The 65247-nt window shown below is 48.6% G+C and overlaps 2 protein-coding genes across 7 annotated transcripts; one reads left to right on the top strand and one right to left on the bottom strand.

Annotated features, from left to right (window-relative positions):
* The first annotated feature begins 12763 nt into the window (after nucleotides 1-12763).
* SDCBP2 (syndecan binding protein 2) lies at nucleotides 12764-21903 on the top strand. The gene is made up of 8 exons (XM_049779340.1): nucleotides 12764-12883; nucleotides 13701-13770; nucleotides 16476-16576; nucleotides 18719-18865; nucleotides 19341-19516; nucleotides 19594-19765; nucleotides 21397-21488; nucleotides 21825-21903. Exons 1-8 carry the CDS (start codon nucleotides 12830-12832, stop codon nucleotides 21877-21879), a joined length of 867 nt encoding a protein of 288 aa, XP_049635297.1. The 5' UTR covers nucleotides 12764-12829; the 3' UTR covers nucleotides 21880-21903.
* Nucleotides 21904-23057: 1154 nt separating this feature from the next.
* On the bottom strand, nucleotides 23058-64919 carry SNPH (syntaphilin). 6 transcript variants are annotated; one of them, XM_049779221.1, is made up of 6 exons: nucleotides 64798-64919; nucleotides 64501-64586; nucleotides 30254-30350; nucleotides 29575-29781; nucleotides 28151-28300; nucleotides 23058-27132 (listed from the first exon to the last, which is right to left on the bottom strand). In XM_049779221.1, the coding sequence occupies exons 3-6, from the start codon at nucleotides 30301-30303 to the stop codon at nucleotides 25965-25967; spliced, it is 1575 nt and encodes a 524-aa protein (XP_049635178.1). In that variant the 5' UTR covers nucleotides 30304-30350; nucleotides 64501-64586; nucleotides 64798-64919; the 3' UTR covers nucleotides 23058-25964. The 6 variants fall into 6 exon arrangements, with proteins under 6 accessions (XP_049635178.1, XP_049635175.1, XP_049635173.1 ...); XM_049779218.1 differs by having other exon boundaries at nucleotides 64528-64586; nucleotides 64798-64825; XM_049779216.1 differs by lacking the exons at nucleotides 64501-64586; nucleotides 64798-64919 and adding an exon at nucleotides 31411-31440 and having other exon boundaries at nucleotides 30254-30706.
* Between the last annotated feature and the right edge of the window lie 328 nt (nucleotides 64920-65247).

Here is a 65247-nt window from a genome sequence, read left to right as displayed (position 1 = left end):
AAAGGATAATGTATCAGGGGGTAAGAGTATAGGAGGATTTCTGATGGGGGGGGGAGGGATAATATGTAGGAGGGGCTATATACACTTTAGATATGGCTTGTTTACATTTTAGGTTTGGCAATCAGAGAGGAGTCCATTGTAAACAAACTCATGCCCACATAAAGACAGACATTAGAGTTCTATTCTTAGGTTGTTGTTGGAAGCCTGACCCTCATAGGCTGGGCCTGAGATCTTAAGAAATAATTGGGTTAAAAGAGATAAATAATTGGCTAAGATATGGATTAGGAGAGAAAAAAGGGAAAAACAAAAGATAAGAGAGAGAAGAAAAGAAGAATAAGTAAATATGGTGAAACTAGGTTGAAAAAGGTTGGGCTGGTGCGTCAGTATTGGAGGGTTTTTATCATTCAAGGATCTTCCTCATTGATGGGGGTGGTCTTTTCTAGATAAAGATTTCAGGGTAATATAGTGGACGGAGCTTTTTAGTATAGGCACAGTTTTTGTGTCTAGAGTATTAAGTAATGTGGTAGTGGGGGTAATAAGGTGTGGCTACCCTAAGTAGTCTTGTCCGCTGCATCTTAAGTATGGAGGTACCTTTCTTAAGGAGCAACTGACAATGAGGGCTTTATTTAACATAGATTGAATTAAATTCAATTTTTTTAGCATAGAAGAATAACGGTGAGAGGGAGAGAAGTAGAGGGAAAAGGAGAGGAGAGAGAAAAATGGAAAAACAATAAAGAAGTGATTTGCCAAAACGTGTTCAATGAGTGGGACCTGTAACATAAGTCTGTGATGTACCATTGAATGTGCCAGTGGTCTGGATGATCTTGAACTTTGGGACCTGGGAAAGGTGCTTGCCATTCCTGCCTGGGTCCCCGAGCATGCGCAGACTCAGAAATGCATCCTTATTGAGGGTCAGGTTCCAATTTTCACTTTGAAAACTGCTGCTGTAAGTCTGATTTTGATGTGTCAGCAAAGGGTCTGGGGAACCTGGAACAGGGGTTTGATCCCAAGTGCCAAGGTTATGGTGTCACATGGAAAGGAGGATCACTTGGGCTCCCTGAGAGGGTTCAGGTGGGTTTAGGGTTAAGGACCTCACTCTAAGAGTGGCAGCACAGGTCAAGGTGGTGTGAGTGTAGAATTGGAATGGGGAGGAAGCAGCTGGAAAGGTAACAAGGGGGGGGAGTCTTGGAGGGGTCCTGATATCATGGCCCTGGAAAAAGTGGGGAGCTTTCAAGTCGAAGTAAGAGTGTGCTCCTAAGGGGACTTATTTCCGGGTAGCAGAAGGGGAGTCAAAGATGGGCAGTGCCAGCACCATTGTTACTCTCTCCCATCTTCCTGCTTATCCCACCTGAATGATCAGACCCACCCACACCTGGAATGGGGGTATCTTGAAGAGAGGAGAATAGGGCTGGCTGTAGGGAGAGGAGAGAGAAGATGCAATTGGGATGGATGGAGAGCAGCAGGAAAGAGGCAGCTTAGTTTAGAAGCCATGAGGAGAAATGGACATGAGGATTAGGGTCGTGTAATAAAAGTGTCTCCTGAAACTTCAACTAACTGCCTGTGGATCCTTTCTCTGCTGTTACCATGCAACCTACAGAACTCTAACCTAAGGTGCTATAGGCACTGGGCCGAGCCAAAAAAGGCCTCACCTCACACTCTATATTTTATAATTAATCAACACACCATGACCTGGAATATGAACTCCTGCAGCCAGGGAGACCACAGGTAAGTCCTTCTGGGCCATTTCCTTCCTTTTCATGCCTTTTGGACCAGGTATTGTCTCAGTGTTATCTGTGTGAGGGGTTTCCAGGTGCATCCAGGATCCATTTTCTTTTTTTTTCTTTTTTTAGGTTTTATAATATCTTTATTTAAGCACCATGATTACAAACATATTTGTAATTGGGTTTCATTTATAAAAAAACAAACATCCCCCTTCACCAGTGCAACCTTCCCACCACCAATTCCCCCCATCTCCCTCCTCCCACAACCCCTGCCTGTATTCGAGACAGGGTCTCTTTTCTTGGGGGCAGTCGAAGACCATATCTTGTGGTGCTTAGGGATCACTCCTGAGGGTCTGGGGTTGTGCCAGAGATAGAACCCAGGTCTTTGCTAAACTGTCTCTCCAGCCCACTCATAATCTCTTTGTTCCATTATTTTTGGACCTGAAAACTGGGCAACAGGTGGGTCATTCCCGCTGATCTTATCTCATACTTCTGGCCCACAGGCTGATTCCTGAGGTGTTTGTCTCACAGAAGGGAAAATATGACATTTTCTGGGGATTCTTTTCTGCCATGTGCTGAAGGTAGTGTCCTTGCTTACTCACACCAACTCAGGGCAGGGCTAAGCCATGCAGGATGCATGCAATGCTTTTCTAACTAGATTTCTTGACTTTCTGCTGTTTCCCCTGTAGGACACTTTTTGGATGCTAGCTCCTCAGAAGTTGGCAGAGACTCTGATCCCCTAGGAGTCTGACCCCCTAGATAGCATTTCCTAAAGTGGATAATGCCAACTTCTGCAATGGAACAATCTAGAGGAGACAGTAATAGCCTTAGCTGCTGAATGATTTCATTATTTCTTCTTTAGTGTTTGGGTCATACCTGACAGGACTCAGGGCTTATTCTTGGCTCTGTGCTTAGGGATCCCTCCTGGCAGTGCTTGGGAGACCATAGGCGGTATGACAGATCAAACTAAGGTTGGCTGCATGCAAGGCAAGCACCTTAACACCTTGTACAACCTGTATACTACAGACCATGTAGTATAATGAAAAGGGAGCAGTAGGCCAAAGTTAGGGAACCTGTGCATGGACAAATGCAGCTCTGCCCAGGCTCATCAGGTCACAGAACCTGTGTAGGCGGCCCTGAGACTCACCCCACCCTGAGGGCTACCCTGTGTCACTGCTCGGGGATCCCCACACACAGGTTCCGGGTGCCTCCCTATGCAACAAATCTAACAGGAAACAAACTAAGTTCTTTCCCCTTCCTGTTTATAAGAACCTAGCAGTTCTTATAAATATGTGAGGGGGGAGTAATGCATTCAGTTTTCTCAAAATCTGAAAAGTACTTTGAAATGTGCTATGAATGGGTCTGGAGCCATGGCATAGTGTAGGTAGTAGCTTGCCTTGCCCTGGGTTGGATCCCTGGCACCCCAGAGGGTCCCTTAAGCTTTCCAGGAGTGATCCTAAGGACAAAGCCAGGAGTAAATCCTGAACATCGTTATGACCCCAAAACAATGATCCCCAAAGTGCTATGAAAAAGTCCCTGCATCCCAGCACACAGACAACCAATATAAACTCCCCTGAAGAAAACAAATAGAATTTGCTTCTCGCTTCCAAATATCATATGCCTTCAAAGAAGTGACTAACTTCAAAGCAAGATCTTGGTGTAGATGTGAAAGTAAAATCAAAACCTGCCCACAGTCCTACCGTCCTGGTTTTCAGTATTTTATTTACTTATTTTGGTTTCTGGTCTACTCTCAGGTGATGCTCAGGGGACCATGATACTGGGGAGCAAATCCTAGCCTTCCTCATGCCTAGTATGTGCTCCAGCCCTTTGATCCATTTCTATGGCCCATTTTCAGCATTAAATAAAATGTTTTTAGCACACGCTCACATCTCAAAGAAGGAAAACAAAACCAAGCTCAGAATAATGGAAAAGGTTTTTCAGTATTGTTTATCGATCTTGGGAACTTTCTCCATTTCTTCCTTCAATGAGGTTTACAAGAATTTGTGACCATCCACAAATCCTAAATGACTTAACCAGACCCAAGTGTTGGTCATTTTGAATTTCTAGATTTTTCTATCTGAGATGATGGTGGTAGGCCATGGCACTCATTGTTTGTGTGTGTGTGTGTGTGTGTGTGTGTGTGTGTGTGTGTGTGTTTTCTGGTTTGGGAGCCATGCCTAGCAGTGTTCAAGGTTTACTCCTGCTCCGCACTCAGAGATCACTCTTGGCAGGGGTTGGGGGCATTGGAAATTAAATCCTAGTCAGTTGCTTCAATCTAGTGCCTCATCTACTGTACTCTACTCTCTCCCAACCCCTCATTTTTTCCTATTTTTAGGGGAGTGACACACCCAGCAGTGCTCAGGAGTTACTGTTGGCAGTGCTCAGAGGGACCACATGGGATGCCAGGGATTAAACATAGGTTGGCTGCATGCAAGTCAAGTACCTTACCTGCTGTACCATCACTCTGGCCTTTCCTGTTTATTTTCATATAGCAGATTCCTCAAAGAGGAAAGGTGCGGTCACAAGCCATGACCATCTTTCAAGACCCCAAATACACAACAAACTGCTCTTGGTCTCAGGAGTGGGCATCCAATTGCAGTCTGGTTTCAAGGCCTGAAGTTTGAGTTAGTCTCTCAAGAGCTGCAGGAACACCCTTGATCCCACTTCCACACTCCACTGGAGCTGAGTTCTGTGTGGATCAGTCACCTGCTGTTTACGTGGTCATGGAGACAAACGTGGGCCAGCCCAGTGAGTCAGCTGACAGGCGGGCGGGCCCATTCCAGGGGCAGGTGCTGGCCAGCAGGAACCAAGTTGAGACATGACAAAAGCCAGAACCTCCAGGACAAGAGCAGAAGCTACAACAGGTAGAAGCCACATCAGCACCTGACCCACAGGTAAGAGCTGGGATTGGGGTAACCTGCTAGGGTGTAGTGGGGGGATGGTGAAGCTGACACTCTGGCCTCTTTCTGGGACTTCTCAGGCATTTTTCCTTCCCAGGTGCTTCACCCAGGTAGCCAGATGAGAACTGGAGTTTTCTCTTCTGACCCCAGCCTTTAATCACCTTTATTCATCATCCCATGCTTGACTCTATTTGATGGCCCAGGACAGTGCTCAAGGAAAGGGGACCTACAAGCTGCTTCCTAGTGAAGGCCCCAGACAAGCCAAGTAAGCAGAGCAAATGTTCTCAGCCAGTCATTTCCCTGCCCAAAGGTGCTTCTAAGGTAGCCTCCCTGCTACAACTGAGAATGGGGGGAGGGTGTACCAGGGGATTCAATTCTCTAAGAACAGTTCCCTGGAGCCAGAGAGATAAGATACTACAGGTCTTAAGGCACTTGCATGATATGTAGTCAAATCTAGTTTGAGCCCTGGAACTACATAGGGTCCCCTGAGCACTGCTATGAATGAGCCCTGAGTACAGACCCAGGAGTAAGCCTTGAGCCACTGCCAGGAGTGGGCCTGTCCCTCCCTTCCCCTGAATAGAACATGTCCCATCATTTAGAGTCTGGGAATGTTGCACAGAGAGGATAACAGAGGATGCCAGGAACCAGGATGTACAGCACATAACAGAGCTCAGAGTGAAGCTGCTACTCAGGGAAGCCTTGTTGTGCTTCATGAGGTGGCCAAACTAGTCTCCTACAAATGAGGTTTTGCCACTGGGCCAAAGAACATGTCCGAGCTCATCCCTTCTCCCCTGGGCTCAACCCCTGGTGCTTCTTCCCAGCTCTTACTGCTTCTGCACCTGACCACAGTGGCTCAACCAACCTCCGAGGATATGGAACCAGGTCCATGTCACTACACTGGCATGGTTTCCAGTGGCTTCCAAGTCATGACAGTGAAGGTCTTGTGGCCCTGTGCCTGTTCCCATCCCTGTTTCTCCAACCTCCTCTCCTATAGCTCCCTTGAAGTACCTACTTCAGCCTTACAGGGACACTCACTACCACCATGCTCTTGCCCTAAACACTTTTTACATCTTCCCTCAGGTCACTATTCACCTCCAGCCCCTCTCTCCCCTCCATCCTCTTGGCTTTCCTCCCCGTCACTCCCCACTCTTTCATACAAGCAGGCAAATACATAGAAAGTACCACCGTTCAACACAAATTTTCCTTGTGTTCATTGTCTAGATGTTTGGACACTCAAGTCAATACACTGAATGAATGAATGAATGAATGAATGAATGAATGAATAATCGCTAAGGATAACTGAGAAACTATGCCAATGCTTTCTGTACATCTTTTATTTTTTTCTTTTTGGATCATACCCATTGGTGTCAGAGGTGACTCCTGGCTTAGGGGTGGAGGAACCCTGACTGGGCTTGGTGAATCATATGGGGTGTTGGGGATTGAACTAGGATCAGCTGTGTGCAAGGCAAGCACCCTACCCACTGTACTTTTTCTCTGGCCCCCGTACATATCTTATCTCTTTAAAAATCTCACCACAGAAACTCTGTGATGCAGGCATCTTTACTCATCACATGAGGGAAACAATGACAGGCAAAAGGGACTTCCCATGCTTGCTCTCAGTCAGAGGCAGTCTGAGCCAGGGCTGCCCACCTTCCCTGAGCATGTCCCCAGCTTTCTGGGAGCAGCAGAACAGCTCTGAGAGGGAGTCTGCCTGTGGCCTAGCAACAGCCCATTCTTTCTGATTCTCCATTTCTCTGGGCTAATTTGGCCTCCCAGGAGCTGTTCCTCTGGCACTCCCCACGCTTGCTTCCCACCCACTGTCTTCTGAACAAGATGAGTTGTCCACAGGAACGAGTGGGAGTCCCAGACTTTCAGCTCTTTAGAACAAAGTGTGTTCCGTTCCTAAGGCGTGTTCTCATTTCCAGTCCAACGATGGGGACTATAGACAGACCCCTTTCCAGCGTTGTTGATCTCAGAAGGCCTGAATGTTGGCTTGTTGTGGGCATGATTTTTTTTTTTATAATAGCAAATAGGAGAACAGCTCAGAATGGAAATTCTGGAAAGAGCAGTGGGTGAGGAAAATTTCTCTGGGAGAGAGGTTTTTTTTTTTTTTTTCCCAAAGCCTCTGATTACTTTCAGGAAGCCATCAGCACCCACCTGAGCAAACTTTCTTCCACTGCCAAGAGGTGCCTCTCATTTGGGCAATACTTTCTCTTCCTTTTAAGGCTCCCAGGACTTTTGAGCATTCTCTTTGTTCTGCATCTGCTTTTCCATTCCTTTAAAAAAGTACTGGATGCCTGTGGTGTGCCAGGCATTGAGCTCAGCACTGGGGATTCAGACATTAGCAAAATTCTCTAATCAGAGAGGGAGGCAGCAAGCATATCAGTGGAAATCCACCCAGGGTCTGCAGGGTCTGCAAAAGGAGTTTAATAAACTCGGGCAGAATGATGACAAAGTGAATGAGATTCTGAGGAGTTGAAACATAAATGTGCATATTTGTGAGGTGAGGAAGAATTAGGGGAGAGCTTAGAACTGAAAAGAGATTTGCCAACTAATGAAGGAGAGGAAGGACTGAATGGCAATGAAGATAAGGAACAGCACCAAGCCATGAATTCTCAAGTTTTTGTTTGTGTTTTTGGGTCACACCTTGTGGTGCTCAGGGACTCTGCACTCTGACTTATTCCTGGCAGGCTTGACAACCATATGGGATGCCAGGGATCGAACCCAGGTTGGCTGTGTGCAAGGCAAATGCCCTACTTACTGTTCTATCACTCTGGCCTCAAGCTTGCTTTTGGAAAAAAAAATTATTTTTGCTCAGAAATATGGAATGTCAGGATTCAAACCACTATCAGTCCTGGGTTGGCTGCATGCAAGGCAAATGCCCTACCGCTGTGCTATCTCTCCAGCCCCTTTTTAATTTTTATATAAAGTTTATTTTTACATTTGTTTCCAGGTAAAAGAAAGCAAGATTATTAAAAATTGATTAAAATTATTAAAAAGAAAAGAAAGGAAAAACTAGGAAGAGGAAAAATAAAGTATAGTGAAAAGCAAATTTGAAAATTATGTCTCCAATAAGGTCATTAAATCATTGTAAGAAGGTTTAGAAAGTGGCTGGAGAGATAGCACAGCGGTAGGATGTTTGCCTTGCTCTTGGCTGACCCAGAACAGACCTGGATTTGATTCCCGGCATTCCATATGGCCCCCCAAGTCTGCCAGGAATGATTTCTGAGTGCAGAGCTAGAGAGCACCTGAGCAGTGTCGCAGGGTGTGGCAAATAAAAAAAATGCTTTAGTAAGCTCTTGTTGTTAGTCAACAATTTTGTTACTTCATTCGTTTCTTCTGAACATTAGGTAGTTTTAGACTCATACTGGTATCTAAATTGGTGCATTCCTAGGGGGATGACAGTAAAAAACAAAAATGTAATGTGTGGCTTCAAATCTGGCCACATGGTCTTACAAATCAAAGCACTACTGCTGATACCACAGCTTTTGTGGGGCACTCTAGGCTTCCAGGGCTTGCTGAAATACAAGAAGGTAAGGGGAGAACTTTGAAAAAAGTTCTGTTGATACCAGCCCAAATATTGGCATATCAGGTGTTTTGGTCAGATTGGTGTCTCTGCAGAGACTCATCAGGCTTGGTTTTTAAGACAACTCATCTTTTTGTGTGTATTTGTTTGGAGGAGATATGGAGAAGTCCTCAGAAGTTACTCCTAACTCTGCACTCAGAAATCACACCTGGAGGCACGAGGGTCCATGTGGGATGCTAGGGATGGAACCCAGGTCAGCTATGTACAAAGCTAATGCCTTACCTGCTGTGCTGGCGCTCTGGCCCCAAATGATGACTCAAGTTTTTAAGATGATCAGGGGCCGGAGAGATAGCATGGAGGTAGGGCGTTTGCCTTTCATGCAGAAGGTCCATGGTTCAAATCCCGGCGTCCCATATGGTCCCCCAAGCCTGCCAGGAGCGATTTCTGAGCATAGAGACAGGAGTAACCCCTGAGCACTGCCGGGTGTGACCCAAAAACCAAAAAAAAAAAAAAAAAAAAAAAAAAGATCAAGTAGTCTGGAATAATGAAATACAGGGTCAGTAAAAAAGGAGTAGGGATGGGAGACTAGACTTAGGACCAAGAATCAGGTGGAGAAGAGTAAGGAGGGGAGATTATAATTGAGACCCATTGTTAGATAGTGAAGATCTGCACACTTGTTCTAAAAGTCAGTAAAGTTTCAAGGAGGGGAAGATATAGGTGCTGAGGCTAAGTCCCTGATTTCTGGCTCAAACAGACCACAGGGTTGGATATTGGGGGCTTCTGTTGGGGGAAGCAAAGCTGGGGGGAAATGAATTCAATCCAAATTTGCAGGAATTAGAAGGATCTGCAGATAGGATCTTAAGTCTGATGCCCTGTGGATTGAGGACAAAAAAGCTGGGACAATGGGGTAGCCATTGTCCATTGTCCATTGCAGGGAGGGAGGAGACCCAGGTTGGATCATGAAGGATGGCCTCTGGACAATCTCCCAAAATAGAAGGCCGAAGTGGTTCTATCTGGCAAAACAAATTTGCTCAGGGGCTCCAGTCAGGTTCTGATGAGACTGGGACAAGGAACTTACGAAGACTTTTCAGAACTGCAGACAACTGCAGTTTCTGATTGATTTTTTTTTTTTTTTAGCAAAGCTTGGGCCCCTTCCTCCTAGTTTCAGAATTGTGTTTGTTTTGGCCACACCAATGTTCAGGGCTTACTCCTGGTTCTACACTTAGGAATCACACCTGGTGGTGTGATGCCAGAGATCCAACCCAGGTGGGCCACATGCAAAGCCATATGCATGGCTCCAGCCTCCTCAGGACAGAATCTTACTAACAGGGTGAGGCTCTGCCACATCCTCCCTTCTTCAGAAACCATCAGTGTCCTTAAGTGGTCAAGGGCATGCAGAGCCTCTTGAATGCTGGGTCTGACACCTGTCATCTCCAGCCCTGGAAAGGCAGAACAGGAAACCTGACTTAACTCTGAAGCTTGACTGGAGCTTCTTGATGGAAGATGCTGGCACCAGTTACAGGTTCCAGGAGAAAGCAAGAGGCTGGAGGAACTCTAGGCAACCAACTGGGCACACCCCAAGCAGGAACAAGGCCGCCATGGCTCATCGCGGGGCATCCTGGGAAAGGGCCAGAGTCCTGCGCCGCTAGGACACGCATGCCCTCTGGGTGCTCCTGCGGGCTCTTGGCTCCACAGCGCGCCCTAGTGGCCTCGCCGGGCCCCTGCGCAGAAATAAATGCCCATAGACCCCGCACAGGACTTCCAAGCTGGGTTCTGTGCTGGGCGTGGGGCCCTGGCAAAGAATGGTCTTTGAGGGAAGTGACAGATTGGGAAACTGAGGTTTGAGATAAAGAACAAAAGCCCTGGGAGAGAAAGGTTCTCCTGCACTCCTGTGAGTGGAATTCCACCCCACCAAGTGGAAAATTGAAGTGGAGGGAGGAAGGGGTTAAAAGGGGTCTTTAAATCGAAGAGGATTTGTAAAAAACACAGTCTGGGTTGTAGCTAATCCTGCTTCTTGTTGTACCCAACTGAAAATGAGACCATTTGGGTTGAATGGAAGATGAGATTCAGAGGGACTTTGTCAACCATTATTTAATGTGCATCCAGAGTCAAAGGCTACTTTTGGATCAGGTGTTCCTTGACCCAGGTGGTGAGAAGGGTGAACAGCGTTTTTGCAAAATAGTGAACAAAGCCAAGTGTAACTTCCCTACCACCAACCCGACCTATCCTGGTGTATACAAATTTTTAGTGTTGAAGGGGGAGGAGGGCTGGGTGACACCTAGCTATGCTCAGGGGCTATTACTGGTTCTGGGCTCAAGAATGACCTCCGGCCACGCTCAGGGGACCCAGGATTTTAGCTGAGGGGGCATTAACCATGCACAAGGCAAACATTTTAATCTCTGTACTATTGTGCTAATCTTATATATCCACTTCTGAATATTATGTTTTATATTATATTTCTAATTGGGAATAATTTCATTTAATTAGTATTACAATATTTTAAAAAAGAATATAATGCTGGAACGGTAGGACAGCAGGTAGGGCATTTTTTATGTCACACGGCAGACCAGGATTTGCTCTCCTGTATCCAACCTGGTAGGATAGGAGTCATTCATACCGAGTGCAGAGCGAGGCGTAAGTCCTGAGAGCCGCTGGGTGTGGCCAAAAAAATCCCAGCAATAATAGTACTAATAAGAACAGGACGTAAACAGGTTATGTTCTCATGCAGACTTGGCAGGGAATTGGAGAGTCATGTTGGACAAAGGTCAGTTTGTCAGGGTGAGCCGAGGTCTGGATCTCTGCTCTCTGCTTCCTAACTTGTAACAGTGCTCTTCATTTCAGTCTCATTCTATCCAGACATATGCATCAGTTGATTTCTTGGAAAACCACTGATGAATTCAGTTGAATCGTTTTTGCCAGCACTTCTTTGGTAGGGAGGCATATTTTAGTAAACAGGACCAGAATCCATGTCTTTGTAAAGTGGGAGCCAGTGTGAAAAAGTACCCTTAATTTTATTAGTAATATTTTATTAAAATGTGTAATTTAAATAAAAATGGATTTAAATTAATTAAAATATCAGCCATGTAAATTGAGCAATAATTGGCAATAGAAACAGTAAAAGCCACGGTAACCAACACCAAAAGAGGGATGGCCTGGAATTCGGAAAAATCGAACATCTAGTAGTATTTATTTAATTAGTATGATTATTATTAGTTATTATTATTATTGTTTATTTAATTAGTATGATTATTAGTGATGCTCAGGGGTTACTCTTGGCTCTGCACTCAGGAATTACTCTTGGTGATACTTAGGGGACTGTTTGGGATGCCAGGGAGCAAGATTGGCTGTACTCAAGGTCAACCTTCTACCCATTGTTCTATTTCTTTTTGTTTGTTTGTTTGTTTGTTTTTGGGCCACACCCGGCGTTGCTCAGGGGTTCCTCCTGGCTGTCTGCTCAGAAATAGCTCCTGGCAGGCACGGGGACCATCTGGGACACCGGGATTCGAACCAACCACCTTTGGTCCTGGATCGGCTGCTTGCAAGGCAAACGCCGCTGTGCTATCTCTTCGGGCCCCCATTGTTCTATTTCACCAGCCCCCAATACAGTATGTAATCTGAGATTTAAAGACACACCACGAAGAGGAAGAAGTTATGTAGAGCAGAGAGCCCAGAAAGCCTCAGATAGGCCAGAGAATCCCACACACAGCAGGCTGTTACATACTGTGATTGAGTTGATGGGTGGTTGAATGAACATGACAGCATATTTGCAGGCACAGAGCCAGCTCCTAATCTTGAACTGTGAAGAAGCTAAGGAATTCCTGCCTACAGTCCAAAACTGATTAGGACCAAGAGAAGTAGGTAGTAGGGTCAGGATTCCAGGCACAGAGAAAAGACTGTGACAGGGCCTGTGCAGACCTGCAGTATAGTGATTAAAAGGACAGGGGGTTAAGGCACTTTGCCTTGCACTTGGTCAACTGGGGTTTCATCTCTTGGTCCTCTGAGCATTCTAGGAGTGATCTATGAGAATAGAGCCTGGAGTAACCCCCTGAGCACCACAGGGTGTGACCCTAAAGCAACAACAGAAAAATTGAGTCTCCAGGGCTAGAGAAATAGTACAAGACCTAAGTTCAAGAGCTAAGAAATAGTACAAGCTGCCTTGCATGCAGCTAAGCCTATTTCCATCTCTGTGCACTACCTGCAGTGACCCCCTCAGCACTGTTAGGTGTGGCTTCTCTACAAAAACAAACAAAGAAATATAAAAACAAAAGCAATAAATCCAAAAGGACAACACCAGTGAAGACCCCTAATTTGGGGCACACACATGTTCTTACTAGACTCTGTGGACCTGACTTTGTGTCCTGCACAATCAGATCTCCTGAGCCCTCTAACTTTTAAGACATACCAGGAAGGACATGACCCCTTGTCTTTACCCAGCCTGTTCATCTGGGCTTGTTCATCCTAGGCCCAGTTTCTGAAGCCCTGGGTCAGCTGAGCATGACAGGACAGATGTCATAGGGATAGGGATCTAAGAGACTTTGATTCAAGTCTGGGCTCCCATAACCTAAAGTGGGGAATCTAATGCTTTTCTGTGCTTTTTCTCCTGAGGTTCAGACCCCTTTGCTTCCTCTTGGCACTCACCCGCCTTCACCCCCTGTGCTCCTTGGGAGTTCTGAGGATCAGTCATGGCTGTGTTGTACCCTTCCCTGGAGGACCTGAAGGTGGGCCAGGCCATTCAGGTAAGCCACAATGAGACCACTGGGAGACCCCCTAGGTAACGGAGGTATCCCAGCCTTGAAAGCGAAACATTTCCCTGGACATTCAGCTTCTCACAGCAAGACCTACTGGTGGGCAAGATGTCCAGATACTAGGGCAGTGTAGTTTCAGCAGGAACAGAAAAGGCCCAGCCCTCACAGACAGGCCCTCTCTGTTCCAGGGCTTCCTTCAACTGGGTACTGAGAGCCACTATGAGGTATGATAGGTTTTCAGAGTAAATCCCTGGGCTGGGTGTTGGTCTGTTTACTACTTTTACCCACCAGAGGTCCCAGTAGATTCTGAGAATTTGGGGCTTAAAAACGTAGAACTTTGTGTGTCTTAGAACTTAAAAAACTTAGAACTATGTGTCTAAGTTCTGGTTTTATTTATTGAATGGATCATGACATTTAGTAGGTTATGAGCCCACATGGAAACCTCCCCCTCAGATATACAGATATTAAATCAGAGAGATGACAGGGGTTAAGGTACTTGACTTGCATGAGGCTGACGCTGGTTTGATTCCAAGCACCACACATGGTCCTACAATCACTGTCAAGGATCACTCCTGAGCCAGGATTAGTCCGTGAACACTGTTGGGTATGATTCAGGATCCACCCATCAAAAAAATATAGACATCAAAATGCCAAAAACCCTCCACCCTGAGACTTAGTAGAGGTCATGTGTAAATATGATCTTGAAGATTCATGGATAGCCCCATTCAGACCCAGGTCCTCTGGGACCCCCAGGCTCTGAGGGATCCGGAGTCCTGGTCACAGCTGATCTTTATGCTCATTTTCTCAGGTCCAGGCCAGAGCTGAGCCCCCAATTCCCACCTTGCCAGTCGAGGGGGCAGCCATTTCCCAGAGTCCAGGTGAGTAGAAAGAGGGATATTGCTTACAACGGTGGAGACACTTTTCTGTTGGGCTGCCCGGGGCAGCTCTGGGGCTACAATGAGGCAAAAGAAGATCTAACTTCTGTGCCAATTGCATCCACAGCCTGAATGACCTGGGTGGAGTCATCTCTTCCCCTGGCCCTTGCAGTTCCCTCTTATCTGTTTACTCCTGTGTGCCCATCCAGGGCTGGCACTGAGCATGCCTTTATTAACTATCAGCAGCCAGGACACCAGGAAGCTGTGACCTCATGGATGGGTGCTGGTCCTCATAAGCCAAGCGAGTCACTTCAGTGTTGAAGTCCTTTCAGGGAAACCTCATCTCCTGTGACCCCAGGAAGGGAACTTCAAGCTGGTTACAGAACAGTATCTGTCTGTCAGGATTCCTTCTGGGCTTGGGAGTGAGGGATAGTTGAGCAGCACCAGGGAACACCCCTCATAGAGGACCAAGAGCCCACTAGTCTGTTTGCTCCAGTTGCCAGGGCAGCACCCCACATGCACAGTGAGCAGAACCTATAGTTGTATGTGTTCTCATACATGCTTGAGTTGAATTTCATGGTCCTGTGAGGACTTTCCTCTTGACTTGCAGATGGCAGCCTTTCCCCTGAACCTCACATGGCAGGGGGCTGGGATGCAGAGAGAAACATTTGGATGTCTCTTCCTATAAGGACGCTAATACTATAATCTGAATGCAACCTGGATGGTCTCTTCAGAGTCCCTCCCCCCAAGTTCAGGGATGAGGGTTTTGCTGATTTGGGGGGGGGATGTAAACATTGTTCATACCATCTCCCATTTCCATTCCAGTCAGCATCATAGGGACTTAGATGGTCTCACAAGGAGACATGTGGGGTGTCATTGACTGGGGTGGAGCGGTTTCAGGCCCTACGGATACCTCAGTCCACTGCCCATGTCTCAAGGCTGTCTCTTACCTGCTGACCTGTATGTGTGTGGGGATGATGGTGTCACTCATTCCACCCATAGAGACCCAGCGACACTGAGTTGAGTGAGGCGCCAGCTGCCCTGACTTGAGCCATCTTGAAGGATACCCAAAATGACCTTAGTGTTGTTGGGGGGAGTCTTGATGCAAATAGCTCTCTGTCCTTGTCCTTGTTGCCGTGTTTCCCCAGCGTGGTCCAGGGGTGAAGCCTGCTGAGAGCACAGGTTTGGGGCCTCAGCATCAGCACCACCCATAGGCTGGGTGCCTGGTGCATGCCTAGAACTGTCAGTGAGTTGATTTCCCAGAAGTGTGATATGGTGCCCCTGAAGCTTAAGGAGAAAAGAAACCCTCTTTCCTAGCACTAAGACTGTTTTCTTTCTTTGGACATCTCCAAAGCATTGTTCAGGAAGCACAGGGGTTCCTTCTGTGATCCTCTGCTTATCAATGTATCACTGATGGTTCTGCTTAGACATGATGGTGCTGGGGGCCACCAGAGTGGTGTATTGGGGTCAGACTCACGGTCAAGCCACTGTAACTCTTGGCCAGACTCCTTCTTCCTTTCTTTCCCTTCTCTCTCTTTCCCCCTTCCTTTCTTCCTTTCTTCCTCTTCTTTCTTTCTTCCTCTTCTTTCTTTCTTTCTTTCTTTCTTTCTTTCTTTCTTTCTTTCTTTCTTTCTTTCTTTCTCTTTCTTTCTTCTTTCTTTCTTTCTTCTTTCTTTTCTTTCTTTCTTTCTTTTCTTTTTCCTTTCTTTCTTTCTTTCTTTCTTCTTTCTTTCTTTCTTCTTTCTTTCTTTCTCTTTCTTTCTTTCTTCTTTTTCTTTCTCTTTCTTCTTTTCTCTTCTTTCTTTCTTTCTTCTTTCTTTCTTTCTTTCTTTCTTTCTTTCTTTCTTTTCTTTCTTTCTTTCTTTCTTTTCTTTCTTTCTTCTTTCCTTCTCTTCTCTTCTCTTTTCCTTTCTTTCCTTTTCTCTTCTTTCTTTCTTTCTTTCTTTCTTTCTTCTTTTTCTTTCTTTCTTTCTTTCTTTTCTTCTTTCTTTCTTTCTTTCTTTCTTTCTTTCTTTCTTTCTTTCTTTCTTTCTTTCTTCTTCTCTTTCCTTCCTTCCTTCCTTCTTCCTTCCTCCTTCCTTCCTTCCTCCTTCCATTCTTTCTTTCTTCCTCTTCCTCTTCCTTCTCTTCTTTCTTTTCTTTCTTTCTTTCTTTCTTTCTTCTTTCTTTCTTTCTTTCTTTCTTTCTTTCTTTCTTTCTTTCTTTCTTTCTTTCTTTCTCTCTCTCTTTGCTTTTTGGGCCTCAGCCAATGGTACTCAATGATTACTCCTGGCTTTGCATTCATGGATCACACCTGGTAGTAAATGGGGGACCATATGGAATGCCAGGGATTGAACCCGGTCAGCTACATGCAAGGCAAGCACCCTACTTGTTGTACTTTTGCTCTGGCCCTCCTTTTGGGGGCATATCCAGTGGTTATCCTGGCTCTATACACATCAATTACTCCTAGCAGTACTTGGAGGATCATATGGGATGCTGGGGATCAAACCCAGGTTGACAACATGCCAGGCAAGTGCCCTACTATCTCTTCAGTGAGTGTTCCTGGGTGGGGGAAGCATAGCATCTTAGAGGGTATGCTGTGTTCATGGTAATAAATGAACAGCTTCCTGGGTCTTCTTTCTGAACAAAAATGAGTCAACACATGAGAACCAGAAGTGTAACTAAGCCCTTGCTTGAGTAATATCTTCCACTTCTTTTCCTCCCCTCAGTTCTCTACCCAAACCTGGCAGAACTGGAAAATTATATGGGTCTTTCCCTCTCCAGCCAAGAAGTCCAGCAGAACCTGCCTCAGATTCCAGAAGGTACCAGTGTAGGTATTTTTCTCTTAGCCTGACAGCATATAGAATGTTCCAGTTCTTCTTGGTCTGCTGTTCAAACACATATGAACCTCTTCTTTTCTGGGCATACCTATGGTTCTGTTTCTTGCTGATGCTTTTTATTTTGGTGCAAATGAAAGCAGCCTTTCTTCTTTCTTTTCCTTTTCTTGCCTTTCTTTGCCTTTCCACCTGCTCTGGGGGCTACTTCAGGCTGCTTAGGAATTGTTTCCTCCAGTGCTCAGAGAATCATGCAGCATCTCGTATGCAAAGCAAGTGCTCTGGTCCTCCAAGCCATCTCCCTGTCACTTTCTTTAGGAAACTCCATTGAAAGTGAGGTGGTTTTCATGAATTCTGCTAGACCTTGAAGTCGAAGTGTCCCTATCTCTGACCAGGGGTGCCTGGAAAGATAGGCTGTGAGATCCAGCCTGACCCTATGAGTTTCTCTCAAGGGCTGCCTGGTGGCTAAAGATGGCTGTTCGTCTCAGGAACCCACATGAAACAATAATACTTCCTGCTCTCCATACTTTGGGGAAACCAAAGAAACCTCTAGCCAAAATACACGGACCCATTCTGGTGGGTCTCTCTGTGATCATCTAGCCTCTTTCCCTGAGAAGATTGAAAACTGTTGATCTTGCTGAGACAGCAAAAGAAATTCTGTGAGCAAGTCATAGGAGAAAAGTGTCAGGGAGAAGGGCTGGAGAGAAGCTGGTGATGTTTCTGAGCTGTTTCTCTAGAATTATTCCCTTCACAGCCAGGCTGTGAGACCCGAACATGAAGCAAAGAAGGCAATGTTGTAATTCAACTTGAACACTATTTATAAATCAGTGTATAGATCAGTTAAATCTATTGTAGAATCCCTCTTTGCTCCAACAATTAGGACATAAATGCATTCAGCCTAAATGTTGATTTGAAAATAGGACTGACAAACATATAGTTTTATGATTTTGAAGTCTAGCACTTCTATTTTGGAGGGGGGTGATTTCTTTTGAATAGGGGCCACACTCAATGGTGCTGAGGTCACAGGGTCACTGCCTGCAAGGCTCAGCCCAGCCTAGGCTGTTGGTCTTTGGTGCTCCAGGACCACCATGACCATGCTGAGCATCACCAGGGTCGCATGCAACTGTGCCATTTCTATCCTCAGCATGTGCTCTCTTATGGAGCAGAGTCTCCAACTCTGAGAATTCTGAATGGTGTTGGAGTCACATGAAGTTGCAGAGAGAATGCTTCACGAGCCCCCCGCCCCCTTGTTTTCCCAGAGTTCCTTTGGTCATACTTAGATGAGAAAGATTGCAAGGCAATAACTTCTTTGTGCAAGGTCTCGGGTTTAGACCCAAGCCTAGGTGGAGTTATCTGATGCATGCCAGGTGTCATCTGGGTATCAGTCTTGTGCTCTAACTACGATGTCATTTGTGGCCTGAGACTCCATCCTCTTCCATCAAGCAAAAGCCTGTGCTTTTGAGTCTTATGTAGATTCTGCAACCACCAGGGTGGAGGAACCAGTACTGTCTGCCATCTAACTCACCTTCCACTCCAGTACCCAGATACTGCCCAGCTGGGTACTCATTTTTTTTGGGCCACACCTGGCGGAGCTCAGGGGTTACTCCTAGTTCTGTGCTCTGAATGACTCCTGGTGGACTTCAGGGACCATATAGGATGACTTTTATTTGTCTTATTGTTAGTGATTCCAGTGCCTGTGTAATAGGAATGATGCTTATGGACCTCCTTGCTTTCTTCCTTTAGACTTTTAATTTTAGTTCTTTAGACTTTTCATTGAAATTTTCAGGCCAAAAAAAAATCAAACTGAATCCTTTATCTTCATGAATTACTATTTGCTGATTCACCCTGTTTTTAATTGTATTTCAAATGTGTCTTCTCTACACATCACTTTGACTTGGGAAATGAGGGACACCCCTACCCAGCCCCAGCCCCAGCCCCAGCTCCTTTCTATTTTCCAGGTTCTTCAGGAACTTTGACTTTGACGCCCCCTAGTGACTTCACGGAGCCACTTCTCCTCTCAGTCCTGGTGGAGAACAGTGGGATCTTGGGGTGGGTGGTGGGTGGATCATTGGGTCCACTTCATCCTCCTTTCCCATCCCAATGCAGCTCATGGTTCTAATGTTCCTTTGATTCTGTAGACATCGACACAGGGTCTGGTGGTGGCACCAGTGTCTGGGAACAATTTGGGCGTGCGAAGAGCAGAGATCAAGCCTGGGGTGCGTGAGATTCACCTGTGCAAGGACGAGAGGGGCAAGACTGGGCTGCGGCTGCGGCCCATCGACCAGGTAGGATTGCGAGTTTTGAGGAGAGGAGGCTTCCTTGGGGGGCTGGTGGGTCCTGGGTAGCACCACTGGAACTCTGGAGCTGCTCAGGGTCATCTACCCAACCCTGGATTCTACCCTCAATCCCTGTCCTCAAGGCCCTGGAATTGCCTTTGGGCTGCAGCAAGGACCTGTTCCCTGCTGCTGGGCTCCTCCCCCTTGTTGCTTGCCCCCCAAATTCACAGTTAATATAGATGGTAGAAGCCAGACTTGATGCCTGCAAGTGTGCACATATCCCCGGTGTAGCCAGATTTGACATCCTGACTCAGCAGCCTCCTTGCCCTGGGTCCTGGAGTGTTTGCTCCAGTAGAAAATGGGGTGACTTGTTGCCTCACTGGCAGAGCTGTCATCCTCAGCAGGCCCCCGGGAGGAGCAGAAGGCCAGCCAAAGTGAACATGGGTGCAGGCAGGGTACAACTGCAGTGTCCTGCTTCCCACAGGGCCTCTTCGTGCAGCTGGTCCAGGCCAATTCCCCTGCCGCCCTGGTGGGCCTGCGCTTCGGGGACCAGATCCTGCAGATCGACGGGCGTGACTGTGCCGGGTGGAGCAAGGACAAAGCCCACCGGGCCGTGAAGAAGGCATCGGCCGAGAAGATCGTCATGATTGTCCGCGACAGGTGAAAAGCTGGCCCTGGGGATTGAGGCATGCCCCCAGTCACGTCCCAGGCCCACCCATACAGTTCTCTCCTTCCAGGCCCTTCCAGCGAACCGTCACCATACACAAGGATGGCACTGGCCACCTGGGCTTCGTCATTAAGAAGGGGAAGGTGTGCTCGGTCGTGAAGGGCAGCTCTGCCGCCCGCAATGGGCTCCTCACCAACCATTACCTCTGCGAGATCGATGGGCAGAATGTCATCGGGATGAAGGTAGCACCTGTGGTTGCTCTGCATCCCAGAACCAGGGTCTGGAGGGGACTGTGGAGTGTGGGAAGTTCATGTGTGTGAGAAGGCAGCCGCCCCCTCTCAGCCTCAGTGTGCAACAAAGGTTCAGGGGGACAGAGCAGAGAGATGCAGAGTTGGCATGGGATATACTAAGCGCTCAGTAAATTCATCCTCAGGGCTCCAAAGTGGAGACTGCAGGAGGTAGTACTGGCTACAGAGGAGTGGGTGTGGGGGCCAGTTGCTGGTGGCAGGGTCCCCTCTCCTCTGGGTGCCATTTCTATTAGCTGCTGGGAAGATTTTAAGAAACACCCATTTCTGGTCTCTCTCTCTCTCTCTCTCTCTCTCTCTCTCTCTTTCTCTCTCTCTTTCCCTCCCTCTCTTTTTTTGGGGGGCACACACAATAATGCTCAAGGGTTTCTCCTGGCTCTGCACTCAGGAATCAATCACTCAGAATAATTTGGACGATCATATGTGATTGAAGCCTGATTGCCCACATGCAGGGCAAGTGCCTTACCTGCTGTGCTATGGCTCTGGCTCTTCCCTTCTGTTTTTTTCTTGGGGGGGGGGTACCATACCATGTTCAGGGTTTACTCTGGGCTTTGCACTCAGGGATCACTCCTAGCAGGCTTGATGGATGCTGAGATTTAAACCTGGTCAGCCGCATACAAGGCAAGCACCCTGCTCACTGTATTATTTACTCTAGCTCTTCAACAACACCCTCTTACTGCATCTCCCCTTCCTGGGTGCCAGGTACAAAGTACCATCCTGAAAACTGTGGGACAGGGACCGGAGTGGTAGGGCAGTGGTAGGGCATTTGCCTTGCATGCAGCTGACCTGGGATGGACCTAGGTTTGATTCCCAGCATCCCACATGATCTCCTGAGCACTGCCAGGTGTGGCCCCAAAATAAAAACAAACAAAAAACCCCAAACCAGTGGGACAGTTGTGCCCCTCCTGAGCTGTGCTTGGGGACAGGGGAGAGGCCAAGGCTGTGGCCACTGGGCATGCAAGACTCCTTCCCAGAGAGCCACAATAACTCTTCCTGGTTGCTGTGGTGTCCCTTTCTGCCAAAACAAGCCTGAGGCCTGGATTTGTTCCCTCACTGTGGGGCCTGGAGCTCAATTGTCCCCCCAAGGTTCCTGTCTGCCCCCATTTGCAGCATTATCTAGTGCTGCTTCTCCCATTTCCTGGTATGACAAAGAAAGCCCAAGACCAAGTGACGACAGATGCCAGGCCAGGGCCATTGGGCTTAGGCAAAGGCTAGGGGCTTTTCCGTGCTGGGACGGGTTAGCACTTTGCTCCAAGCTTCAGTTTCTTAGTCTCCTCGTGGTCTGAACAGTCAATGGGATAGAAGCTTTGATGGTGTTCTGTGGATTCTGCTCTGGCTGGTTGAGACTCAGGGCTCAAGGGATAGTCCTTACCACCCTCCCGCCAAGCTCATGGTTCTTCCTTTTGCATGGTTGTGGTGGGAAGGGACATACATACCACGGAGGGTGCTACCCGGGACCCTGCCTGGGACACTCACCTGAGGCTAGCTAGCCCTCACTCAGGGGTCAGGGTGACTCTTCCTTAGTTGCCCTGGCAGTCAGGGTGACCCCTCACTGGCTTTTTCTGCAGGACAAAGAGATCATAGAGGTTCTGGCCAACACCGGGCAGGTCGTGACGCTGACCATCATCCCCACTGTCATTTATGAGCACATGGTCAAAAAGTGAGCACCCCTCTGGCCTTCCACACCCCTCCCTGCCCTCCACATCCCTGCACCAGTCCCTTCCTCACATGCCCCTCCCTTCCCTGCTGCACCCTTCCCCAGCCCTACCCCTAGCCCTTCCCTTCTCTTCCGCAGACTCCTGAACCTTCCCTTCCTTTCTTCCCTTCTCTCATCATCTCCTTCCTTCTTCTCCTCCTCTCCCATTGCTTCCTCCTCTCTAGTCCCCTCCTCTCCACCCCTCTCACAGTGGCTTCTAGTGGGGTGAGGGCCCTCATGGGAAGCCCCGGCTGGGGATGGATGGGGTCACTCTAGCTCAGCCCCCTCTTTTCCTTGCAGGCTGTCCCCCACCCTGCTGCAGCACACCATGGACCACTCCATCCCTGACATCTGAGCTGGACAAAGAGGGCCAGAGCACTGGGGCATGGGTGTACGCAAACTCATTATGGAGTGAATCTGGCCAGAGTCAGGTCAGAGTCGGATCAGCCTAAAGGCCAGCACATGCCACAGACACACTTGGAGTCACAGCTGGTTCCTTAGCAGAAGTTTACTTCAACCAGGAAAACAGTCCCAAGTTTCCAAAGTACAGAAATAGATTCTTTGGGAGATGTTTTTCCTTTCTCTGTTCTGTCTTTTTTTTTTTTTTTTTTTTTTTTTGGTGGTGTTCAGAGGTTTCTCCTGACTCTTCACTCAGGAATGACTCTCAGGGGACCATATGGGATGCCAGGGATCATACCAGGGTTGGCTGTGTGCAAGACAAGTGCTTTACCTGCTGTGCTATGCTCCAGCCTCTCTGTGTTCTTTGTACCCACATACAACCCTCAATTCTTTTGAATAAGGAAAGAAGGAACGTGATTTTAAGCTGGAAAACCCTTCTTCAAAAGCAATGGAAGGTCCCAGATCCTCCTTGCTTCCTCACATAGGACTACGGAGGGGATGGGTGAGTGGACAACAGAACAGGGGGACAGCAGGACAGTGGGCGCTGAGCAGCCTCTGGCTGAGGCAGAGGCTTTGGGGGCACTCCCCAACTTGCTTCTGCATCTATAGTAGATAGAATTTAGGGGAGCACAGAGGGAGCCTGGTGCCCTTGACCTGGGGGGTATCAGTGGTGCTGTTTGTAGTTTCTGACCCTCCTGGACACCTGCTGTCCTGGGCACAGCTTCCCATAAGTTTCCCAACCTTGGGAAAGACCTCAGAGGCTCCTTTTCCCAGTGTGAACCTTGTATATGTGAATATATATATGTATAAATATTTGTATGTGTGTGAATGTATTTCTATATACATGTGAGTACATGCGTGTATGAATGTGGGCCTATGTATGATCATGCTCATGATATATGATTGTGAGCCTAATGTGTATATGAGTGTGAGTCTGTGTTCTTTGTATGTATATATAAATGAGTTTGTGTATATGAGTGGGTGTTTGTTATGTGTGCATATGAGTGAGTTTGTTTGTGTGCCTGTGTGAATGTATTTATATATGTGAGTACATTGTGTGTGTGTTTGTGTGAGTGTCCGTGTACATGCCACCCTTTCCTGCCCTTAGAAGAAAAACACAGTGTCCGGAGCAGCTGTTGGTGTTTCCATGCTTTATTCAGAGCCGAGCGCCGCAGGTAGAACTCTGGCTGAACAAAAGGACGAAGGTGACAGAAGTGAAGACCCCCCCCACCTCCCCTCGCCCGTGTCCCCTGAATTGTATCAGGGGGATGGTCTAATATGAGTGCACTGTGACCCATCGATGGGGTGTGAGTTCAGGGGGTCTTGGCTTGTGAACCCTGACATTGCCCCCGCCCTCTGGGCGTGGTCACATAACCCCCATTGGGAAAGGCGCTGGGTAAAAAAGCTATGTTTCCCCCTTTGGAGATATTTGGAATAAACCAGAGGAAGCCCAGCGTGTTCTCCTCCATACTCACTCCCTGGAGTGAGGCAAGCGGGCAGCTGTAGTCTGGCCACAGAACCAGAAGTTCCTCTGCCTGCTGGGCCCCAAGGCAGCAGAGTTCCGGAAGGCGTTGCTGGGAACATGGTTCCTTTGGAGCCCAGCAGCGAGGGGGCCAGAGGCTGGGGAGGGGGTGGTCCCCAAGAGGGAAAGATCCCAGCTGACAGGAGGGGGTTTGAGGCAGGGGGCATGGGGCGCTTTGGAGGATGAGCAGTAGCAGGAGGCCAGGCCTGGCCCTCCAGCTCCTCAGAGTGGGCCCTGTGGTGGCGGGGCTAGGGCCTGAGCCAGCAGGCCTGTGCCTCCACGCTGGGCTGCCCGGGAAGGCTGGCTGCACCTTTTGCATAGATGCAAAACGATTACACACATGGACACACGCAGACACAGACATACACTCAAGAGCCCTGGGTCACCTGCCCACGTGACCCCAGGTCTACCCCAAGGCTGGGGTGGGAGCCATCTCTATGGGCAAAGCCAAGCCCATCAAAGGCCCCCACAGGCCCCCCCAACAGGCACAGTGGATGAGGGGGCCTGGGGCCAGTGCAAAAATAGACTCCCTTTCTCCCTCATTTCTGGAGCCCAGTCCCGGCCCATGGACCAATGGGAGGGATGCTCCATCAGGGAGCCAGGACATGGCAGACAGCAGCCTCCACCGACCACCATTACCAAAGCATAAGCCACATGAGGAAGGTCACAGATGGCGAGATGCGGGCAAGACTGTGTGTGTGTGTGTGGGGGGGCAGTTACACAGCTCGAGGACATTCCAAGGTGAAGAACAGATTTTTACGTTGTCAAATAAAGCCTCACATTTATTTCCTAGGCAAAGCTTTGTTTCTGAGCAGCTTCTGGGCTTCTGGAGTGCACGTCCAGGACAGGGGCTGGGGGCAGTTCTGGCTAGGCTTTGGAATGGGCGGGGCACAAGACCCTCACATTACCCTCCATGTCCTGAGGGCGGCCCCCCATTCAGTCCCAGGGTCTGGGGGTGGGCTTGGGGAAGAGGGGGTTTGGTCCACAAAGGGTGGCTGGCTAGTCAGCAGCCCAGCCAAAGTGGGGGCAGCCTTGGAGGCACAAAGCGTGAGGTGGGGAGGGGAGCTTGTGCTCTGTGGCCGGGCTGGCCTCTGGCTGGCTCCCAGGCTTGCAGGTATGTGGGTGGGGACTAGGGACCAGAAGGAATGAGCCCACAAGTCAGGGCGGAACTGGGGCTTGGGCAGGCAACCTAGGCAGAGAACTAGAGTGGCCCTGAGGCTAAAGGGCCGAGACACATCCCTAGCTCAGGCTGGGCCTAACCTCTGCACAGCAGCTGGGAGAGCAGCGTAGGTAGGCTGGGGTAGGTGGGAGACTCTCAGAGTCATGCTGGGGATTCCATGTGGGCAGCATGGCTGGGCTTCTGGGGAAGGCAGGGGTGGACAGTGCACCCCCCAGACTGACAGAGCTCAGGCTGGGAGTGAGGGGGCTCCAGCCTACCACACCCCTACCTGGGAATCACCCTTGACCTCCCCCACTGCTTGGGCCTAGATGAGCATCATGGCTCCAATACCCGTCTTCTAGGAGTGCCCCCAACTCCTGCCCCTGCAGACAGACAGGCCTAAGACTGAGGAACCCTCATCCTAGCCAGCAGGCAGCCCCTGACTTCTCCCAGACGTGGGACAAGTAAACCCCTGGAAGGATCAGAGTGCAAAGTGGGCGTCTGGCCCGAGCTTGGCCCACAGAGAAATTTGGGGTGTGCTCTGTGGGATAGCTGGGGGCTCTGGCTTTTCAAACAAGCAGAGCATTGCTGAGTCTGGCCGTGGGTCCCCCTCCATCCCCCACATCAGGGCCTGGTCTCAGAAGGCAGGAACATTCCCACCCTCACCCCCCAGCTGTCAACCTTGTCTCCTGACTCCCAGCCTGCAGGGTTCAGCAGGAGTGGGACTTAGCTCTGAGAAGGATGCAGCACATCCAGGTCGATGGCTTGTGGGAGGGGAAGGACTGGGACAAGAGACAAACACGAAACCCACCTGCCTTTGGCCTCCTCCTGTCCTTCCCGTCTTGCCTCCAGCCTAAGTGACCCAGAGTGGGGAGCCCCAGGATAGATCCGAGCCATCCTAGACCTTGCAGAAAAGCTGAAGAAAAGCAGGGAGGAAGGCTTCTTCATCTGGGGGGATAATACTGGCCCTGAAACCTGGCTGGGCAAGGGGTGGCTTGTGAGAGAAGGTGGAACATGAATGGGGGGGGGGGCAGGGGATGCTTTGGGCCAACCTCTCAGATCAACAGATCCAAGTCTTCCTGAGCAGGATGGCAGGACTGGAGGCAAAGAGCTCATCACCCTCTCGGAGCCAGTGTCCCCTCTGATAATTACTTATTATTAATTATAATTAAAATATAATTAATTATATTAAGTATCTTCCTGCTTCTGTTCTCATCCCTTCTCCCCTTAGGGCTGCCCCCTTACCCTCCCTGGAATTAAAAAAAAAAAGTTCCCAGAACCCACACTAAAAAATTCTGACTCCTCTACCCCTGCGGAAGGCGGGAGCGGATAGTGCCCCTACAATCACGGCTGGGCCCCCTCAGAGCTGGGAGCCGCTGCCCGAAGAGCTGGGGCCCGGGGGGCTGAGTGAACGGCAGCTGATCCTACGGATGGAGTGCAAGGCCACGGTGCAGCAGCCCCGCAGCAAGGAGCTGATATTGTAGATGGGCTGGTCGTGGCGGCGCTGAGAGCGGCACAGCCAAGCCACCGTGGGCACAGCGGGCACCACCACCGCCAGCAAATCCACGATGTAGTGGCGGCTCCAGTAGCTCTTGGGCTCCTTCTCGGCCGCAGCCGCAGCTTCCTCCTCCTCTTCCTCCTCGGGGCATGCCACGCTCACCGATGGGCCGGGGTTGGGGTTGATGCTAGGCCGGAGGGCTGTGGGTCCACGGGTGATGGGCTCTGGTTCCTCACCCACTGTCACCACCACGGCGGAGTTAGGGTCCCTGGGCCCCAGGACTCTGGGCTCGGGCTTGGGGCACCTGTTCCCCGCCTCGGGGTCTATGCCGCACACCTGGGCCTTGCTCACTTTTTCCAGGATAGCATCCAGGTCAGGCTGGCATGGCATGAAGTCCGTCTGGCTGGCACGCTCCTGCATGCAGCTGACCTGCACTCCGGCCTCCATGGCACACAGCAGCTTCTCGTAGGCGCAGCTGGCAGGGAAGCGAGGGCCCAGGCTGAAGGAGCTGTGCAGCGAGGCCTCATCTGGGCCACAGTCCACCCCCGAAGACACCAGGCTGCTGGCCTCCAGCCCATCCGTGCGGCTCAGTGTGTCTTCGGTGGTAACACAGCCACTGTCGGGGCCATCCTCGCCAGGCACCCCCTGGGGGTTGCCTCCGCACACGGCTGGGTCACTCAGCTTGGTATAGGTGGAGCTACGGGTCAGGGAGCGGGCAGGGGAGCCCCCGGAAGACTCTCCGGCACAGCTGCCGTCCTCCTTGGCCACCCCATCCTGGGCCACCTCCATGCTGTGTAGTAGCGTCTCCAGTTTCTTGTTCTGTATGTTGATGTCCACGAAGTATTTTTGCAGCCCCTTGTCCTTGTCCATCAGGTTGTTCTTGACAGTGTCGATGACCTGCTTGAGCTGCTTGATCTCCTTGCGTGCCTCCTTCAGGGCCAGCTGGGCCTCCACGCGGTGGCATTCCTCCTCGATCCAGTCCTCTTGCATGCGCGATAGCTGTGTCTTCAGGTCATCGATCTCTGTGTCCCTGCAAGAACATGGAACACCTGTGTTGACAGCCTGGTCACCTTCACAATAGACCAGCCAAGAGGAGGCTACCACTAGGCTCAGGGGATACATGCAAGGAAAGCGTCTTACCTATTACCCTAGCTCTCCAATCCTGTTACAGTTTTAAAAACAAAAAATAGCACAGCAAATAGGGTGTTTGCCTTGCTCAAGGTCAACCTGGGTTCAATCCCCCACTTCCCATATGGCTTCCTGAGCACTGACAGGAGTGATCCCTGAGAGTAGATTCAGGAGTAACCTCGGAGCACTACTGGGTGTGGCCCCCAAAGAAAAACAACAACACAATGAATGAAGTTTTAAATTCATTCATTCATTCACGAATGCAGTTGTGGGGCCTGCCTGACTCCTAGGGTTCTGCAGGGCTGACAGCCTGTCACCTAGCTGGCTGTGTATTTGAATGGACACAGTTCAGGCCAGTTTTCTCAGAAGACACAGTAGCCATCCTTGAGTAGTTTGAAGCTGGAAGGATGAGAACTGACTGTCAGAGCCTGGAGATTGAGCTTATCCTGGGACCCTGGCTCCTGGGCTGTGTGTTCTCTGACCTCAGATAATAATTATTACTTATTATTAATTATGATTATTAATATGATCAATCATATTAAGTTGTAATATAATATAATATTATTTATTATTACCTATTAATTATATATGCTGGACAACAGTTTTCAAGGCTCCACTCACTGAGTGAAGACTAAAGCAAAACCAAAAAAGTATCACCCCCCGGAGGCACAGGTAAGTCAGGACAAGTTCCTCTCCCTCAAGGGGCCCAGGGACAAGAGACAGCTCCCACAGGGGCTATCATATGGGAGGGCCCTGGGCTGCCATCAGGCACCTGCTGCAGGCAGGAAAGGCCTTGGTGGGGACCCCAGGAGTGGGTGTTCTGGGAATAGGGGTCTGGCTGGGTTTTTCTGGGTGGAACAAACACCCTTTTTTCCTCAGTGGGTGCTGGGGTGTCTGAACCATCCCTGGCCACCACTTACCGGTCCTGGAGCCGGTCCTGTGTGTCCTTGAGCCGGGCCCTCAGGTGACGGATGCAGACCTCCTTTTGTTGCAGTGGCGTGAGGTACTGCTCTGGCGTGGGTGGCTTGATGCCATGGTTGTCGCTGCACAGCATGTACTTCATGGAGCGCCTGCAAGGGCACAGTGGCCGGTGGGAGGGAAGAAAGGGCCAGGCCAGGCTCTTGGGCTCTGGGAGAACATGGGCCTCCTAGGGCCACCAGATGGCCCCAGGCCAGGCTTCTGCCACAGAGTCTTGTGGCCCTGTGGACATTAGCACTTCTGGGGACTCATGGCACTGCAGTTTAGGGTACAGGTCATGCCATTAGGCATGCGCACAGACCCTTGCCATCTCAGGGGTCCAGGCTCAGTGCTGCACCCAGAGCTTAACTGTGCCATTTCTCTGTGGTAGGAGAACTCCCTTCCCCCATGAAAGTTTCTGTGTGTAAAGGGGGGGCTGTTCCCAGTGGTCTCCACAGCACACATGCTGCCTGCCTTCTCACCTACCTAATGGGCATGGGCACATGGCAGGCCTGGCACTCAAGTCATTGCAGGGCATGCCCACTCTGCTTCATTTGTGTCACACACCCATATGTGAACATGGGCTCCTCCTCAGCTCCCTGTGCCCTCTGGATGCAGATGTCAACTCATGTTTGCACACCCATTTTATCTGAGCACATGTACTTGCATGCACATACACAAATGTACATGCTCTGAGGCATATGTAATACAAGGTCCTTGCATGGTACCCTGGCAATAATAAAGGGCAGGAGAGTAGTACAGGGGTGAAGGTATTTGCCTTGTATGCAGCCAACCACAGTTCAGTCATTGGGACTATATATGATTGGATCCTGGAGCCTTACCAGGATTGACCCCTGGGCACAGAGCTGGGAGAAAGCCCTGAGCATTGTTTGGTGTGGTCCCAAACAAAAACCCAACCAACCAACCAACCAACCAACCAACCAACCAGAAAAAGAGCAACAATTAACAACAACAAAAAAGTTGTCTCTCTACTCCAGAGTGGAGGAATCAGGATTCAACAAGCATCAGCTGAAGATTTAAAAGGCAGCGACTGTCTCATCTTTCCCATGGCCCCCAAATAACATTTACCACACATACACAGTAAATGAATGGTTCTGTGTGTGGTCATAGCTGTGAACAGATACAAAACTGTGAAGGAAAACAGACGACTCATGTCTCTTGGCTCTCTGAGCACTGAGGCCCCAGTGCTGGGAGAGTCAGAGATGGGGAGTCAGAGAAGAGATGGGGGAGTCACAGGTGAGACGGGAAGTCATGGTAGAGAGGTGGAGTCAGAGATGGGGGGTCAGTGAAGAGATAGGGAGTCACACCGGTGTAGGCGACCGTCCCCAGCGGTGGCCAGCCCCCCTGCTCATTCCTGCAGCATTACCTGGGCGTGGGGCTGCCGTCGCTGCCCTTGCAGGAGCCCGAGTTGCTGCTGCTGCTGAGGGAGGAGGCGCCGCAGGCATCCCGCACGCTCACGGGTGGGGAGGTGCGCCTGGAGGCGGGAAGGAGAGGCAGGTGTTCGCTCTGGCTGGGGGGCAGCTGCGGGCACTGGGCAAACACCGCCAGGCCACTGCGGCCCCAAGGGCCCCCACTTGGGGGTCACCGCCGGGGAGAGAAGCAGAGGGGAAGGGGATGCACAGACAGGGTGACAGAACAGACAGTGCCAATCAAGATGGTACACCAGACAGCGGCCCACGGGGTCCCCAGGACAGGAGGGCTGCAGGCGAACAAAGAGGTCACCTGGCCTTGCCAAGGGGTTACTTTTCTGGGAGCCCACAGACAGTGGAAGGGGTCCTGGCACAGACCGAGACAGGGGTGGGAAAGGGAACACATGGTGAACACCAGGAGGGGTTCCAGCGAGCTTGGGAGTCTCAGGGGGTTGAAATTCCTTTTGTGCAGCATACTGGTGACACTGGATCCCGGATGGGGCTAAGTGTCACAGAATCACTGTTGGGTTCATGTCCTGCAGACTTGACACAGACCCAAGATGGGGCCAGTTTTTACACTCTGAAAATGGGGGCTCAGGGAAATGCAGAGCAGAGAGCGGGTGGGTGGACACTCACCTGCGTGGCACGGCTGGGGTCCGTCTGCTGCTCGGGAGGGACATGGCCATGAGGCTGCGGGTCCGGGTGAGAGGCGGGATGGTTGGGATCCCGGGGGCTGAGGAGAGAGGGTGGGTTGGGGGGGCCGCGGGCAGGGCTGGCCCGGGCCACGTCATCCTCTCGCTGGGGCCGGTGCCCGGCATGGCTTCTCCTTTGGCAGGACCCCCAGGCCTGAATGAGGAGGACCCACTGGGCTGGGCAGGCTCCAAGTGCCAACTCAGAATCACCGGCTCAGAGTCTCAGGTTGGCTGGACTAGCGCCCGACCCTGTGGCATCAGCGTGGTTTGAAGGCCTGGACTGGCTTACAAGGGCACCTTGGTGCCTGGGGCCTCCTGGTCACAGCACCCTCGGACCCCTGACACTCGGCCTCTTAGCCCCTTGAGGGGAGGAAGGTGACTGCAGGCTGGAGGACTCCTGGAGCAGGACCAGGAACCCCAAATTAGGCTGGGCTAGTCTCGACGTCACCTTCCCGGGATGCCCGCTGGCGTGTGGTTTCAGGGGGGCTTCCTGTCTACAGGGGAGACAAGACAGAGCAACACACCGGCACACGTGTAGAGAGACATACAGTAACGCTCGCACACAACACAGCGCTACAGCCTGCGGTGCCACAGTGAGCCACCAAGCGCTCAGCAAACATGCTCAGGGGCATGTCCCACCCAGGCCATGCAGCTCCCCCCATCCTTCCACAGCCCCAAGCAGCATACAGGCATGCTGCTACCCCCACAGATGTCCTGGATCATTCTGCATGCACTAGGTGGAGCTCAGGGCTCAGACAGAGGAGATTGTGAGATTGTGCAGTCTCTGCTCCTCCAGGATCCTCCCATCCAGGAGTCCCTAGGAACTACAGGGTTTATTTATGGAGGGGCAGGGTCCCATGCAGTGTTAGGGGTTGTCTGCTTCCGAAGTCTGCCCTGAGCATCAGCTCAGAGCTCCTGAGTAAAGGGGCTAGTGTGTTTATCCTGCGCCACCTCCTCCATGGACCCTGTCCATGCTCAAAGCAGACACTCAGGACAGTGAGTGGGGTTAGGAGAATCAATGGAAGCCAGATGGTCCCCATGCCAGGTGTTTAGTGTCCCCAGCCCCGCTCCATGCCAGCCCAGTGCCAAGCACGTACGTACATTACGCCATCGACTCCTCCCAACAACCCTATGAGGAAGTGCTGAGATTAGTCCCTGTCCTGCTGAGAAACCCAAGCTTCCACGAGGGAAGGCCCTGGGTCACCCCCCTCCCACCTACACACACACAACATAGCTCATCCCCTTGGCAAGCCACACCCTGAGGAGGGGCTGGATCTCAAACTCTTCCACCTGCCCGGAGTCCCCAGCCCATATCAGGGCTGCCCAGGAGCTGAGTCTCCCCAGCCAGTCATCAGACAAAGGTGCCACTCAGGTGGCCTGTTTCCTGGCGGTGACACAGAAGCCGGCTTGTTCCCCAGGAGGGCCCAGACACAGTCAGCTTTGTCTGCCCAAGGTGTCGGGTGCTGGGGCACAGGAGCTACCGACACCAGACTTGTCACCTGAGCTGCCTGCCCCGGCATGGTGACATGTCTACCTACAAGTGTAGGCAGAACCTGCTGGAACTTTAACCTTTTCATTTTTTTTCATTTTGGGGTCATACCCAATGGTACTCAGGGGTTACTCAGGGTTCTATATTCAGGAATCACTCCTAGCAAGCCTTGGGGAACCATCTAGAATGCCAGAGGTTGATCTGGGTCAGCTGTGTGCAAGGCAAATGCCTTCCCATTGTGCTAATGCTCTGGCCCGTACCTGCTAGAACACTAAGATAAATCCTTAGAGAGTAACCATGGGATCAGGGCTAGAGGACAAATGGCCCTGTCAGTAATGGTACCCAGGGCATAGAAGGGCCTCAGTTTGGAGCAGTTTTAGGAAGACACTGGGGGATGGGATGAAGCAGGGGGCATTTTCACCTGTCACCAAGGCCATTCAAGCACCTACCATTACACAGTCAATCCCTCTGGTGAATAGGAAATGCTGAACTATGTGTGCACTGGAAGGGCCTGAAGGTCAGTTGAAAGTCAGGGAACACTGAGCCTTCAGGTCTTCCCATCATCACTGCACGCCCCTCCCCCCTGCTGCTCTGGAGAAGCAGCAGAGAGAAGACTCTGCCTTGTGGGGACTTCTGCACAGCTTAGATCCAAGGAGGGCCCTTGCCACTCTGAGCTGGCTATGGGTACAGTTGTTAAGAGCGAGGTGAGTCCAGGTGGAGTTGGAGGCGCAGATCCTAGGGGTAGCCATGAGGCTGCTCTGCCGTGGCAGAACACAAGGAGGCCTTTGTTGCTCAGCCACTGCCACTGTGCCTACCTTGCTTGACAACCCTACGCCTCCTCCTCTACAACTCCCTCTTCCTTCCTCTCTGTCTGCGGGGGTGGCCAAAGGTTGGCATTTCTAGTTGGATGGAGCCAAACATCTCCCGTCTCCTGGGAGGTCTGAGCCAGCCATTCATCTGAGATGGAGAGGGAAATGGCATTTCCCCTGCTGGGACAGGACCTTTCAGGCAGGGGTCCCTCCGGGGAGGATGGAAACCATGTAGGCCCCTCAGGGAGTCCCCTTTTAGGATCCCCATCAGCAGCCTCCATGGATGCCCTCCCCCATCCTGGCCCCAGAGAGGAGGATGGTTGCCATGGTGTCTGTCACCATGCTGGCCTGCCCTGCAGTCCCACAGGTCTGTCCCCAAGTGGCCAGGGCTGCTGCTTGGAATGGGACGTGGAAAGGAAAGCTGCGCCCTTGGGGAGCTGGGGTTGTCTCCCATCACAGCAGCCCAGAGCCTGTGGTCCCTTCTTGGCCCAGCCTCACCCGCCTTCCCATTGCATGGCACTCTGCCTTGGGGTCGGTCCCTCATCCTCACCTCTGGAGCACCTGAGGGAGGAACCTCTGAACAGGAGAGGGAAGGAGAGACCAACAGCTCTGGGCTTTCATGTCATCACCACTGTGGCACCCATGGGCAAAAGAATAAACCTGTGGGTATGTGTGCCCCTCACTGGACACAGGCACAGTAACAGGACATGCAGCAACACATGGTCCAGTGCTCTGGCATGCCAAACACCCAAAGCTAGATATTTGGGGTTTCTGAAATTAGTTTTATTTTGGGGCCACACTCAGAAATGTTCAGGGTTCACTCCTGGCTCTATGCACTGGGGATCATTTATGCTGTCAGGGCTTGAGCCAGGTGGGTTATGTGTAACCTTATCCTCTGTATTATCTCTCTGGCCCCATGGTCAGTATCTTACAAGTGATTATTTGAGTTTCAAGAACAGAAACACTCTGAAACTTCAGGAACATTGGGAAAAGCATCTTTAAATGAACCTTAGGGGGGCCAAGAAATTGTACAGTGGTTGACCCTTGTTCATTCCCTAGCACCATGAGATCCCCCAAATTGTGTTGGGTGTGACACCCAAGAACCACTGGATGTGGATCCTGGGACTCCACAGCAGATTCTAAGCAGCATCTCCTTTTCCCCTTGGACAAGAATTGCTAGGAGGGACCTATAGGCTTCCAGAGCACTGCTTGAGAGTCCCCCTTACAAAAAAATTTAACAAACAAACCAAAAACAGAAATAACTTTAAGTTAGGCTTTGAAGGATAAATAAATAGTTCACCAGGTACTAGCTTATTATCAGAAACTTAGGCAGTGGTTGTGAGTCACTGACACCAGCTTCCCAGGAAACTAGGGGCCCCAGGAAGTAGAGGCTCAGTGAGGGGTATGGACAAGGAGGGGTGAGGCAGGAGTGGGGCTGGACCCCACAGCCACATATACAGGGGGCAGATGCCACAGAATGGACTTGGAAAGGGAGGGACACACCCAGGTCTGTTTGTATGATTTCCTGGGAACTCACACAAGGAAGGAGCAGTATGAAAAGAAAGGCAGGAGGACGGGAAGTTCTCAGAGTAGCCTGGATGAGAAACAGGGAGTCAAGGTGACAGCAGGAACAAGGGCAGGAGAGCCTGAAAATGCTACAAGGTACCTCCACCCAGCAGAGTACGGTCAGATTCCATCCTCTCACCTTTCCTTTTTCAATTGCTCTCTGCTGAGTGGCTGGAGAGCTGTGGGGTTCCTCCCCTCATGTCTACCAGAGTGATTAGTATGACTCAGAGAATTACAGCCAAGGGAATCTCCTAGTCAAACCCCTGCACAGCAGGAATGTAGCGATGGTCAGAGAGACATGCTACAGACCCAAGGGTTGAAAAGAAGGATCTTGAAGATGTTTATAGAAGCAACGTGCTCTGAGGTTAAGGCTGTGAGTAAAATAACTGGGTGCCCATCATGACATTTCCTTTTCCTTCTATGACTAGAATACCCAAGTTTCCTGCTCCAGGACTGTAAAATGAGGAAGCTGTATTATTTTTTTTTGGAAAGCCACATCTGATTCTGTGCTCAGGGATCACCTCTGGCAGTGCCCGGGGGACCATGTTGGGTTCTGGAGATCAGATCCAGGTCAGCCATGTGCAAGGTAAATGCCCTAATTGTCGTACTATTGCTCCCACTCCAGAAGCTACATTCTTCAGAAAGATACTGGCACTTTTACTCACAGGTCGAGGGTTAATCTAATACTGCAGCTAAGTGAGTTTCTGCATGTGTTAGAAATGATTTTTTTTTTGGCCAAGAATTGGCCATCAATAAAAAGAAAGAAAGAAAGTAATCCTGAAATGTGAGGGAACAGAACAGTGTGTGTCTGATGACTCAAGTCTCTGACAGCTGCGGAGAAGCAGAGCCTTGCCCCCAGTTGAACAGAAGCCAGAGCAACACTAGAAGACAGAGCAGAGGCAGCCATGGCCCTGCTTGACAACGCTAATACAGGGGAGGCCTTGTCAGGAAGCCATCCTGAGAGGGCTCTCTCTCAGGACTAGGATCCCCTAACCCACCTCTGGGCCATGTTCCTACCCACAGCCTGGAAACAGACCTTTCCTCTGTCCTGGGAAGGAACAGGTAGGGCGTTTCTCCAGCTCACTTCCGGTGCCCTGCCTCAGCAGCCCTCAGAGCTGGAGCCATGGGATGTTCCCCATAGTCACCCCCACACTGTCACTGCTTCACTGTAACCCCCTCACTGTCAGCCCCTCACTGTCATCTCTCTCTGACAACCCCTGTTACCCTTTCACTGTCACCTTCCACTGACACATCCTCACTTTCACCTCCCATTTTCACACTCTCACTGTCATCACCCTCACTGTTATCATCCCTCACTGTCATCACCCTCACTGTTACCCCCTCACTCTGTCACTCACAGGTACATTGTCACTTCCCCCTCACTCTGTTACCCACTTTACTATCACTCCTCTCACTATCACTCTTTTTTACACTTCCTTCCTCCCCCATCCCATTTCGCTAGCCCAGGACAGATCCATGACTTGATCAAATGCTGCCAGGTGTCCTGGGGCAACCAGAAGCTCAGGAGCAAAGTGTTGAGGTGATTGCAGGGCAGGAGAGTTTGAGATTCATATTTACATCCCAAAGCTGAGAAACTATGAAGTCCAGGGGAACTGCCTGGGTGGTGGCTGGGGGCTGGTGCGGGCATCCTTCTCTATGTCACTAGGGGCCTCTAGTATCTGACTCCAAGAGGACAATTCAGATCAGACCACATCTCTAAAAGGAGTCTGCAGGGCTGGAAAGACAGTACAGTGGGCAGGGCACTGACTTTGTGCACAGCAGAGCCTGTTTCTATCCCCAGTATCCATATGGTTGCCTGAGAACTACCAGGAGGGAATCAGAGCACAAAGCCAGGAGCATGCCTTGAGCACTTCTGGGTGTGTCCCAAAATCAAACAAAAAAGAATCTGTGGGGTCAGATCGATAGCACCGAGGTTAAGGTACTTGTCTTGTACCGGATGACCCAAGTCCTATCCAGGGCACCATAAATAGTCTCCTGAGAACTGCCAGGAGAGATCCTGAGCATAGCAAGGTACATCCCCCTGTGCCCATAATAAATAAATCAAAAGAGTTTGCAGATTAAAACCTATATATGCTTTGTAACTTATATTCAATCAATTCCCAGAATCAATATGACACTTATTTTAAATAAAGAGTGGAGGACCAGAGCTATAGTGCAGCTGTAGGGCATTTGCCTTTCACGTGGCTGATCCAGGATGGACCTCGGTTGGACCCCAGCGTCCAATATAGTCCCCCAAGCCAGGAGCAATTTCTGAGCGCATAGCCAGGAGTAACCCCTGAGCATCACTGGGTGTGGCCCCCAAACCAAAAACCAAAATAAAAAACAAATGAAGAGTTGAGAAAAGACAGGGTTGGCCTGAAAGTGGAAGGAAAATGTGCAAGCTGGCATGGGCGAAAAGGAGAACCAAACCTGCTTTCTCCCTGACTTCAGGTCCCAGCCCGGGGGGTGAGAGTCATGTCCTTGTGCTCCTATGATCATCCTCAGATCATCCCCAGCAGACAGTTACTGATGACCTGATGGCCCCAGGCTCTATCCTCTGAAGGTTCTACAGCTCCCCTCCTATGTTCCCTTCACAAGTTTCTTGGATGGAGACTGGGTGTAGGCTGACCCATGTGACTCATGGGATCACCCAGGACAGAGAGGGTGCTAGCCGCTTGAGGCAGCACATTGGGCATCAGGCCTTCTACTACTTCATGGAGATCTTGGGGAGACAAATCTTCCCACTTCTTGAAAAAGGAAAAGGCTCCTCCCACTCAGACTTTCCTAGAGGAAGGGGACATTGAGGGCATTATCTCCACGTACCCAAGGCTCCTTGTGCTTCTTTTCATTGGGGGAGGGAGGTGGGCTATACCCAGGAGTACTAGGAAATTCTTCTGGCTCAGTGCTCAGGAGACCCTGTGGTGCCAAGAATGAAACCAAGATCTCTTGCACCTTGTTCAGCCTACCGTGTTCTCCTGGCACCCTTGTACTTCCATATAAGCTGCATAAGTAGGAAGTAGGAAGAGCAAGGATAGTGTTAAAAAATAATTTTTATTTTTTGGTCTTTATTTCTGGGTCATAACTGGGCTTACTCCTGGCTCTGCGCTCAGGGACCACTCCTAGTGGTGCTCAGGGGACCATATGTGATGCTGGAGATCGAATCAGAATATTTCTCTGACCCCAATATTCTTTTTGTTGTATTTTGGTGTTTCTGAGACACACATGACAGGATTCAGGGGTTACTTCTGGCTCTGCACTCAGGAATCTCCTTGCAGGTGCAGGGAGCCATATGTGATGCTAGAGATCAAAGCTGGCTCAGCTGCATGCCAGGAAAGGGCCCAACCTGCCAGTACTATCCCTCCAGCACTAGGACTCTTCTGCTAAATTTCTGCTCTAAGAACCAGACTTGTGGGCAAAAAAGACCTTACCTCATCTCTCTCTGCCAGCTCTCCTAATTGCTACTTTCTGCTGACTAGGGGCTACCCTCCAGTGAGAGATCTTGCACTCCTCCCAGTCATATCCCATAATGCCTCTCAGTAACCTTGGGCAGAAGATGGGAGATGCTGGAGAAATAAACTAGATGTTCTGTGAACACCACGGCCCCTGAAGGAAGCCCTTTCCTACTCTTCAGGGATTTCACTACCTTATGGAATGGTAGATCAGTCTAAGAATGACTTTTAAATTCCTGGCATAGGGCCAGAGTAAACACTTGTTTTGCATGTGACTGACATGGGATTTGATTCCCTGCATCCCACATGGTCCCTTGAGCACTTCTAGCCATGATCCCTGAGCACTGAGCCAGAAGTAAGACTTGAACACAGTTGGGTGTGGCTTCTCCAAAACCCAAAATTAAACTAAATTAAAATTCCTGACACCCCCTGTCAGGTTGCTGCTCTGGATTAACCCTCCAGGACTACTGATTCTGCAGGTTTTCTCGAAGGGGACATGCAGTGGGGGTCACTGTTTTCCATAGCTCCCTGTTGCTCTAGGGCTGCTCATCATCAGACACACATGAGGTATGAAGAGGTGCAGGGAGATGAGGGGCCATTTGGTTGGTCCAGCTAAGCAGATGCCCAAGATGTGGCTGTAGCAGATGGGGGTCCTTGGTGACCGTCGCTAGAGCATACTTGCTAGGGCTCATGGTTGAGTTTTCAGCTCTACAGTACCATGAGAAGCCAAAGGCAGTGGCCTCTCTGACTCCACAGATGATTCTCCCAGATTTCTGCCTTGTTTTTTTACTATCCTCTCAAGTCAGTATTTTGTTGTTGTTGTTGTTTGGGCCATATCCAGTAGTGCCCAGGGCTTATTCTTGGCTCTGCACTCAGAAATTATCCTGGAAGGCTTGGTGGGGGTGGGGGGTTGCATATGGGATACCAGTTATTGAATTTGGGTCAGCTGTGTACAAGGCAAATGCCCTCCCCACCATGCTATCACTTGGCCCCATGAATCAGTATCTTGAATATTGATAGAGATTCACCAGTTCTCAGAATTCCAGAATGTACAGGATCTTGGGGAGACTGTTACAGCCCAATAATTTGAAGAGAGTAACTGTGATTTATCTTAGGTTGTGAAGCAAGTGGGGGTGATGGTGGTGGTGGTGGAGGCAGAGCCGGGGCTGGAAATTGCACTCTTGACTCTGGTGATCAAATTTCAGCACATCTGGCAGTATGTGACTCCAGGCAATTATTCAAGAAAATAAAATCAAGGGGGAAATTTGCGTGCGTGCATGCGTGCGTGCGTGCATGCGTGCGTGCGTGCATGCGTGCGTGCGTGCATGCATGCGTGCGTGCGTGTGTGCATGCATGCGTGCGTGTGTGTGTGTGTGTGTGTGTGTGTGTGCGTGTGTGTGTGTTGATTTGGGGACTATAACTTTGTTCAGGGCTTACTCCTGGCTCTGTGCTCAGGGATCACACATGCCAGGGCATGGGGAATCATATGTGTAGCTGAGGCTCAAACGGGAGATAGTCACTAAGCAAGGCAAGTGTCTTAACTGCTGTTCTATCTTTCTGGCTCAAAGAGGGAACTTTTTAAAAAAAATTTTTTTTAAATTTATTTTGGCTACTAGTGGTACTCAGGGGTTACTCCTGGTTCTGCACTCAGGAATTACTCCTGGCAGTGCTCACGGAATTATATGGGATGCTTGGGATTGAACTTGAGTCATCAGTATGCAAGGCAAATACCCTACCTGCTGTCCTATGGCTCAGGTCCTAAAGAGAGAGCTTTCTGAGTAAAGAGATCATAGTGGAAAAGCCTCAGGGCAAAACAGAAATTGGTCCACCAGTTTTTTGATTTTTGTTTGTTTTTGGTTTTGTTTTTTGGGCCGCACCCAGAAGTGCTCAGAGGACACTACTGGCTCTGTGCTCAGAAACTGCTCCCAGCAGGCACTGAGGGATCATATGGGATGCCGGGATTCGAACCAGCATCGATCCTGTATCAGCTACATAAAAGGCAAAAGTCCTACCTCTGTGCTATCTCTCTGGCCCCAACCTACCAGTTTTGTTTTGTTTTTGGGCCACACCTAGCAGTGCTCAGGGGTTACTCCTGGCTTTGTGCTCAGAAATTGCTCCTGGCAGGCTTGGGGGAACCATATGGGATACCTGGGATGGAACAAGGTAGGGATCAAACCACATGGGGATCTAACCAGGTCCATACTAGGTCAGCTGGTGCAAGGCAAACACCCAACCGCTGTGCTATCCCTCTGGCCCCCTGGCCCACCAGTTTTAAGGTAGCTATCAAATGATATGCTGTGACACACAGATTTTAACACAAAGGCATGGAGGCCAGGGAAGAAGGGGCTGCCATAGCTGGGCCACACTCAGGGATGTGGAATCACAAGTCTGATTTGATACTGAACTCAGGGTCATTGGTACTGAAAAACAAAGGCATGCTAGTTCTCTGGGTTAGGGAGAGTTGGCAGCAGAATGCATTTTTAGGAGAAATAAAGAATTGAAAATGAATTCTCAGAGAAACCTAATTGCATGTGATTTGCACCAGGGAAATTGGAACCTGTCCATGGGAAATCTGCAAGGAAGGTTCCAAAATAGAAAAGAACAGATCGACAGCCCATGCTGATGTGAGTCTAGTGGGCCTGGAAACCACAAGCACCAAAAAAGCTAAGGGCCTGTGGAGGTGACATCTCATCTGCCTGGACCCACAGCCCTTTTCAGGGGACTGAGCTCCCCCCTTCCCCACTCTCATTCCAGACAGATGCTTTCTTCCTGGGAATCCACAACAGGGAAACACAGAAACCCAGGCAGTCTCTCTCCTCTCCTCCCTCCCTTTCCTGGCAGTTCATGATGATTGAGTCAACTGTCACATTTCCTAAGAAGAAATTTGAGGGCTTGCCCAAGGACACAATGGGAGTTGAGATAAGCAGGCGGTGTGAGGATGAAGGTGGGCAGCTGATCAGTTCCTTATGCTCCAATGTGGGCACACAGCTCCGATGGCAAGCCACGATGCATCTATCTTCTAGGGACTTCTGGAGACTCGGCATGGAGACACTTGCTTAGCTTGTCCAAGCATCCCCATGCATGCCTGGGAGCTCTGCCATCTCCTGCCAATATTCTTCTCTTTTCCCTTCCCAGGTCTACTAGTTCCCAGCTGCCAGCTTTCATGCCATTCTCACAGCCGAACCCTATCCAGTCGAGTTCAGGGGCACAGCTCCTGTGTTCTTTCACCTTTCCAAAGATCCAGAGTTCCTGGCAAGGTTCCCCTTTGCAGGAAGAGGGTGGGCTATCAGTAAGTCTCACTACCCAGTCTTCCTTCTCTTAAGGAAGACTTAAGCTAACTTAAGCAAGAAAGCTTTGAAAGGGACATTCAACAAACATGCAGGCTTTTTTTTTTTAAAACATTTTTCTCTTAAAACAAGTTTTTCTCCTTTGCTGATTTAATCTAGCAGACAGGAACCATGGCGTTGGGCTCAAATATTCCTGATTTTCTGTTTTTGTTTTTTATTTTTCCACCACACCTTTGTGCTCAAGAATTACTCCCTGTGGGAATCTGGGAACCGTCTGGGGTGCTGGGGATGAAAGCTAGTTCGGCCACATAGAAGGCAAGCACTTTCCCTGATGGTCCTGGTCCCATTTGAATATGTCTGATTTTCAGTTTTAAACTGTACCACCTAACTTTTCACACTAGCTGGAACATCACTTCACTTCTCTAAGCCTTAGTTCCTTCATTTGTAAAATGGGATTGGTTTGAACTCTTGGGTACAAATGGAATCATGATGAACAACCACTGCATGCTCAAAGACTTGTAAAAAGAATCTGGTCTTGGGGGTCAGAGAGATAGCACAGTGGTAAGGCGTTTGCCTTGCAAGTGACTGACCCAGAAGCAGAATTAGTTCAAATCCTGGCATCCCATATGATCCCCGTGCCTGTCAAGAGTGATTTCTGAGCACAGAACCAGGAGTAACCCCTGTGCGCCACCGGGTGTGGCCTCAATACCAAAAAAAAAAAAAAAAAAAAAAGAATCTGGTCTTGGGAAAGTATTTTGTAAAGATAATTACTGACTTTAGAACATAATATGGGGGGGCGGGAAGGTGGCGCTAGAGGTAAGGTGTCTGCCTTGCAAGTGCTAGTGTAGGACGGACCGCGGTTCGATCCCCCGTCCCATATGGTCTCCCCAAGCCAGGGGCAATTTCTGAGCACATAGCCAGGAGTAACCCCTGAGCGTCAAACAGGTGTGGCCCGAAAACCAACCAAACAAACAAACAAAACATAATATGGGGTCAGAGAGATAGCATGGAGGTAAGGCGTTTGCCTTTCATGCAGAAGGATGGTGGTTCAAATCCCAGCATCCCATATGGTCCCCCCGTGCCTGCCAGGAGTGATTTCTGAGTGTGGAGCCAGGAGTGACCCCCCCAAAACAAACAAACAAACAAAAAACATAATATGCATTTTGCTTTTTAGTCTGATTCTTTTTGGGCCACATCTGTGCTCAGGGATTATTCTGGCTCTGAGCTCAGGAATCACTCCTGGCAGGTTCAAGGAACTATATAGGATGCTAGGGATCGAACCCAGGTCAGTGCATACAAGGCCCTACAGCCATGCTATTGCTCTGGCCCCAACTTTGATCTAATTCTTTTTTTTTTTTTTTTTTTTTTTTTTTTGGTTTTTGGGCCACACCCGGCGATGCTCAGGGGTTCCTCCTGGCTGTCTGCTCAGAAATAGCTCCTGGCAGGCACGGGGGACCATATGGGACACCGGGATTCGAACCAACCACCTTCGGTCCTGGATCGGCTGCTTGCAAGGCAAACGCCACTGTGCTATCTCTCCGGGCCCTGATCTAATTCTTAATGTTATTACTATATATTGCATATTTATCTGAGTCCCAAATTTTGACCTGAAAGGTTTGAATAATTTGTATCTCAAGGGCTCTTGACTACAGAATTCTTTTTTTTTTTTTTTTTGGTTTTTGGGCCACACCCGCGGTACTCAGGGGTTACTCCTGGCTGTGTGCTCAGAAATAGCTCCTGGCAAGCACGGGGGACCATATGGGACACCAGGATTCGAACCAACCACCTTTGGTCCTGGATTGGCTGCTTGCAAGGCAAATGCCGCTGTGCTATCTCTCCGGGCCCTACAGAATTCTTAATACCTACTTAGGTCTAATGGCAAACCAAGTACATCTCCCCATAAGAAAACTACCATTATCTCCCATACAAGAGTAAATGGGAGCTGTAACTACCATTGTGTTCCAACTCATCATCTTGAAACTCACTTGTCCCCAACAAGAGCTGTTGATCTGAATGTGTCGTCTTCCAGGATTGTGTCACTTCCTCTCATGGATGTTCCTGGATGCTACAGCTTCCTCACCCCCAAAACCTCTAAGAGTGCCCAGATGGGACCTTCTAGAATGTGAACCATACATATCAGGTGAACATCTGTGAGTGTGAACATCTCCAATGGGCCCATTTGAAATAGCTACCAAAGCTCTTACTTTGTTTGGTGTAAAATCCCCAACCCATCCTATTCCCCTCATACCCCAACCCCTTCCTCATGCTCTCCCCTTCATTCTTCAGCCTCACTGCACCTTCTCAGGGGTCTCTCCCAGCACATCTCTTTCCCCTCAGGCTTTTGCTCCAATGTCAACTTGTCAGTGAACTTTCCTTTTATTTAAATATCTCCTCTCACCCCACAACTCCCCATTTGTCTTCTTGAGCTTTACTCTCTCCACTGGCTGTAGCAACAGCAAATGTATTTATACATGCATTTATTTTGCATCTTGTCTCGAGAAGATAAGCTCCAGGAAAATAAAGAAAATTATTCAGCTCATTTTTGTCTTGGTTTCAAGTGCCTGGCTAGTGTTATCACATCGAGGGCACTCTAAGTAATATCTGGTCAATGACAAAGTGGACTGGAATGGCCAGGATCAGTGTGGACTTCTTAGCAAGTCCAGAAAATGCATCTCTGGGCCTCTTTTTTTTTTTTTTTTTTAATTTTGGGCCACCGCTGGTGATGCTTAGGGTTTACTTCTGCCTCTGTGCTCAGGGATTGCTCCTGATGAATTGAGGGTTCTGGGGATTGAACCTGAGTAAGTTGTGTGCATGCAAATGCCCTACTCACTGTACTATTGCCCTGATCCTTCTATGTATCTCTTTATATAACTCTCATCTTTCCTAAACATGGTGTCCTGTTTAGGTTGATGTTGTCTTTCCTTTTAGATTTGAGTCAGAAAGATTTTATTTCCTCCCCAAGTCTTACTGCCCAATGGTAAATGGAAAACATAACACCCAATCATGGCTTTAAATAAGAACAGAGGGCTTCAACTGGCAAAAACAGCTCAGTAAGCCTTTAGACAATGCCTTTCACAGCACCCTGGTGAGAGAGAACAATTTTTCTTTTACTTTTTTTCTTAATTCCATTTATAATGTTGTAACAAGCAATATAAGATAAATTATTTTTATATTGGGTAGGCTTGGTGGGTGGGTGGGAAACTGGGGACAATGGAGGCAAGTTCACATTGGTGAGTTTGAGGTTGGAACACTAAAGGCCTGAAACAATCGGATTATGAACAACTTTGTAAAACCACAGTGTTTACAGTTAGAAAAACTTAAAATTTCAAAAATAAAATAGATTTAAAAAACCCCAGAGGGTATTTTTTTCCTATTCTGGAGAAGCCTGTGTTGTCCTCTGAAGATATGCCATTCTGAGCCTCACTTACTTGCTTTCAAGCTTAGTTCTCTCTTGAAGATGTATTGCTTTTCTTCTACCCCACTCATATCTTTCTGAGTTTTGTTCAATAGACTACTTTGCTTCACTTAAAAAGAATAAAAAACAGGCCCATTCCAAAGTGTTTAGGGGGTGTCAGGCAATTCTTGACAGAACTCACCCAATCTCCATGCCAGGGCCACTGGGGCATGGGTTGGGGGCTCAGTGCCCCCCACTTTGACCCAGCATTTGGTCTAGTTGTGTTGGGGTGCCCCTGACTTCCCCAGCCTAGTAAAGGGCTCTTGAGGGAAAGAGGGGGCAAGTGGCATATTTGGAAGCTGCTGTCTCCCTCAAACCTCAACCTGAGTCCTAGAGATACCACATTTAGGTTCTCAATTCACACTTTCCACCCCAGGTTAAGGATGTCATTCTTAGACTCCGGAAGCTAGTGAACTGGCTTGAGGGAAACTGGTAATTTGGGGGCAATGCCAAGAGAGGAGCTAGTTTTTAACTGCTGTTCAGAATACCTAAAGCATGGCCAGTGACCCCAATCCCTGCCAAAAGGTTCCAGAGAACAGTGAAGGACAATCAACCTCCATCCACCTTTTTGGTTCCTGGTTCAAGTTTGTCAATTCACTGCTGATGTGACTGACAAGTTCCAGATCAACTCTATGTTCTTTCAGGACCATCTGTGGATCTCGTGCAGCCCTGTCACAGTGGAATAAACAAGGATACATGATATGCATTCCCAAGGTCAGCTTGTCCTACCTAATAGGCTCCATCAGGGCTACAGAATGCCCCATCTTGAATGTTTCTGTGCTATTTATTATTATTATTATTATTATTATTATTATTATTATTATTTTGGTTTTTGGGCCACACCCAGTAGCACTAAAGGGCTACTCCTGGCAAGCTCAGGGAACCATATGGGATGCTGGAGATTTAACCTGGGTTGGTTGCATGCAAGGTCAAAAAGCCCTGCCTACTGTGCTATTGCTCCGACCCCTTTTGTGCTATTTTTTTTTTGTAGTAGATATTTTTTTGTGTTTTTTTTTGTTTGTTTTTTGGGTCACACCTGGCAGTGCTCAGGAGTTACTCCTGGATCTATGCTCAGAAATCGCTCCTGGCAGGCTCAGAGGATCATATGGAATGCCGGGATTCGAACTACCGACCTTCTGCATGAAAGGCAAATGCCTTACCTCCATGCTATCTCTCCGGCCCCTGTAGTAGATATTTTTAAGAAAGAATTTTGGGGTTGGGAAGATTTGGATCAGACTTGGCATTGCTCAAAGGTTACTCAGGGTTACTTACTCTTGGTTGTACTTGGGGGACCATATGCAGTACTGGGGATCAAACCAGAGTTGACTACTTGCAAACAAAGTGATTTAAACCCCTATACTCTTTCCAGCCCTTTATGTTGGTATCTTTAAAGATTAAAAGGGTTCTGTGAGGGGGTGTTAAAGTGCTATCCTCTGGTTTCCCATGCAAAAGACTGTGATGTGTTGGAGAGGGGGGAGGAAGTACTCCCTTCGGATATGAATGATGGTCCTGTTAGCTTGAGATCAATGTGAATGGATCAATAAGATCTGCCTGCAAAGGTTTTTACCCAGAAACACACATAAAGCAAGAATCGATGGACTGAAAAGATGGTGTGAACAGAAGCTCATGAGAATCAAGGCTTGGATGTTGCCTCGGGAGCACTGGCTCAGAGTTTTCAAATAATGAGTTTTAACTTCCATAGCACAGACATGCACATAAGAGGTCTAGCTGTGTTTGTGCACAAGTGTACACACAGACTTGCAGGGTTGTGCTCAGAAATGACATTAAGGGCTACCATTAGTCCAAACATGGGTACCAGAGGCCCCATTAGGGCTGCCAGGACTAAGTGTCAGAGCTTAGATGGCGGCAACAGAAGTTCCTAGGTTCAAATTCCAGCACAAAGGGAGCTATGAGACCACAAGTCAGGCACTCACAAGGCCAATTTCCTTATAAGTGCAGTTAATTATTGTTAGGATGATTGAACGTAGCTGTGCAGGTCAAGCTGCCAGGCACAGGGTCTGGCACACACCCCACAGCTGGGCAGTGGGCCACACCGTTCAAGGCTGATATATTTACCTAGGGAGGGTAAGGGGTCAGGAGAACCAAACTCACTATCTCTTCCTCCTTGTCCTCTGCAGGCCTGAGCCTCATCTCATCCAGCACTGTCTCCAGCAAGATTTGGGAACCTGATCTTCTGCATCCAGAAGGTCATGATCCAGAAGGTTCAGGATCCAGAAAGTCAAAGCCAGAAGCTGCTCAGAGGCAGGTAACTACACTGGCCCCAAGCTGCTAGGCTCGAGTATGTAGACTGGACTTGCCTGTGTTTATAATTTAATTTCAGATAACAGATTTCATTTAAGAATAGTAATTGTGGATTGGAGAGAGTACAATGGATAGGGTGCTTGCTTTGCATGCAACTGAGTTCAAACCTGGCCCCCCAAATGATCCCCCTGAACCCTGTTAAGAGTGATCCCTAAGCACAGAGCCAGAAGTAAGCCCTAAGCACAGCCAGGTATAGTCCAAAAATAAACAAACAAACAAACAAAAAACCCCTAATAAATGACAGTATAAGGAATATGGTGAAATTTGCAATTTAAGAAAAAAGTATTTGGCTGGGGATCTAACTCAGCAGTAGAACACTTGCCTTGCATGTGCAAGTCCCTGAGTTCAGTTCCCTGTATGCATACACATGCAAACTCACACATACACACATATCTGGGGGTTGGGAGATGGGACTCAGATCTAGAGTTCTGAAGCTTCCAATCCTGGCACCACACAGCCTCCCAAGCATAACCAGGAGTTGCTGTTGGGGGTGGGGGTAGGAATTGCTATGCATGGTCCGGGAGACCTGTCACAAGGCTGGAGTGGCCCTGATGGTTCTAGGCACCACAGAGTCCGAGCAGCACTGTATCCCTACAGCCTTTCCGGAGAACTCCTGAGCCCCTTGAACACAACTTGGAAATCCCCAATAATGTTAATCATAATCCAGATGTCTGACCTGTCTTCAGTAAATGAGAAGATTTGACAGCTTTGTGTCTGTTTCCTGCCCAGCACAGACTGGGACTAAGAGCAGCTCCAAACAGCCCTCACTCACTTCTGTCCCTGCTCTGCTATTTGTTGTGGCAGTGTGGAACCTCCAGTTGAATCTGTCCCTTTTCACAGGTCACGGATCTGAGGCTGGAGTCAAGGTCTGGGCTCCCAGGGAAATCCGAGGGGACCCAAAGAAAGGCAAGATGCGATGCAAGGCATTGCAATGCAAGGACTCCCAAGAAAAAGGATACACAAAACAGGAACTTGGGCACACGAGATCAGGACTATTCAGACTAGGCTGCCAGGGCCAGACTGGTAGTACAGGAAGGGATCCCTAGATGCAGGCAGCCAAAAGCTTCTCTTCCATCTGCTGGCAGGTGCCTCACTCCCTAAGAGAGGCTCCTTTAGGGGCTAGGACACAGCTCAGGTGTCTGCTCACTCAACTGGCCTTTCCAGGAGCTCAAGGAAGATTGATCTTCCTAGACTTTCTAGTCCTTTGGGGTGGCACAGTGAGCAGGGACTGTCTAAGGGTAGGATTCAGCTAGAAAATTCAGCTTTCAGCAGAGGCTTGACCATGAGTGTAATCTTCAGCAGGCCTGTTTCTTTCTTCTTTTATAAACCAAGGCCGAGAGACAAGAGACCAATTCATCCTTAAAAGGTGGTTATGACTTAAGACAAGTTTCCTTAACTCTGGATGATTTTTTTAAAGTTTAAGTATAGGATATATATGAAAATAGTTATTATGGCTATAAAAGGAGCACAAGCCTTAAAAGAACCATCACTGTTTGGGTGCTTGAAGATGAATCAGAAATCATAGTAATTGCTGCTTTCTCTAGAGGGTCTCTTTTCATTTTTTTCTTTTTTTCCTTTTTTTTTTTTGTTTTTGGGCCACACCAGGTGACTCTCAGGGGTTACTCCTGGCTATGCACTCAGAAATCGCTCCTGGCTTAGGGGACCATATGAGATGCTAGGGGATTGAACTGGGGTCCAACCTAGGCTAGCTTGAGCAAGGCAGATGCACCACCGCTCTGTCTATTCTAGATGTTTTCTAAGCATGGAAATAACAACTTTTGTAGAGATTTGTTTGTTTTATTGTATTTTTAATTTTTAGGTCATATCTGGTTGTGATCAGAGCCTACTCCTAGCTCTTCAATCAGAGACGACTCCTGGTGGAGTTCAGGAACTCTCTATGAGGTACTGGGTATCTAACCCATGTTAGCTAATGTGCAAAGTAAGTGCCTTACTTACTGTACTATTTCTCCAGCCCCAGCATTGTGATTTTTTTTACATATTATAACCATGGTGTTTATATTTTATGTTTATACAAACACATGGATCATACCTTATATCTTTTTAAAATTTAATACTGTTTCAGAACTACCTACAATACGACACTTTCTTTATATAAAGTATTTGGGGGCCTGCATGATCTTCTATTTTGTGGGTCTCTTATGGTGAACTTAACTTCCCTTCTTCATGGAACAAGCTAGACTTTCTCCAAAGTAATGCTGGAAGAGGTACCTGTGCATAATTGTCTTCCTGTACTTAGAACTATTGCTTCAGAAGAGATCCCCAGTGGGAGATATACAGAATCAAAACTCCACTGCCAAATGTTTACCTGGAGGCAGAGCTGACCTCCCTTGCCCTCCCATCACACATACAAATTAGCTGATTTTCTCACTTGACTAATCTACTGGAAGTTATAGTGTCTTCTTGGCCTTATGATTAGTAGTTTCAGTCTGAAGGAAACTAAGGCAGGAGAGGTTCTAGTCCTGGCCCTTCCTCATTTCAGCAGTTCTTATCCACGTGGCTGCTCTGGCCAGGTCAATATTTACCAAGCATCTGCTTTTTTCTGGTTCTGCCTCTAGACACCTGAACAGTGACAATCAAGGCAAAGGAGCTGAGCAAGGAGGAGCCCACAGAGATTCAGAGGTAGCTTTCAGCAGGGTTCTAACAGGTGGGTGCAGTGTAGGAACATTGCAGATTCAGCTCAGGGGATCAGTACAACAGACATAAATGGAGCCAGAGCTCTACAACAGGGGATGACTGGCCCATCCTGGTGAGGAAGGCTGAGCACTGGGGAGCACCATTTCATTCTAATGAAAACAGGTTCTGAGCAGTTGAAGAACAAGGCCAGATCCATATTAGGTCTTTTTTTATTTTGGGGCCATACCCAACAGTGGTCAGGGAGCACTCTTGGAGGTCCATATGGGGTCCTGGGGATCCAATCTGGGCCGGCCCATGCAAGACAATCACTCTAGCCACTGCTGTTCTATTGCTCCACCCTCCAGATGCAGATTTGAAAGAAAAACCACACTGGAGATGTGGCTCAAATGGTAGAGCATATACCTCACATATACCTCACATGTGCGAGGCCCCGAGTTTCATCCTTGGCCCTGCATGAGCCTCTGAGTACCACTGGGGATTACTTCTATAAAATAAAAATCTTTTTTTTTTTTTTTTTTGGTTTTTGGGTCACACCCAGCAGCGCTCAGGGGTTACTCCTGGTTCTATGCTCAGAAATCACTTCTGCAGGCTCAGGGGACCATATGGGATGCCAGGATTTGAGCCACTGTCCTTCTGCATGCAAGGCAAATGTCCTATCTCCATGCTATCTCTCCAGCCCCTAAAATAAAAATCTTAAAGTGAATGTGATTGAGGATAACCCTAAACCAGTTTTGCTAAGACTGGATTGAAAATCAACGATGTTAACAGAAGACAAAGAAAGAGGAGAGTAGAGAGGAGGAAGAGAAAGGCAAATGAAAGAGAATGAGAGAGAAAAGAGATAAAGAGAGCAAGAGAAAGGAGTGAGTGAGATAGAGGAGAAAAGGGAAGAAAGTAAGAGAGATAGAGAGGAGAGGGGAGGAGAGAGTGAGAGAAACAGGGAAATTGAGGATGAATCTGGAGCCTGGAGAGAAGAAATTAAAGATCTATCTATCTATCTATCTATCTATCTATCTATCTATCTATCTATCTATCTAAATATTTGTCTGTCTGTCTGTCTGTCTGTATATGTGCATATACATATATATATATTAAATGAGAGAGAAAAAAGACTATGATGCTGATCAGGCCTCTGGGTGGGTTATGAGTGATGGACACTAATCTCTGTTCATCTGAAACTCAAGTCCTGCTGCTTCCTTCATCCAAGAATTCTATTTGTTCAGGGGTGGCCAGAGACCAGCTTAGAACACACAGGAACTAGAGTGACCTTGCAGTGCCAGCCCATGTGCTGTGAGGAGTAACACCTGGATTTGTGGGCCTGTTTGCTTGCTGAGTCATAAGAACCCTGAGACACTGAGCAGTGGCCTTCCATACGTCCAGCACTCTGGTCGGCAGGAACAGGGCTGGAGGTAGGATGGAGGTCTTGGGATTTCTGGTTTCATTTTCTCCTCATTGTCAAAGGCTAATGAATCATCACTTCCCAGAGACCACCAGAACTTTGCCTCCCTTCGTAGCCTCATTTTGTCCCTTCCAACCCTCTTCATAGAGGCCTCAGCCATGGCTTCCTCCACCTGCACTTCTCCTTCAAGATCAGTCCAGTGCAAGATTTTGGGAGCCAGACTCAGGTCTCCTTCTTGGTAACTCCATGGCACAAATTGTTCACAGTTCTTGCTACCATAGTCTCCAGACTTTTGACATACATCTCTAATTGGAGTCAACAGCTTGCAACTTTGCGGGGTGGGGGTGTGTGTCTCTGGGCCTTCACACTCATATTTCTTTTAAGTGATACTTGTCCTACTGGTGAGCTATGAAAGGACTCTTCACAGCACCCTCAGCTCTCACCCAGGACCCACACCAACCAGAATTCAGCAGGAAAGGTTGTCCAGCACTGTGCTGGTAGCACACACACACACACACACACACACACACACACACACACACACACGTGTGGCATGCCTCAGGCCTCCTTCATGAACACAGATTCCTTGGCCCAGTCCCCAGAGGTCTCATGGCAGCAGATGCCCAACAACACTGCTTGTCCTTGCAGTCAAGTTGAACCGCTGCTCTCAACCACAGAAGGCACCTCTGGGCCATCCTGCAGACCAGTAGAGTGGTCCAGTCAGTTACTAACTCAGCCTAGGTCACAGCAATGAAAGCATCTGGGTTGCCATGCACAAGTCTTGCTCTTTCTCAAGAGATTAAGGCCTGTATAGATTCTAACATGATCCCATGGTATTTGAGGCTTCCGATTGGGCAACATAAGGCTGCCAAAATATGTGAGCTTCAAGGACTGCTAGGGGATGTCCTGTGCTTCTAGTTGGTGATCAGAACAACTGAGTTCAGAAGCATGGGTCTTGTTTGTCTATCTTTTCTTTCTCTCAGCTATATGTGCATATCATGCACATACACACACAGTGAGTCAGACACTGTGGCAAGACACTGGCAGAAAATTTTCACAAAATATAGATTGAACAAAGAATTCTGCATCTATGCAGTACTTGCACAGCTCCATGAGCTAAGCACCAAATGGTTCAATACCTAAAAAAGGAAAAAAATATGAACAGATACTTTCCTAAGGGAGCTCATGGATGGTGAATAAGCACATGGAAAGACAACATTGAGTCATGAGGAAAATTCAAATAAAAGCTATAAGAAGATCCAACTCCATACCTTTAGAAGGGTGAATATTGGGCTGAAAAGATACTACAGTGGGTAAGGTGCTTATTATCTTGCATGTACCTAACCCAGGCTTGATCTCCAGCATCCTATATGGTCCTCTGAGCACCACTGGGAGTAATTCCTGAATGTGGACTCAGAAACATCACTGGGTGTGACTCAAAAACTTAAAAAGAAGAAGAAGATTGAGTATTATAGAATTAATCCTCAGGTTCTAAAGCCAGAATACTGGAGAGACACAGATCTAGAAGTGTTGATCTTGAAAATAATACACAGAGAGAGAGAGAGGGAGAAAGAGAGAGAGAGAGAGAGAGAGAGAGAGAGAGAGAGAGAGAGAGAGAGAAATGGTTCAGGAATTCCAACATGTAAGCCTTCAGCTCCTAAGAAGCAGCATACTCCTTGAGAAGTACAAAAATGCAAGAGAGTGTTTTCTTAAAAATCTAAGTATTAGAAAGGAACAGACCACACCAGGAGGTAGAGTTAGATGATCTAAACACCAATCCAAGGTGCTACGTTTAAAGATGTTTCCAATCAATGAGTGACAAGGCATATACTGAGTGGGATGGGATCCAATTAATCTCACAAGCCGATTAATCCCACAGAGTATAAAAGGTCTGCTGGACTAAATGCTGGTGAGGATGAGAAAGGATTGGAACTCTCATGCACCACTGTTAGGAAAGTCAGTGGCAGAACCAACTGCTCTGAAAGTGAGAGCAGGTAAAAGTCCATGAGTGTACTTTATTACTTTACTCTCAGGTATTCATTTTGGAGAAAAGAAAAGGGCAACTGGATAAAGATTTCTATACAAATCTTCATAGCAACTTTACTATATCAGGAAGCCTCCAAATGCCCATCAAGAGATGATTTGCCATTCATCATCATTATTTTATTACCAACAGATGAATGATTAGCTCATTCATTATTTTATGATTGTCAGATGAATAAATGTCCATCAACAAGTTATGATTTATCATTCTATAAAACAGACTACTACTCAACAAAAAGATAAAAGAAGCACTAATGATAGACACAACACAGACAGGTCAACCTCAGATCAAATGTGGGGTTGATCCTACATACTGCATATGGTTCCCTGAAGAATGATCCCTGAGTACTGGTGAGTGAGCCTGGTATGAACTCACTGATGATATATACAACATTAATCTCAAAATAATTATACTGAGGGAAAGAAGACAGAGCCCCTATAAAGGACCTACTATATTGGTCCCATTTATTAAAAATGTCTAGAAAATGAAAAGTAAGCTAAAGTGACAAAGAATAAGGTTGATGGATGTCTAGAAATGAAGGGGTAGGGGGCACACAAGGAGGAAGGATAAAAGGGTAGGAGGAAATTTGAGGGATGGTAGTATATTCATTATTTTATTCATCAACACAGTTTTATTAGATTATACTGAACTGAACAAGCTGTACAGTTTACATATGTGCAGCCTGCTGTGTGATGTCTGTAGGAACAAAACTGGAAAGAGATAAGAGGGAAAACAGAGGGGTGCAGTAAGCAAGCAGGAAGGATCTTTCTTAGGAAGCCATGTACACACACATCATATCTGTCAAAATAAAGCTGCAACATTGCCTCAGAACCAGTGTGTCTCAACCTTTTGTGACTGTGACCCCCTTTCCTTCCTGTGACCACCCTCTCCTACCAGTTGGCCCCAACTCCTATGCCATGACCTCCGCATTTCACCCGTGGCTCCCTTGGAATCTCCTGGGAGCCTTGGTTGAGACATGTGGCTTTAGAGTAGTCTCACCACTCTTGGGACCCCCATGTTCCTCTGTGAGAGACAGTGCATCACTGTGTCACCAGTGCACTGTTTGTCACAAGTACCTCCTATGTGCTGGCTTGTGCTGGACCCTGGGGAAATAACACACAGTCCTGGTACTGGGTAGAAGTGGCAGGAAGGACAAAGAAAACTGAGGTGGAAAGGACAGGCCTGGAGGGATGACCGCTGAGGTTGGGAGGCAGACCTGGTCACTGAGGGGCATCTGTGAATGTGGAGCCTGAAAACCCTGCTGAGGACCCAGGAGGAAGGAAGCAGCATCCATTGGCCCATGAGACTGGAAGCCAAGAGAGCAGTGAGCAGCAGAAGACACAGGGATGGGCAAGCATGAGTCCCAGAATTGAGTACTTGGGATCTCAGTGCATGCAGCAGCTATTGCACAGTCCCCATGACTCAGCTTCCTTCCCTGTCACATACAGCACAGCACCCAGAGGCAGACTGCAGGGTCACATGTCTCTGCACCGGGTATGCAGTGCCGCTGCTGGTTTTCCACTTGGAAGAGAGCTGGGACTCAGAGGCAGAGAAGTCACTTAGAGTCCTGGAGAGGAAGAGCACTATGAGGAACCAGGCTACGGATGGGGCCCTTCCACAGAGGGCCTGTCCATCACTCATTGGTGAATGACAATGATCCAGGTTAGACAAGAACAGCTCAGAAGTCAGTGCTTGCTCTGGAATGGAGGTCCAGGGCTGCTTCAGGAAAGGAGCAGTCCCTCTGTCTGGACCCTGTCTCATTCTCTCTACTCAGCACACCAAACACCAGTCCAATGCCAAAGACTGCCCAAGACTGCCAAGAGTGTCCAAAGACTGCCAAGACTGTCCAAAGACTGCCAAGACTCACTTAAAGATGATGTTCTGTCTCAGCAGACAGGAAACAGGGGAAACACTCTTTTGCCCTTTGCTGAGGGCCAGAGTAATGGGCTCATTGACAGAAGACTTGCTCCTATTTCTCAGTCTTTCCATACTAGTTATTCCTTCTCCTCCTCCTCCTTCCCAGGTAACCCCTTACTCCAGCTATGAACACCCCTGCCTACAGTTAGTTTTATCCCAGAAATTTACACCCATTCCAAATTCTATTGTACTGCAAGAGTTAGTTCCAGAACTTTCTGACTTATGTGAGCAATGCAGAGGTGAGGAGGAAACTGTCAAAATAAACTACTTTGAGGCTTTCTATTGTTCTGCTTCAGAATGTTCTATTTGGGCTGAATCAAAACTTATAAGTGCTAATCAGGGGATCTTCCCTCAGAGCATGCAGAGTGCTGAACATCAACTGTGAACCTGGCAGACAATGAGTTTTAGCCCTGAAGGTTGTTAATCTGCCATGATTGGCAATGTATGGGTTAGTACCCTGACTCCACCACTCTATGGTTCTACAACTCTGATATGTTTTTTCTCTCCTGTGTCCCCAGATTCCTCAGTTATAACTCTCTGACAAATTAGATAGCATTGGACCTCACCTGTCAAAAGTGGAAGCTATTTTTCTTTCTTCCTCTCTTTCCTTCTTTCTTTCTCTCTCATGCCCTACACCCCCAGCCCCTCTGGAGAGCCCTACATAGGAGTAGTCAGAGCTTATTCTGACTGTGGAGCTCAGGGATCACTCTTGGCTGGGTTCTGGGCTGCCAGAGGTCAAACCTGGGCTGGCACATTCAAGACCAACCATATATCTTTCTGGGAATCAGACTTGGATTTACTTGTGCAAGGCAAGCACTTCACCAGTGTACTATTCCTCTAGACCCAGTTTCCTAATTTTTAATCATTAATCCCTCACCGATCACTTGTTTAGATGTCATGTGGCTTAGAAGAAAGAACACTCCTTTATATCAAACAAACCAGATGCAGGCATAGCTTCATAGTCACTGTATGACTTTGGACAAGTCACTTCCTTTCTCTGGTTTTGGACAAATCACCTCCTCTAGAAGTGAGGTTAACATGCTCTGGTGTGCTTGAATTACTAGGCTGCTGTTTCTTTTCTCTGCTCCCATTTGTGTTTTAGCCCTTCTTCTGAATCTGCCCAGTTTTATTCAGATTAATGATCTGAATAAAAGGGGTGGCCACAGTGCCCAGTGCCTGAGATGTCAAATTGCAACATTCAACCTCCAAAAGAGATCCCATGATGGCACCTCATACTGGAGACTCAGATCTACATATGGTAGCTGCTGGGAGCAGTTCTATGTGCCCTGTCCTGTGCACTATCAGGCTCAAAGACTTCCCAAACGGTAGGAATTCCATCTTGGGGCATGCCTAGAGAGTTGACAGACTCTGCACAAGTATTTGATTGAATGGTTGGAAATAATTTCTTAAATCCTCCACAGGGGCCAGGATAAAGCCTCACCACCAGAAGGTGCTTGATGAATATTTGATTAACTGGACCACAGACATGTTATACAGTTCCCAGAACACCCTGAAATTGTGCCCACAAACTAAGGAGAACACCCCCCCAAACTTTCTCCCAGTCATATCCAAACTTTCTCTCTGCCAGGCTTCAGAACTGCTGGTGGAAGGACAACTCTCCTCGCAGTCCAGGCAGCTGCTCAGGAGTCTATCAGATCATCATAAGGCACTGATCCTCTCACCAAGGAACTGCCAAAAGCTTCCCCTCACTCCTGGCTCTCAAGGGTGGCTTTTGGGCCAGGCTTCTAGACCTGTGATAGGGAAGCCTGGTTAATACCAGCCATAAGAGGCACAGAGCTAACTGGGGAGCTCACTGCCTATAGACACCATCCTAGCAAGGGCCAGAAGAAGAGTCCAATTCAAGTCATTAAAGCAGAGTTCAGAAGCAGAAGATCACAAACAGCTAAAGAAAGGCCAAGCTTCTGTTTTCTGTAGAGAAGGCACTTCAGCCCAGCACTGCCCTTCCAGCCTCATTTCCCTTCCTTTCCCTCATCTTCAGTTGACAACTATTGAGCCTGATGTGCTGGGCACCTAGAGCTATATTGTCAGGAGACACACTAATGGACTGTTATAGACACAGTCTAATACATACATTTAAAAAAAGTCACCAGGGGTCCAAAAGATAGTATAGCAGGTAGGGTGGTTGTCTTGAACGCGGCTGACAAGGGTTTGATTCCTTATACCTCATATGGTTCCTTGAGCCTGCCAGGAGTGATTCCTGAATGCAGAGCCAGGAGTAAGCCCTGAATATGGCCAGATGTAGCCCCCAACCAAAAATAAATAAATAAAAAGTCACCCTATGGGACAGGGAGACTGTGGTTAAGACATGTGCTTAGAGTGTACCTGACTTGGTTTTGATTCCCAGCATACCCCTGGTGCAATTCTGGAGACCCCTAGCATTGCCAGGGGTAGCCTGATTGTCCTCTGGCTCCTCTGGTCCTGAGCATTAGCATATTTATAATCCCTTGCATTGAACTGCTGGCCCAGGTGGTTGAGAATCCTCTTGAGCACTGATTGGAAGCTGTCACCCCACTAGCTATATATTTTTTGTTTGTTTTTGGGTTTTTGGGCCACACCTGGTGGTGCTCAGGGGTTACTCCTGGTTATCTGCTCAGAAATAGTTCCTGGCAGGCACGGGGACCATATGAAACACCAGGATTTGAACCAACCACCTTAAGTCCTGAATCGGCTGCTTGCAAGGCAAACGCCGCTGTGCTATCTCTCCGGCCCCCCACTAGCTATATTTGAAAAACCAAGAGCTTAAAAAACTAAGAGCTGTCACAAACTCAAATAGCTGTCTTATAAACCACAGAGTCTGACAATGCTAGAACATTCCAGTTGGCAAGAATGGCAGGAGCAGACTAGTGCTGCTGCTTTCAGGCAAACACTTTGCAGTTTGCTATCACCTCCAAATGTTCACAAACCCTTTGTTTTTAAATCTCTATAGACAACCCAAGCTAAACTTTTCTGATATTTACATGCTTGATTGTGGCATTCAGATCTCCGTATAACTTAACAGGGCAAATAGTGTCATTTCCCTGTATTCCAAATAAGAAACCAGATGCTGAGAGAAAAACTAACCCAGCCAGAAGGTAAATTCAAGCATCCAGGGCCAGAGGATTCTAGTCAGTGACAAAACAGGCAAAATACAGACAGCAAATGCAGTGGATTTTGAAAGAAAGTAAAATGCATTTAATTAGAAAGAGTATTTTTTTAGCTGCTTGCATAGAACCCTCTAATTGGGGGTTAATGTTTTTTTGTTTGTTTGTTTGTTTTGTTTTGTTTTTAAAGCTCTTTCTCTTAACTCTGGAAATAAAACACAAACAGAACTCTGAGTTCATTTACATGGTTTCATTTAGGGCTGAAGGGATAGTGCAGCAGTAGGGCATTTGTCTTGCATGCGGCTGATCCAGGACGGACCTCGGTTCAATCCCCGGTGTCCCATATGGTCCCCCAAGCCAGGAGCTATTTCTGAGCACATATCCAGGAGTAACTCCTGAGCATTACCAGGTGTGGCCCAAAACATACCAACAAACAAAAAATACATGGCTTCATTTAGCCACATAAAATGATTTTCAAAGGTAGTGATTTTGGGGGGAATAATGCTTATAATTTCCATTGTGCTACCCATCCTTACCCCCAAAAGTCAGTGTGTTTCTGATATTCTTCATGGTCCATGAAAACAAGAAACAAAACCACACCACCAAATGAATCAGAAAAACCAAACACCTCCATTTTATATCCTCACTTCAAAGCAGTGGCTTTTAAATTGGACCTTCCCCAAACTCTCACCCTTCCTCCAATCCATGGAACATTTGTTCTTGCTCCTTCTTAGAGGCTCTCATTGTACCCAATCCACTTTTTTTTTGTTTTGTTTTGGGCCACAATCAGCAATCAGCAATGCTCAGGGCTTTCTCCTGTCTCTGTTCTCAAGAATCATTCCTGGCAGTGCTCAGGGGACCATATGGGATGCTGGGAATTGAACCCCACATGCAAGGCATGCTCTTTACCTGCTGTACTATATCTCTGTCCCCCACTCTACTCTTGTAGCCCCTAAAATGGTGATTTTACAGAAAAAAGAATTGCTGAATCAGTCACTGGGCAGAGCTTTACAAGTCCTTTGAGACCACCACCTCGACTTATTTTATAAGCAGAGGGCCATGCTGCAGGCCACCTGGGGAATGACAGCCAGGGAAAGTAGCTCCCTGATCTAGGTTTCTTGGGGCTTCTTTCCACTGCACCAGGCTGCTTCCAGATACTTCCTATTGTTGGCTCAGTACCTCAATTCAGAAGACAGTGCTGAGCATGTGATAAACACCTCATAAATATCTGTGCATTCAGAGGTGCAAAGCAGCCTTGGGGGACATGTGCCTCCTCCCTCCATGGTCCCTCAGCTCTTGCTGCCTAACGAACCTTCCCTCAGTGCAAGCTGCTCAGCAAATGAAGAAAAGGCCCTTCAGGCCTCTGGTGACCTGGATATTAGAATGACCCCATATGGCTAAGCAAAATAATCCATATAGGCCAGAGTTGTGATCCCAGCTTTGATGAGTAATCTTAGGTAAATGTCTCTCCCTCTCCTGAGGCTGGGTGTTTCAGACTGGTGGGAAACTGAGAGTAATATGAGGAAAAACTCACTAAGTCAGCTGGAGGGTGCATTTAACAAGCTTTCCAGGAAGAATTTCTGGGGATCGGAGTGGTAGCTCAGCCATAGTGCCCTTGTCTTGCACGCAGCTGACCCAGGACAGACTATGGCTCAATAGTTGGCATCCCATATGGTCCCCTGAGCCAGGAGTAACCCCTGAGCATTACCAGATGTGCCCTCCCCCCAAAAAGAAGAATATTTGAGAAGCCTCTATGATCGAAAAGATACTTATCCACTTGGGACAAATGAAGAGTTCTGGTAAAATTGTACCATCGTGTGATCTTTGATGGCCCTATTCATCCTTAGCCATTTTGGGGGGTTTTGAGTGTCAAAAGCCAACAAATCATAAGAATTATTTAGAATGATCCTAAGTGACAGAGAATGATCTTATGGCTATTATGTACAACCACAATTCAGAAAATAAGGCACTAAATGAACACCTTGTAAAGGCCTTCCTGACCCACAAATTCAGAATGTCTTTCTGCCCCTCATTACATCCCAAATCAGCTGCATTGCAGCCCTGACAGTTCACCAGACCTGCATGCTTAGATATGTCTCCTGGGGAGTGGGAGCTCCCTCAAACTAGAGATCACCTTTCCTAGACCTGTCACCCAAGGGCCTGATCAATAGGCAAGAAAGCAAATACAAGAAATGTTTAGTGAGATAAGTAAAAGCCTCTGTTTGGGTTTTGGGATAAAGTGGCATTTAGGCCTTCAAAAGCCAGAAGAAACATCCAGTCCATGTGTGAGGTGGAAATATGGACTCTCGGGCCCGGAGAGATAGCACAGCGGCGTTTGCCTTACAAGCAGCCGATCCAGGACCAAAGGTGGTTGGTTCGAATCCCGGTGTCCCATATGGTCCCCCGTGCCTGCCAGGAGCTATTTCTGAGCAGACAGCCAGGAGTAACCCCTGAGCACCGCCAGGTGTGGCCCAAAAACAAAACAAAAAAAAAAAACCAACAACAAAAAAAAGAAATATGGACTCTCATAAGGAAACTGGCTTATCCAAAGAAACTCAATCAATGGGAGCTCAGACTAAAAGCAACCCTTCTAACTCCCAAACAATGCACCTCCAGTAAACTGTCTCAGGTTTAACAGCATGTTAGCACCAGTGATTCTGGGCTACTGCCTGCCTCTGGCTTTCTTACATGTGAAAGGAATAAAATAGCAATGCTTGGGGCCAGTAAAATAGTGCAGAGGTTAAGGTACTTGTTTTGTATCTCTCAGACTCTGATTCAAGTTTCCAAACTCTACTGAGGTCATATCTAAGCATAGAGATTCCCCAATCCCCAACAAATGAAAGTGCCTATAGAATGCAATTGTCTGACACTTTTTTTGGTACTGGTGGAGTGTTTCACCTTCTTTCTCTCCTTCATCCCCCAAATCGATGATGAGAGCCTCTAGAAGGATTCCGCCCATCTTGGGAGTATTAGACTCTTACTCCAGTTTATTTATCTTCTCTTTTTCAGGCAAAACCACGCAACTTGAACTAGCTAGTCCTGCCTACAGTTAGAGGGGGAGATAAGGGAGGCATCAAGACCAAACAGGTGCAAGACTACTAAGCAGTGGGTTGGATACAAAGGGGACCACATATTCTAGCCGCCCTGGGGGTGAGGGAAGAGGAAACGGGAGGTAGGACAAAAACGGAAGGGTAGGGAGGACAATTTGGTGATGGGAATCCCCCCTGATTTTATGTAAATATGTACCTAAAATGTTATTGTCAACAATATGTAAGACACTATGATCAAAATAAAAATTATATTAAAAAAAAAAGAATGCAATTGTCTGAAAAGTATCTAATCAAAACTATTAAACAGGATGTTGCCTTGTTGACAAAGCACTCAGAAAGCTTGTCACAATTATCTTCCTGGTCCAATTATTCTCCTTGGGAGGGTAACTCCCTCCTCTCAGCAATCAGAGCTCCCAGTGACAGGGAACTTTCCCAGGATTGATTTATACTTTTCAATCCGGCAAAATTCCCTGAAGTAAGGTCTCTGCGGCAAATGTCTTGTCCTGAGTCTTTCACATCTTTCCTGCCTCCAACCCCCTCTGCATGTATGCAGACACACATACACGCCCCCTCATAGTGATGTGAGCAGGTTATGGGCTCACCGCACAGCTGGGGAAGGCACACTCCTATTAGATGACACACAATCCCAACACTTCTGGCAAATGGTCTTGGGCAAGGCAATCTCTAACAAGTCTTGGCCTTTCAAATAAGAATCATTGCTGAAGACTGTGATACATAACGGTCTGATTCTTAGAGACATGATAACCTCATTTTCACTTAACAAAATTCATGTGACCGAAGGTAAGAGGGCTGGAGAGATAGTACAGAGATGAAGGCCTTTGTCTTATTTGTGGCTCACCCTGATTTGATCTCTGGCACCACAAAGGGTCTTTTGAGCACTGCCAGGAGAGATCCTTGAACACCACTGGACTATGTGATCACAAACCAATAACCAAATGAAGAAATCCAAAAGGTCAGAACCACAAAAGGCCTTGGGGATCAATTAGTTCAGGCCTCATATTTATAGCAGAGAGCCCAGAGGTGTGGAGAGGCTGAAGGATCAGCCCAAGGTCAATGAGAGGTTAGTAGAATGAAATTTAAAGTGGCTAGTTTGTAGAGGTCTCCTCTCCTCTCCTCTCCTCTCCAGTAGAGCTTAGCCAGCTCTGATGTTAAAGAGTCACCAGAGCAATAACTGGTAGTTCTGGGGGTGGGAGACAAGGGGCTTCCTAATTTGAGTCCTTGGTACAATTTCTGGTCCCTATACCTGGAACTCCTGCTTTTTCTATGGCTCCTCTATTTTGGCCTGTTGGAATTTTTCTTCCTCACCCTCCAACATAGCAAGTAGCTGGAATCACTCTCTTCCCAATCCTCCTCCTTCCCATTCATCTTGTATCAGCTAGCACCATCTGTTTGCGAGTGCCTCCCCTCTCTCATCTCATCTTGCCCCTTCAAGTGTGACTAGAGGAGATGGAAAGACAACTGGTGTTTACTGGTTATAGCCATTACGACAATATTTGTAACCACTATAATAATGATAATCAACAACATGTATAGGACCCTCTCCTTTTACTGACACCATTATGCATTTCCAGATTGCTCCCAAATATAACTGGTTTAGGTTCATTATTCCCTCAATTTTATTTGTTCTTATGTGGGGATCCCATCCAGTGGTGCTCAGGGATTACTTCTGGCTCTGTAATTAGGGATCACTTCTGGCAGGACTCAGGGGACCATATGGATGCTGGAAATTTAACTTGGGTCAGACATGTGTAAGGCAAAGTCCTATCTACTGTTTTATAGCTCTGGACCTCTCCTCAAACTGGTTGATCCAACATCGACTAAGCTGAGCCATGGGTTAGAGGTTCGAGACACAGAGAGAAGAAAGAAAGGGCCTCTGCTGGGAGAGAGATGTACATCCGTAGGGCAGTTATGAACATAATCTATTTTGGCCTAAAGTGCAGCAGCAAAGCCCCCCTGCTATGCCCTATGGGGAATCTTCTTTATCATGTTGTCCAGAGGCAGACTGTAGCCATGAAATAAAATGGAGCAAGAAAGGATAGACATGAAGCTGCACATGACAGCGGGAGGGAAGATAGATAGGAAGACAGTGGTAGGAAATATGGACATAAGAAGTGTTGTGTCTGGTCTCTAGTGAGACTCCAGTGAGGGGAGAGAAGAGTAGGTGATCCATGTGAGGTCAGGCTCCTCCTCTAGCACCCTGCGGCTGCCACCAATGTAGGGACTCTGTCCTCCATTGCCAGGATTTCCCAGGGCTGGGCTACTTATGTCTCCACGGGACCATCATTACAAGAATGATGTCTTAGCCTTTGTAATAGAAATGCATGCACCTCCAAGGCCTTTAGCTCAGCAGCTCAACACGCTCTACTATTTGTTATCCCCAGGCAGGGACCATGCATAGACATGTGGAGGAAAATTGGGAAGAGGGGGGATGGCAGCAGCCCTGGCTCCTTCCCAAGTCCGGTGTCCCTGAGAACACACTCTATGTTCACAGATCCTACTTTCAATGCTTCCAGATACTTCCCACTTAATTCTCACTTTAGTGTGGCCTGTACTGTATTGAGAAATGAAGAAATCGAAGCGCAGGGGAGGGAAGCGACTGGACAGAGGTCACCTTAGTGTCGGGGGCCAGGGATGCCAATGTAGGACAATCTGGTGCTACCAGAGTCACTGTGCCCACAAGGTCAATATTTCACCTGAGAACTTCAGACTCAAAAAATAGAGGGAACCCCATTATTTCCTAGACCCTAGTAGCTGAAGGTTTCCTAGCTGCAGTGAGAACTAAAAGTATACCAACCAATTCAACACCTGCATTTAGCAGAGGAACAGACACCCACGCCTGAAAGGATTAAGATGGCTACTTGTGGCCTACTGGCAAGCTAAGGCCCTGGGAACCCCGTTTCAGGTCCCTTCTCTGCACCCCCCTTTCCTGGGAAGCTCCTCCAAATCATCCCACACCAACAGATGGGCAGAGAAGGCAGCTTGTGGCCAGGTTCTCAGTGTGTGAGGGTTGATGACTGATTACGGGGGCTTCCCAGACTGACAGGTTGTTCCAGAGAGCCCTGCTGAAGGCTGAAGGAGAAAAGGGGAGACTGAGGCTGAAGGCGCTGAGAGACTTAGGTGGTCTTCCCCACTCTGGGCATCCTGGACATTGTTTCTAAGTCATCTTCAGGGTCTTGCTGCTTCTCCAGAGGGGAACAGGGTGAGGAATCAGGCCTAGGCACTTGACTTGACCTTGGGATGTTTGTGGGGTTCCATCCTCCCGCCACCCCCAGGTTACCCTCGCTCTTTTGCTAAGCCTGGGCGGAAATATTTGCTCAGAATCTGACAAGGCAGACAGACAGAAGAGGGTGGGTGGTCCTTAAAGCCCATCGCCCACCTTAAGCATCTTCCCAGCTGCCATGGGCATCACCCTCTAATTAGCGACTTTCCCAGGGGTGCGGGGTGGGGGGGGGCACGGCCAGGATGCAGGGAATGGAGGGTAAGATGAGTCACAGTTAACCCCTCGTCGCCCGGGGCCCTCTAGAGAATGAATTCTACCGCAGCGAGCCGTCACCAGCCCCCCCAAGCCTCCACCCGTACCCCCGCTGCATTGCCACTCGGTGTCCCCCCCTATTCCCGGCGGCCTCCTCACCTGAGTTCACGCGCCCCGCCGGCTCACCCCGCTTGGCGCAGCGCCTCTGCAGTCGTGGCTGCAGCTGCGGGGCCTGGATCAGCAACCTGCGGGTGCGGGGGAGAGGGAAAGAAAAAGGGGAGAGGGTTCAGAGGCGGGGGTCCCGGGCAGTCGCGTTCTGGGGGCGCTGACAGCTGGGCCGCCGCAGCCCGGAGGACGGCGCAGGAGAGGCTGCGGGCCGGGGCGCGGGATCGGGGCCCTCCCGAACCCCACCCCGCGCGGGCTGCTCGGTGCTCGGACCCGTGTCATCCCCGTCACCTGCCGAGGGGTCCATGCTTCGGCCGCCCTGCCCAGGCCGCCGAGCGAGCCGCGCTCCGGAGGCGCTGCTGGAGGCGGCTCGCGGGGTGCTCTCCCCGGCGGGGCTGCGGGAGGGCGGAGCGGGAGGGAGCGGAGGGTGCGGGAGCAGCCAGTCGGTGGCTCGCCGGCAACTGCGTAAGCGGCTCGGCCCCGCGCTCCTTCTTAAAGCGATAGTTGGGGCCTGGCTTCGGGGGGAGCGGCGGGCGGGGGTCCGGTCCCACCCAGGCGGCAGGGCGTGGCCGGGAGCACAGCGGGGGTCCCCTGGCCGGCTGTTGGGACCCTGGGCCTCCGCTTGCTCCTTTGCGCCACGGGAGAAGCAGGACTTCCACCTGGGTTTTTATTTGTAATTAATTATTTTAGTGTATTGATTTTAATTTTTGGGGGGGGTCACACCCGGATTTGCTCGGGGGT

Source organism: Suncus etruscus, chromosome 9 (assembly GCF_024139225.1).
Source record: "Suncus etruscus isolate mSunEtr1 chromosome 9, mSunEtr1.pri.cur, whole genome shotgun sequence".
Lineage (NCBI taxonomy): Eukaryota > Metazoa > Chordata > Mammalia > Eulipotyphla > Soricidae > Suncus > Suncus etruscus.
Note: the sequence above shows the minus strand (reverse complement) of the source record. Positions and strands in the feature narration are given on the sequence as shown.

Excerpts from the sequence above, each read along its gene's own strand:
- SNPH (XM_049779216.1), bottom strand. The coding sequence starts at position 30,435 with ATGCCGGGCACCGGCCCCAGCGAGAGGATGACGTGGCCCGGGCCAGCC. Across the intron at positions 29,782-30,253 it reads ACCCCAGCCGTGCCACGCAG|TGGGGGCCCTTGGGGCCGCA; the intron begins GTGAGTGTCCAC and ends GTGACCCCCAAG. Across the intron at positions 28,301-29,574 it reads GACGGCAGCCCCACGCCCAG|GCGCTCCATGAAGTACATGC; the intron begins GTAATGCTGCAG and ends GTGCCCTTGCAG.
- SDCBP2 (XM_049779340.1), top strand. The coding sequence starts at position 12,830 with ATGGCTGTGTTGTACCCTTCCCTGGAGGACCTGAAGGTGGGCCAGGCC. Across the intron at positions 19,517-19,593 it reads GTCATGATTGTCCGCGACAG|GCCCTTCCAGCGAACCGTCA; the intron begins GTGAAAAGCTGG and ends CTCTCCTTCCAG. Across the intron at positions 21,489-21,824 it reads TATGAGCACATGGTCAAAAA|GCTGTCCCCCACCCTGCTGC; the intron begins GTGAGCACCCCT and ends TTTTCCTTGCAG.